At 34.7% G+C, this 72,089-nt stretch overlaps 1 protein-coding gene across 1 annotated transcript; it reads left to right on the top strand.

The window, feature by feature from the left end:
- The first annotated feature begins 12,109 nt into the window (after positions 1–12,109).
- Positions 12,110–43,001, top strand: LOC121392012 (ankyrin-1-like). The gene is given in 16 exon segments (XM_041523425.1): positions 12,110–12,254; positions 12,257–12,358; positions 12,361–12,545; positions 13,823–13,854; positions 17,444–17,786; positions 18,014–18,182; positions 18,185–18,372; positions 18,374–18,491; positions 18,494–18,637; positions 18,811–19,032; positions 19,161–19,532; positions 19,751–19,834; positions 19,837–19,901; positions 36,400–36,522; positions 40,338–40,428; positions 42,922–43,001. Coding segments are annotated over 16 exon segments (2,463 nt in total).
- The last annotated feature ends 29,088 nt before the right edge of the window (positions 43,002–72,089 follow it).

Raw genomic sequence — 72,089 nt, forward strand, 5'->3', positions numbered from 1 at the left:
ATGGTCTCTTAAACAAGGTAAGGAACAGAAACTTCTAATAGAGAAATATTTGAAAGATTTTATTTTGCTTGTGTACAGGAGACCGTGTGGTCCATCTTGTAGCGTAAGAAGTAGTTTTAGTCACGTACCTCCAGATGTTTGATGAAAAGTCATGCTCAGATATTGAATCAATAGAAAAAATTTTACTAATTCTATTCCTAATTTATCAAAATCCAAGCAACTAAGGCATTGCTGTTCTTTTTCTTTCAGTTCTTGGTAACAGATATCTTCAGTCAAGAATTTAGGAGGGAAAACGTCATGAGGAAAATCCATTCTCTAAAGAGGTCATAAACTGCCTACCTCTACACAAAGAGGGCTTCAAAAGACCTTTCTTCTCCCTGTGATTCAAAACCCACTTCCATCTCTCTTCCATTAAACATCACCAATGCCAAACTATGGTATCCACCTCTTGTCCAATGATCAACAATCCATCAATCACATAAAGTAAGTTATAACATAGCAATAAAAGATGACAGATTGCATCATCTGGTGGTACTAGTAGATTCAGACTTATTAGAAAACCATTTCACATCAAGTCTAAGCCATTATAATGGAAGGTATTATCAAAATATCACTTCATCAGCATCTCATTTTCAAATGAGGTCATACCAACAGCCAATCTTGATGACCAACTCTCAGATGAATTTGATGGTCCTCAACAGGACCTTTTACTGACATAGTTGAACCCTCTCCTCAATAACATGGAGCAATAATTCTTGGACATAACACTATACTCAAGTAAGTTCAGTTTTCTTGTCTGTTCATCCAGGACCTGCTCACACTTATATTCATGTTTTATTTTTATTAGTACTTTCATATAATAATTTATAAATTTATTTAATTACTTTTGTATTCATTGCCAATGTCATTTATGTTACCATTACAACATGCATCTCACCCAACTACAAACACTTACTAAAATAATTCAAAACCTAATCATGTGTAAACTCATATTATAATTATCTAATTCAGCAATCAAAACACAGTTGTGGTTTGCATGTTTATAAATAATATTTATTTCTGTTTCAATGCACCAAAATATAATCCTCTTGTAAAATTGGACACAATTTTTACAATGGCGTTGCAAGACTGAGCATTTTGGTTAGCTAACTGAAGCACTAGAAACAATACAATCAAATTATTGCAGATTTTTAAAGACAAAATACATTCATAATAAGATATACTCTTAAAAATACTTACATGTTTTTTTTCTTTGCACAACGTTTTGCTGATCTACTATAGTTTTTCGCTTCTTTGTGATGTTGTGGAGCTGATGTCAAGTTAGTTTGTTGATGCTGTAGTTACATCATTATGATGTAATATACTATGACATATGATGAGTTAGTCTCTTACTTCATCTCGAAATATAAATATTGTTCTCCTTTAGCAAAGAACTCACAAGAGGCTGACAATAGCCTGTCAACAACTTCAGTTTCAGCTTGTGTCAATCGATACTACATTTCCAAAGGAAAAATATGTGTACTTGTATGTTTAATCAAAGAACTGACTTCGTGTGGGACTCCCAAAAACGTAATAAAGAAGCAGACAGGCCATAAATTCGTTAATATACCTATTAGTTTACAATCAACTATAACTATCATTGCATGCATCACTCACCTGTTCCATAAAATAGTTGATCAGCAGTACTATTTGTAGTCTTTGAAAAATTCCCAGACACCACTGTAAGTGATGTCGCTAAGTACTTTCTTGTATACAATTTCATTTCTTTTCAAAAACAATATATTTTCTATAAACAAATGAAGTGCCAATGGGACTTAATTTCATTGATGTATTCTGCTGTCTTCTGGAACAAAAATATATTTATGTACCCCAATTTTCATTGATGAACTGATGTTTGGACTGCCTATTGTAGAACTAACATGGACTTTTTCTCTTCTTTTTCCTACTTGAAAGGCAACCAGGCCTGAAACTGTTCGGCTACATCAATGCAAAAGCCCACAAAAAATATCCATCAGCACCGCATTTCTATTGGATCGAAAGCGAACTTGTAATTTTCTGTGGTTCATAACCTTGTTCATTAATGTTAAAGTCAGAATAGGTATTATTATCAACACCAACACATCCACATGTTGAAACATCTTGACCACCCATGAGTCTCGAGTAAGTGTAAGAAAATCAGGACACTCACCTAATTGATAATATTTGCTAGTGCATGGAGACATACACTGTAAAAATTGAATAGTTGGTTTAACCAATACATGGTTATATGGTTGCATATGGAAAAGTAAACTTAAAACATATTGATTACTAATGTGTTATGAAATTATGGCTATGTAGCTATTAAGCAGTAGTACATAGTAATGAAAACAGTATTATGATTACTATTCAACAAAAGTAAGTTTGTAATTGCAACCTGTATAACCGAATATGGTTATATCCACCAATCAATTTTTACAGTGTACATATACATATAGTACACTTACCTGAGTCAGTAGGATTTTCAATTTTATGTGTAGAAAAATTGGTTGTAAAAACAAGAATTGATCTTCTTCACATTGTATGTCATTAAGCACAAAACAACATGTCATCATAACACCTATGTACATTGTGACTATATTATTATTATTATACAATTGCAACTTACTGTTGATTGTAATATCCTGGGTGAAATATTCGGTAAGCTACATATCCATTACCTTCAGAGTACAATAAAGGTTGATCATCGCAGATTGTACTTCTTTTAAGTTTGCATGTAACAGGATCCGTGTTTTTAATTGTTATATCGTTGTGACAGTGACTGCACTACATATTAAGAGCTAAAATAGGAGAAAATAATACATTAATTTATTTACTTTTTTCCTCTTATTCCATTGATAACATCATTCATTCTAGCACAAGTGAGTTGAGGTGGAATATCCTTCAAAGGTGGAGTATCCCTACAAGGACACTGACTTGAATTCACAACCACATCAATGGTTGAAAAGAGCAGAAGAACAAGGCGAATCTTACCATTATATTTGCTGAACAGACCAGAGAAAGGGTAATTAAGTAGACTCAAACTGAAGTAGGCGAACCTGTATGATACTAGATCAGTTTACTGGTAACAATGGCATGGTTCGCCTACGAGTAATTCCAGTTTTGGCCTTCTAAAAAAATTATTTTTATTATTATTATTGACGAAATGAAGTGTCCCAATAATCTACTGCTAGTTTAAAGGGCACAAACAGAACAGAACAATAATAAACGAAATAGTATTAAAAGATGTAGTATGATTAATAAGACAGAAATAAAAATAAGTGATTGATGTATCTGATAAGTTTTAGTGTGATAAGTAATAGCAAGTGGATAAATAAGCATATTTAACTTTGACTTTAAAAGTGATTAGAGATGAGTTAGATTTCACATGATAAGGAAGTGAATTCCACAAGAGAGAACGGAAAGAGACAAATAAGTTTTTTGTGAAGCAGATGAGGGGAAGAAAAAGTGATGGTAAAAGGTGAGAGAATCAAAGTGATAATTAAGAATGACTTGGAGGAGATTTGTGAATGAAAATATCAGAAGGAACATAAAGGATGTTGTTAGTAATTTTATAGAGAAGACATAACTTAGAAATAGAGCAACAGTTGAGAGGGACAGAAGGTTAAAAGTTGAGAGAAGAAATGAGTAATCACTGTCCCAGTTTATGCATGATAGCACATTTTTAGAGAAAGTGTTGAGTTTTTTCAAGAATTTCAGAATGGTGAAGATACTGTAGGTCCCAGACAGAGGAGCAATAGCAGAAAAACATGTACTTCAGAAGTAAATAAAGTGAGGATTTTACAGTGAGTTTTAAACAAATACCACACCATGGCGGTTACAATCACAATGGAATAATAGACAGAGCAGACATATCAGATTGGGACTGTCAGCAGATAGCCAAGATTCCACAATACAGCAGATGAGATTAAGGACAGAGCAGAGAGTCAGAGAGCAGTCATGCTGTGAGCATTAAAACAGAAAATTTTTTATGATTTTGATGATGTGAGTTGTAAGCAGGATGACAAAAGAGTGGACAAGCAATGCTTGACAAAGGTCTGAAAGAACAGGGAAGAAGGATTGGGAGAAAGAAGAGTGAGAGGTGGAGAGTGACAAGCTTGCAAGTAAAGAGAAGTTGGGACATTGGAGTGAAGAGTGGATGTGAGGAGGTAGTAGAGGGTAGGGTTGAGAAGAAGGAGGAAGTAGAGGGCAAGATGGGTTGGGTTGGAGGGTTGGTGGCAGGCAGAGTGAAGTGGGTAGACTGGATTGAAGATTCTTCATAATTGTTGATGGTAGTAGCTTTGCTGTGTTCCCAGGAAGAGTGATATCCTTGTTCTATTTGTTTGATCTAACTGGTTGAACTAGTTTGACTAACAGGACTGAGGGTGCCTTTTTACTGGTATAGGGGACTGAATGAGTCACTGGAAATTGGTGAGGCTTGCTGTTGGAGTTTAGATGATGTAGATGGGTCAACACCACTAGGAATTGAAAGTAATCTAGGAAAGAAATAATGCAATAATTTCTTAGTTCTCTCTCTCTCTCTCTCTCATTTCTAAAAGGGACAGAGATACCCTTTCTTCATTATCCATTCAGAAGTGGTCACAGAGGACAATGGATTTTTAAGGAATGTCTCCAAGTAAACCTCGACCATGATCTAAAAGATTGTTAAACACATTTTTCAATCAAAACTAAGATCTATTAAACTTACCTACATGTACACAAGTTTAAAGAATTTGTCACAAAACAACAAAATTGTTATTCTATAGAAAAACATAAAAATGTAGTAGCTACACAACAAAAATGTGAAAATCACTCATTAAGAACATTAGACAGACTCTTTATCAATCTATAAACTATAGTTTCATACTAGCTAATTTCTATTGAGAAAATATTTATATCACTAAGGACCGTTTCTAAGTATCTATAATGGAAATGTACATACTTCATCACAATATCTGGTACTACTGTACACACTTGTTTTGATGTAATTCTGTAAGTGATAATGTTTTCTGTCCAATAAAGGAAAATTATGCATGGATAACCAACATGTTGTGTTATTTAACCACTATATTGAGAACACCTCTTATACTACAATCAGTTTCATGTGAGGATTCCTAACCATTATATGCCAAATTGTCCTGAGCCAATGATTTTTGTATTTATAATTATGAAAAACTATAGTTTCCGTATCAAATTTATCATTATATCATTAAATTTATGTATCGGATGATACTTGTAAAACCTGTTCAAACAGCATGTCCTTGTCTCAATGTACATAAAAATCAAGATTTCATAATGGTTCAACTTCATGTAATAGACCAGAAGTGTCCTAATAGATCATAAATGGATGAATGCCCATTTAAATGGATAGACAAACAAACAATGAATAAAATCACTGCATACAATATTGGCAGGAGGAATGGATGATAGATGGATGGACAGATAAACTAAATGGATAATTGCTGGGAAAATGGATTGCATATAACACATGTATATAGATAGGTTAATAGAATGTTTACGTTTAGAAAACAAACATTTTCTTCCAGTTTTAATAATACCTACTACAGCATCTTGACTGCTAATAAATAACAAAAAATTAATTTTTAGCTAATTACAGGGGTTAAACCCTTACTAGTTCAAAGACGTATCTTTTCAGTATATACAATATTTGATCATGTGACTGTTTGTAATTTGTATAAGAGATGTAATATGTGTACATAAACCTTGGCCTAAGGTTAGTAAACAAATAACACAGCAACTTTTTTTAAAAAATATCACTTTTGATGAAGCCAGGTCCATTTCATTAACATTTGCAACCAATTCCTCTCCATACAATTGCCAATAACCCTATCAATGTTTCTACTCACCGTGTCTCATTTCACAGTACTAGCCATCATTAGAGACAACAATATTTCATCATCAGTTAGTAATGGTAATGAAGTTCTGTTCAGGAAGGACTACTTTATTATATTGATATAACATTGTTTTGTCTTTGTCTTAATTAATAACATTCTTTTACAACAGTGTGATGGCATCTATATATTATATACTTGTGTCAAAAAAACAATTATATACATAATTATTTCACACCGACGGTTTTGTTGAATTGAAAATGAATTTATCCTTTTGCTTGCAAATTTTAAAATCCAAAAATAATTAATATAAAAGTAGACTCTATTTGAGTCAGTCAAACATTTGGTTAAAATAGATTATTAAGAAAGGATCTATTTTCCCATAATCAATATTCAATTTTTGTTAGAAGATAGAAAAACATGATACATTCAAATTTGAAATTTGTTTTTATATTAGAAGATAATAAAAAATTCGCTTATAACATTCAAATTGAAAGTTGTTCTACATGCTGATTGATAAGAGAGTTTATATTATAAATTTCATCATAAAATGAACAGAATCAGTTTCAGTTTATTTTTTTAGATATTTTCAAATCCTCAATATTGAATTACATATTGCTTGAAACCAAAACTCTCTTGAAAAATATTGCTTAAAAAAAACCTGAACCACTGCCTTCAGTATCTACCTGTCTTGACACAGCCAGCTATGTAACAGTATTTTGTGATTTCATATCTATAACAATTCCAACAGTTATTTCTATCCTTGTATGTCTCAAAAGTCAGCTCTTTTATCTGTAAGTGCAAGGGGATGGTTTGCAGACCTAGCTCTCTTCTCTATCTCCTTGGATATGCTTGTTCACGCTTCAATTGATTTGTTTAATTAACACATAATAATAAAAACATTATCTAAAGTACTGAGCAAATTAAATTGAGTACGTATCATTTTACTTGTTTTCTAAGTTCCAATTTTAATTCCTTTATGTACTGACTATGGGATGGTGCAGTGCCCAAACGCACAACTCGCTTAATACGAGTGGGCGTCTGAGCAAGACCCCTCCTTTTTTTGCGCTCATCAGCAAAGAGGGTGGTCCTACTCCTTGCATCTTTTTCTTGTGAAGGGTAAGAAATAATAAAATACTCTTTTTTACTTATTAGTTTATTAACAGATTGTAAGTGCAAAAAGTCATTTTAAATCAATTGCCTCAGAATTGTTTACTGTTGGAGACCTGTACATACTCTACCCCACAGTGTCCTTGTAGCTTCTCAGTAATAGTATCTACTATAACAGTATATCTCTGTCCATATTTGTAATTTGTATGTTCATGTTCCTCTATTAAAGCTGTTTGGTGAATCATTGTATGCACATATCAATCTGCTACTCTTACCACAATATCCAATATACCCCTAGTGGCATTCTTCTATCAAAATGTGGCATAGACGTTCTTATTACAAGTCTTCTTTTTAACTAAATTACCTTAATATCAATATACCACCAGTGCACTCTTGCTATCAAATGTACCATTACGCTTCTATTACAATCTTCTTTTTGACTAAATTACACAATATCCATATACCACAGTGCACTCTTCTATCAAATGTGTCATTAGCGTCTTATTACAAGTCTTCTTTTAACAAATACCTTAATATCCAATCTACCATCAGAACCCTCTTCTATCAAATGTTACCATTAGTGTTCTTATTACAAGTCTTCTTTTGACTAATTACCTCAATATCTAATATACCACTAGTGTACTCTTCTATCAAATTACCATTAGCGTTCTTATTACAAGTCTTCTTTTGACTAATTACCTCAATATCTAATATACCACTAGTGTCTAATTCCTATCACAATGTACTATTAGCGTCTTATCACAAGTCTTCTTGTCTCATTACCATTAGAGATTACCATTAGAGATCTCTACTAAATACTGGTGACTTGATACTCCCATTCATATCTCATATAGAAACTGGACTTGCAGTATATTCGTGAACATCAATTGCCTCATTATTTGCTGTGACCTAAGAGTTCTCATTACTTCTTGACTCAATGAATCATCTCTGGGACACAGTGACAATAAAAGTTGTAATCTAATCTACAGATCAACATATTTATGCATACCCCCCACAACCACTTCTAGTATTGTGGATGATCTATAGAGCAGATCTATATCACAGAGGTATGTCATAAAATAAATATCTCTAGTATGATTAAATAACTGTATGGTGCTTATTATTTATTGCATTTGATTGTCATGACAACAATTGAATGATTACATAAAACAATGGCTATAGCATTGATTGTTTCTCTTCTATATATCAATTCTACAGTTCACAATGTCTGATAATCTCAGTCCACCTACTCTTGTGTATATGTGACGAAATGAAAGAATTAGTAGAATGGGATCAAGTAGCTATATATCTCAAGATACCTCATGTTGATATTAAGGCATATCGAGGGCAATTTTCAAAAATAAGCAACCGCAAAATGCAGTGTTTGCAAAAATGTTGGACCAAAACCAATACTGAACATTCGTGGCGTACTGTAGCTGATGCAGTAGAAAGGATCAATCCTGCTGTTGCTGAGTGTATCAGAACAAAATATGCTACTATTCTAGACCAAACACAACTCACTGTAAAAACATGAAGAACATAGCAATGTCAATGATGACCAACCATCAACTAGTGATCATGACTCCATCATTGAAGAACAAGAGCCAATTGAGATTAATGTAAAGCTTAAAAAAGGCATAGTAGAAAAGATCACTGAGTTTTTAGAACACACATTTGCTGCACTAGTTGCAGAAACACAGGGAGACTTTTCAACAAAAACAAAACAAACTTTTACCATTTTATCGATACTTAAGAATACGACAGAAGAACAGTGGAATGCCATACCTGATCTAGATGTTGCTGATATCACATACAACAAACTGTTTAATATACTAGATGACCACTGGAATTATCTTAATAGTCGACTTCTTCAAAGAATAGTCAAGCAGTTTCTGTCCTGACACTATCTTGCCTTGTGAAGTTCAGAAATATCAAGATGATTTAGAAACATTCAAAACAACAAAAATGAGGGCTCTTATTGATAAGATAAAATCAAAGCAAGACACACCCAGGTAAAGTAAAAATAACATTGAAAGTAAAGAAAATGTGGTTAGACATTACATTTAGCATTTTGAGTATTTTGGTGAACTCCTTTTCAAAGAATATGATGAGTCACTACATGCATTGTGTTAAGGAGGGTAGTTTATACATCACATGGAAAGTATCTAAAGAAATAGCTTACCTTATAACAAGATCTAGGTTTTGACTGTCAAGAGCTTTAAAAGCGATTGGAGTCATCTCACTAAACAGTAAGGAACTGATGTAGTCTTTATTATGAAGATTCACAAGATAACATGACATTTGACTCAGCTCTTTTAGAAGCTGTTCAATCTGGTGGTCCACTTTCTGCTATAGCTCTTCTTCTTGAAGTAGGTGGTAATTATACACAACTAACAAGATCAGGTGAATCAGTGATATCTATCTATATGTAAAATGAAATAATAATAATTGCTACTACTAGTATTAGTTGTGGCTAGTCAAAGTGGTTATGTATTATCTAAACAAGCTTACTTACCGATGGAGCAGACCCCTAACCTACCTGATAAAGATGGCTGGACACCTCTTATAGGTAGCTCGTAAAAATGGGTCATAATGATGTTGTTGAGTTATTACTACTAAAGAAGAATGTTTTGATTAATGCACAAAATAAACATGGAATGACAAGCCATTCATCTTGCTAGCTGGAATGGTCACTCTTCTGTCATCTTTACCTTACTTACCAAAGGGGCAAACCCTAACCTACCTGATGAAAATGGTCAAAACCTCTTATGTTAGCTTGTCGAAATGGTCATATTGATGTCATTAAGTTATTACTAGAGGGAAATGTTTTCATTAATGCACAAAATAAACATGGTATAACAGCCATTTATATTGCTAGCCATAATGGTCACTCTTCTGTCGTCTCTACTTTACTTACCAATGGGGCAGACCCTAAACCTACCTGATAATATGGCTGGACACCTCTTATGGTAGCCTATGAAAATGGTCACATTGATGTTTATGAGTTAATTTTAAATAATATTCCAATAAATATCCAAAACAAAGAAGGACGAACATCCATTTCTATTGCTAGCTATAATGGTCAATTCTTCTCTTGTCTCTACCTTACTTACCAATGGGGCAGATCCAAACCTACCTGATGAAGATGGCTGGACACCTCTTATGGTACCAGTCCAAATGGTCATCATGATGTTGTTGAATTATTACTTAAAGAAGAATGTTTTGATTGATGCACAAAATAAGCATGGAATTACAGCCATTGTATTGCTAGCCATAATGGCCACTCTTCTGTTATCTCTAACCATACTTACATACCAAGGGCAGACCCTAATTTACCTGATGAAGATGGCTGGACACCTCTTATGGTAGCTAGTAAAAAATGGTCATAATGAGGTGTTGAATTATTACTTGAGACAAATGTTTGGTTAATGCCACAAAATAAGCACGGAATAACAGCCATTTATAATGCTAGCCATAATGGTCACTTAGATGTTGTCTCTATCTTACTTATCAATGGAGCAGACCTAATTTACCAGATGAAGATGGCTCATGCCTCTTATGGTAGCTAGTCGAAATGGTCATGTGATGTGTTGAATTATTACTAGAGAAGAATGTTTTTTGTTAATGCACAAAACAAAGCGTGGAATAACAGCCATTTGTATTGCTAGCCATAATGGCCACTCAGCTGTTGTCTCTACCTTACTTACCAATGAGCAGACTCTAATTTACCTGATGAAGATGGCTGGACACCTCTTATGGGTAGCTAGTAAAAATGGTCATTGGGATGTTGTTGCAGTTATTACTAAGACAAATGTTTTGACTAATGCACAAAATAAGCATGGAATTACAGCCATTTGTATTGCTAGCCATAAGGCCACTCAGCTGTATCTCTACCTTACTTACAATGGAGCATACCCTAATTTACCTGATGAAGATGGCTGGACACCTCTTATGGTAGCTAGTAAAAATGGTCATGATGATGTTGTTCAGTTATTACTTGAGACAAATGTTATGTTAATGCACAAAATAGCACGGAATAACAGCCATTTGTATTGCTAGCCATAATGGCCACTCAGCTGTTGTCTCTACCTTACTTACCAATGGAGCAGACCCAAATTTTACCTGATGAAGATGGTGGACACCTCTTATGGTAGCTAGTAAAAATGGTCATAATGATGTTGTTGAATTATTACTTAAGACAAAATGTTTTGGTTAATGCACAAAATAAGCATGGAATTACAGCCATTTGTATTGCTAGCCATATGGCCACTCAGCTGTTGTCTCTACCTTACTTACCAATGGTGGCAGACCCTAATCTACCTGATGAAGATGGTTACACACCTCTTATGGTAGCTAGTAAAAAATGGTCATAATGATGTTTGTTGAATTATTACTAAGGAAGAATGTTTTGGTTAATGCACAAGGTAAAATGGAATACAGCCTATTTGTATTGCCAGCTGGAATGGTCATTTCTCTGTCGTCTCCATCTTACTTACCAATGGGGCAGACCCAAACCTACCTGATGAAGATGGCTCAACACCTCTTATGGTAGCTAGTCAAAATGGTCATCATGATGTTGTTGAATTATTACTAAAAGAACGTTTGATTATGCACAAAACAAAGACAAAAACAGCCATTTATAATGCTAGCCATAATGGTACTCTTCTGTCGTCTCCATCTTACTTACCAATGGGGCAAACCCTAACCTACATGATGAAGATTCAACACCTCTTATGGTAGCCAGTCAAAATGGTCATCATGATGTTGTTGAATTATTACTAAAGAAGAACGTTTTGATTAATCCAAACAAATACAAAAAAACAGCCTTAATTGCTAGCCATAATGGTCACTCTTTCTGTCGTCTCCATCTTACTTACCAATACCCTAACCTACCAGATGAAGATGGCTCAACACCTCTTATGGTAACCAGTCAAAATGGTCATCATGATGTTGTTGAATTATTACTGAAGAAAAATGTTTTGATTAATGCACAAAACAAAGAAAAAAAACAGCCATTTATAATGCTAGCCATAATGGTCACTCTTCTGTCGTCTCCATCTTACTTACCAATGGGGCAGACCCTAACCTACCAGATGAAGATGGCTCAACACCTCTTATGGTAGCCAGTCAAAATGGTCACCAATGATGTTGTTGAATTATTAGTAGAGAAGAATGTTATGATTAATGCACAAAATAAGCATGGCATAACAGCCATTTTTAACGCTAGCCATAATGGCCACTCAGCTGTTGTTTTTACCTTACTTACCAATGGGGGAGACCGAGCCTACCTGATAAAGATGGCTGGACACCTCTTATGGTAGCTAGTCAAAATGGTCATGGTAATATTGTTGAGTTATTACTAAAGAAGAATGTTATGATTAATGCACAAATAAGAATGGAATTACAGCCATTTGTATTGCTAGCCATAATGGTAACTCAGCTGTTGTTTCTACCTTAATTACCAATGGGGCAGACTTGAGCCTACCTGATAAAGATGGCTGGATACCTCTTATGGTGGCCAGTCAAAATGGTCATAATGATGTTGTTGAGTTATTATTAGAGAAGAATGTTTCGATTAATGCACGAAACAAACATGGAGAAACATACAATTTATATTGCTAGCTGCATCATGGTCACTTTTCTGTTGTATCTAGCTTTCTTACCTTATGGGGCAGACCCAAACCTATACACATACATTGGATGGACACCACTTATGATAGCTTGTTCAAAAGGACATGATAATGTTGTGAGAGAGTTATTAAAAAAAAAAATTAATATCAATCACCAAGCTTCTGCTGGTACCACAGCACTACACCTTTCTTGTCAGTATGGACATGAAAATATGTCAGGCAACTACTAAAAAGTGGTGCTAGTCCATTTTAAAAGAAGTATTAAACCAAGACACCTCTCGATAAAGCCAAACAAATCATCACCATAATATTGTATCTTTACTTCAAGAAAAACTATATTTCTTTCTATAATTTTGAGCAAATATCATTAGCAACTTCTATTGACTCAGGTTTTACAGTTGGTGGATATCAAATGATCTCTCATCAATAGCAGACACTGATATTTTACAAGTATCTGATCTCGAAGACAATGATGAGACAACTAATTTCTAGTAGCTGTATAGTTAAGTTGATTGAGACAATCTTAATGTGTTTATTTTTCCCAATGATGAAGTTACCTGACAGAAAACACGAAACATCTTGAATGTTTGTATAAATCAAAAACAAATTGTATTATTTTATGTTATGATTATGGAATAAAGTTAATGAGCAATGTTTGTGAACTGTTAAAACTGTAAACCACAAGATGAAATGTACCAAAGATAGTGTAGAAACCACAGCTTGAGCAATATACTGAATACTTTAACAACTAAAGTTTATTACTCTCCAATTTTTTTCAAATAAATTATTTTCAAGTGTTAGAATTAATAACATATTGTAATAATATAAATCAAATATTAATAAGTGATATAATGACTTATTTGCTTCAATGTAGAAATGATTTCCAGTTAGGTTGGCACCCTTGATGGGTAGATCCTCTTGTAGAATATGAAGGAATAGATGATGGACTACAGGATAGGATGGACAAGAGAGGTCTGAAGATATAAAGTAACTTATAAGCACTCACCTGTGAAGAGTATGATGCACTGTTGTACCACTCTGATACTAATATCATTATGTCTAGAGCACTATAATCAGCTGCGGAAACCACACCCCATCTGCCATGATTAAGCCATCTTTGTCCTTTATGTCTTCTAGTTCTCATAGTCAAATGTGGAGCTCTAGTTTCTCATCAATTGTTGTGGTGGTAGTTTGTTGAGCTTTGTTGTGTTCCAGGGAGAGAGGGAGACCCTTGCTCTACTTGTTTGGTCTAAACTGGTTTGACCAATAGGGACTGAGGGTGCTTTTATGGATGGGGACTTAATGAGTCACTCGATATTGGTGAGGTTTGCTGTCGAAGTTTAGGTGATGTAGATGGTCAAACACCACTGAAAATTAGAAGTAATCTAGATAAGAAATAAATGTAATAATTTATTAGCTCCTCTCTTTACTCCTTACTCATTTCTCAAAGGTGATAAGGACATCCTTTTCCATTCAGGAATGGCACAGAGGATAATGGATTAGGTAAGGAATATCTCCGAGGTAAATGTGACCATGATCTAAAAGTTTGTTAAACCACATTTTCAATCAAAGTTAATAAGATCTATTAAACTTACCTACATGTACACAAGTTGGAAAAAGAAACTTGTCAAAAACAACAAAATTGTTATTATAAATAAATAACAATATAAAAACAAGAATAGCTGCCAACTAAAACGTGAAACCACTCATAAAGAACTTTAAGAAGGCTCTTTATTCAACTAGTCTCTGGAAAATAATTTGTCATTTAGGTAACCATATCACCATCTAACTGTCCCTATACTCTAAAGATACCACATTCATCATTGATAATATATAAATTATAATAGTTAGTAATAATTGTAATGTCAGAAAGAGAAGTATCAGTTGTCATAGGCGAAGAGAGCATGCCGGATTTTTTTTGATATATTGGCCCCCAGATATATGGAAAATTGCACTTATCATTCTCTAGAGACATAACACACAATAGTTGCACATTGCACACATTAAGAATGCATCTATCAAAAAGCAAAACGATTTGCCCCCCCCCCCAGGTCTTTTTTGCTTCCTACGCCTATGGTTGTTATCATTTGATTTAATCATTAATTGTGTATTTAATGTTATTTAAGCAGCTGTCCTTAATTTTTATCAACACTTATTAAATTTTATACTTATAGTGTCAAGATTACAGTATTGAAAAGAAATAAATTGAAAAGTACTAGATAATTATAATCAGTATTATTTGATCAATCATCATTTATTTATATTCTGTTCTATTGATTTTGTGTTGTGTAAAAAATTAAATTTTATAAATATTAATTATTTTTGAAACTAGTTTTACATATTATTATCCAATATACAAACTAAAAAATAATGAGTATTAGTTATATACTTGCTTCTAAGTCCCAGTTTCATTCCTCTATGACGTTTGTTTGAAAGGGTGGAGTGAAGTCGACGAGCTAGAATTCCTCCTCTCTATGTGCATCAGCAAAGAGCCCTCGAAAGACAACTAAAGTGAACCTCTGTTTCTTATTTCCTTTCTGTTGGTAAGAAAATGATAAATATTAGTATTACTATTTAGTATTTAACAGATTACAAGCGGGAAAGTCTTTTAACTCAATTGTTTCTCTCAGAATCGAATGCTGTTACTGCTGGAAGACTGTAAATACTCTTGCTGCACTATCTGGTAGCTTCTCTTAATAGAGTATCTACTATTAAAGTACATCTCTGTCATATAATTTGTATGTCATGTTACTATATCAAAGCTGTTGATAAATCATTGTATTCACCATCAGTCTTCTTTGACTCGATTATCTGTAATATTAAGGACACCATTAACGTTCTCTTCAATTACCTTAATATCTAACGCACCATTAACCTTCTCTTCAAATATCTTTATACAGTATCTAATGTACCATTAACGTTCTCTTTGATTACCTTAATATCTAATGTACCACAAGCGTTCTTATACAAGTCTTCTTTGACTTGATTATTTTAATATCTAATACACCATTAACGTTCTTTCAATAACCTTAATATCTCGTGCACTCATCTGTTGACTTAATCACCCAAATATTTAATGCACCATTAGCATTCTCTTCTCTTGACTAAATTATATCAATTTCTCAGAATTTCAACATGGTGTACTCTTGTGCTAATCTACTCTTGTCTAAATTACCTCAATACTTACTTAGCTATCATCCCTGTATACCTATCCACTAGAAGTTTGTTTGTATGTTGTAAACTACTTAGCTACTGAACATTAGAGATCTGTTAAATGTGTGATACTGGATTTGCAATCAATTCTGGAGTCAATTGTCTCAATATTTGCTGTGATATAATCATCTCTTGTGACACAGCAATAGTAACATTGTAAAATACATCTACATCAATATATATATAACTTTTAGTATCATTGGTGTGAGTGGACAATCTAATGGAACAGATATATCACAGAGGTATGTCATAAAATAAATCTATAATAGGAACTTTAATGATTAAATAATTTTACTGATACTAGTGCATTTGATGTTGTCATGACAAACAATTGAAGGATTACAACAAATGGCTATTGCATTGATTGGTTTCTCTTTCATCTTCTACAGTTCACACAAGTCTGATAATCTCAGTCCACCTACTCTGATGTACGTGTCATGAACTGAAAGAAATAGTTGAATGGGATCAAGTTGCGGAAGTCTCAAAGTTTCTTATATTGATATTAAGAGTATTGAGGCACAATACGCTGAAATATGGCAACGCAAAATGCATTCTTTACAAAAATGGCTGGACCAAAACCAATACCAAACATTCATGGGGTACTGTAGCTGATGCAGTAGAAAGGATCAATCCTGCTGTTGCTGAGTGTATCAGAACAAAATATGCTAGTATTCTAGACCAAAACACCATTCACTTTACAACACCAAAAGAATGTACCAATGTCAATGGCCAATCTTAAACTAGTAAAGAGCAAGAATCAATTGAGATTAATATTGACCTTGAAGAAGATATAGTGGAAAAGATCACTGATTTAGAACACACATTTGCTGCACTGGTTGCAGAAACACACAGGAGTCATTTCAACAAAGACCAAATAAGCTTTTTACCATTTTATCGATACTTGAGAATACGACAGAAGAATAGTGGAATGCCTATACCTGATCTAGATGTTGCTGACATTACATACATCAAGTTGTTTAACATACTAGATGACCATTGGCATTATCTTAATTGTCGACTTCTTCAAAGAATAGTGGGGAGTTTCTGTCTGACACTAACTTGCCTCATAAAGTTCAGAAATATCAAGATGATTTAGAAACATTCAAAACAAAAAAAAATGAAGGATCTTGCTGATAAGATAAAATCAAAGCAAGACACACCAGGTAAAGTAAAAATAACATTGAAAGTAAAGAAAATGTGGCTAGACATTACGTTAAATCATTTGAGTTTTTGGGTGAGACTCCTTTTTAAAGAATATGATGAGTCACTACATGACATTGTTGTCAAAGAGGGTAGCTTATACATTATATGGAGAGTATCTAAAGAAATAGCTTACCTTATAACAAGATCCAGGTTTAACAGTCAAGAGTTGAAGGCAATTGGAGTCATCTCATTAACAGTAGGTACTAATGTAGTCTTTAACTATGAAGAATCACAAGATGACATGACATTTGACTCAGATCTTTTGAAAGCTGTTCAATCTGGTGGTCCACTTTCTGCTATCGCTCTTCTTCTTGAAGTAGGTGGTAATTATACACAACTAACAAGATCAGGTGAATCAGTGATATCTACTATATGTAAAATGCAAAATCATAATGCTACTACAGTATTATTTGTGGCTAGTCAAAGTGGTTATTTTTTTACTACATCAAACTTACTTGACAATGGAGCAGACCCTAACCTACCCATGAAAGATGGCTCAACACCTCTTATGGTAGCCTGTGAAAATGGTCATGGTGATGTTGTTGAGTTATTACTAGAGAAGAATGTTTTGATTAATGCACAAAACAAACATGGAATAACAGCCATTTATATTGCTAGCTGTAAAGGTCATTCCTCTGTCGTCTTCACCTTATTTACCAATGAAGCAGACCCTAATCTACCGGATGAAGATGGCTCAACACCTCTTATAGTAGCCAGTCAAAATGGTCATGGTGATGTTGTTGAGTTATTACTAAAGAAGAATGTTTGATTAATGCACAAAAACAAACATGGAATAACAGCTATTTATATTGCTAGCTGTAAAGGTCATTCCTCTGTCGTCTCTACCTTACTTACCAATGGAGCAGATCCTAACCTACCGGATGAAGATGGCTCAACACCTCTTATGGTAGCCAGTCAAAATGGTCATGGTGATGTTGTTGAGTTATTAATAGAGATGAATGTTTTGATTAATGCACAAAACAAACATGAATAACAGCCATTCATATTGCTAGCCATGAAGGTCATTCCTCTGTCGTCTCTACCTTACTTACCAATGGAGCAGACCCTAACTTACCCAAGATAGATGGCTGGACACCTCTTATGGTAGCCAGTAGAAATAGTCACAAAGATGTTATTGAGTTATTACTAGAGAAGAATGCTTGATTAATGCACAAAACAAACATGGAATAACAGCCATTTATATTGCTACCCAGAATGGTCAGTTCTCTGTTGTCTTTATCTTACTTACCAATGGAGCAGACCCTAACCTACCTGATGAAGATGGCTCAACACCTCTTATGGTAGCCAGTCAAAATGGTCATGGTCATATTGTTGAGTTATTACTAGAGAGAAGATGTTTTGATTAATGCACAAAACAAACATGGAATAACAGCCATTCATATTGCTAGCCATGAAGGTCATTCCTCTGTCGTCTCTACCTTACTTACCAATGGAGCAGACCCTAACTTACCAAGATAGATGGCTGGACACCTCTTATGGTAGCCAGTAGAAATAGTCACAAAGATGTTATTGAGTTATTACTAGAGAAGAATGCTTTGATTAATGCACAAAACAAACATGGAATAACAGCCATTTATATTGCTACCCAGAATGGTCAGTCCTCTGTTGTCTTTATCTTACTTACCAATGGAGCAGACCCCTAACCTACCTGATGAAGATGGTTCAACACTCTTATGGTAGCAGTCAAAATGGTCATGGTCATATTGTTAAGTTTATTACTAGAGAAGAATGTTTGATTAATGCACAAAACGAACATGGAATAACAGCCATTTATATTGCTAGCTGTAAAGGTCATTCCTCTGTCATCTCTACCTTACTTACCAATGGAGCAGACCCTAACCTACCGGATGAAGATGGCTCAACACCTCTTATGGTAGCCAGTCAAAATGGTCATGGTAATGTTGTTGAGTTATTACTAGAGACGAATGTTTTGATTAATGCACAAAACAAACATGGAATAACAGCCATTCATATTGCTAGCCATAAAGGTCATTCCTCTGTCGTCTCTACCTTACTTACCAATGGAGCAGACCCTAACTTACCAAGATAGATGGCTGGACACCTCTTATGGTAGCCAGTAGAAATAGTCACAAAGATGTTATTGAGTTATTACTAGAGAAGAATGCTTTGATTAATGCACAAAACAAACATGGAATAACAGCCATTTATATTGCTACCCAGAATGGTCAGTTCTCTGTTGTCTTTATCTTACTTACCAATGGAGCAGACCCTAACCTACCTGATGAAGATGGCTCAACACCTCTTATGGTAGCCAGTCAAAATGGTCATGGTCATATTGTTGAGTTATTACTAGAGAAGAATGTTTTGATTAATGCACAAAACAAACATGGAATAACAGCCATTTATATTGCTAGCCACGAAGGTCATTCCTCTGTCGTCTCTACCTTACTTACCAATGGAGCAGACCCTAAACTACCTGATGAAGATGGCTCAACACCTCTTATGGTAGCCAGTAAAAATGGTCATGGTGATATTGTTGAGTTATTACTAGAGAAGAATGTTTTGATTAATGCACAAAACAAACATGGAATAACAGCCATTTATATGCTAGCCATAAAGATCATTCCTCTGTGTCTCTACCTTACTTACCAATGAAGCAGATCCTAACTACCCAAGATAGATGGGTGGACACCTCTTATGGTAGCCAGTAGAAATAGTCACAAAGATGTTATTGAGTTATACTAGAGAAGAATGCTTTGATTAATGCACAAAACAAACATGGAATAACAGCCATTTATATTGCTACCCAGAATGGTCAGTCATCTGTTGTCTTTATCTACTTACCAATGGAGCAGACCCTAACCTACCTGATGAAGATGGTTCAACACCTCTTATGGTAGCCAGTCAAAATGGTTTATGGTGATATTGTTGAGTTATTAAAGACTCAAGTTACAGCATTACACCTTTCTTGTCAATATGGACTATAAAAAATATGTCAGGGAACTCCTGAAAAGTGGTGCTAATCGATTTCTAAAGACAAATCAAATCAAACACCTCTTGATAATGCCCAGCCAAAATTAATGTTGTAACAGTTGCTTATCTACTCAATCAGGAACTGCTGCTGGACTGTGCAACTATCATCAGTTGGATTGACAAGGTTATCGATCAAGCAATGTCTCACAATCAACAACAACTAAATGGTCTCAAGACAGAAACCTTTCGATAATGATGACACAAGCATCATTGTAAGCTGTATAGTGAGACAAGAAAATTTTAAGTCTGAGAATGTTTTTTAAATGGAAAACTAATTATCAACCCATTTTGAAATAAGATGTAGAATATTCACATAGCTTATTTTGATGTTAATTAATGCAAATTAAGATAAAGTGCATTTATTATACTGTATTTCAATAAATTAATATAATTTGATTGAGAAAGAGTTTTGTTTATTTTTCACGTTCCAGTGAAAATTACCTGACACACAAAACATGACATATCGTTGTATATTTGCATAAATTGAAACAAATGATCTATTATTTTATGTTATTGATTACTAGATTAAAGTTAATGAACAATGTTGTGAAATTGGAACGCAAGATGAGATGTATCAAAGCTAGTTTAGAAACCCACAGCTTGACCAATATACAGAATAGTTTAACAACAGGTTTATTAAACTCTCAATTTTTTTTTCAATATACATTATTTTCAAGTATTAAATTTAAATAACATATTGTAATAATACAATCAAATATAATAAGTGATATAATGACTTATTGGTTCAATGTAGAAATGATTTCCAGTTAGGTTTGGCACCCTTGATGGGTAGACCCTCCTATAGAATATGAAGGAATAGATGGTGGACTACAGGATAGATGAACAAGTGAGGTCTAAGATATAAAGTAACTTATAAGCACTCACTGTGAAGAGTCATGATGCACTGTTGTACACTCTGATTACTAATATCATTATGTCTAGAGTAACAGGGGGTTTTCCAGTGACTATCATGAGGTACCATATCAGTTGCAGGCTGGAAACCACACCCCCATCTCCCATGATTAAGCCATCTTTGTCCTTTATGTCTTCTAGTTCTCATAGTCAAATATGGAGCCCTAGTTTCTCATCAATTGTTCGGTGGTGGTAGCTTATTGAACTTTGCTGTGTTCCAGGGAGAGAGTGAGACCCTCGCTCTACTTGTTTGGTCTAAAATGGTTGAACTAGTTTGACCAATAGGACTGAGGGTGCTTTTACTGGTATGGGGACTTAATGAGTCACTGGATATTGGTGAGGCTTGCTGTCGAAGTTTAGGTGATATAGATGGGTCAATACCACTAGGAATTGAAGGTAATCTAGATAGGAAGTAAATGAAATAATTTATTAGCTCCTTTCTCTCTCTCATACTCATTTCTCAAAGGTGATAAGGGATACCCTTTCTCCTTTTCCATTCAGTAGGGCCACAGAGGATAATGGATTAGGTAAGGAATGTCTCCGAGGTAAACGTCGACCATGATCTAAAAGTTTGTTAAACACATTTTCAATCAAAACTAAGATCTATTACACTTACCTACATGTACACAAGTTGAAAAAGAACTTGTCAAAAACAACAAAAATTGTTATTCTATAGAAAAAAACATAAAAATGTGAACAGCTACACAACTAACAAGTGAAAAACCAGTCATAAAGAACTTTAAAGACAGGCTCTTTATTCAACTAGTCCACACACTGACTATATTACTATTAAGAAGATCACTATATCACTAAGAACAGTTCCTAATTATCCATAATAGAAAGGTTTTATTGCACATACTTCATCACAATGTCTAGTACTACTTACATACTTGTTTGACATAATTCTGTAAGTGATAATGTTTCTGAAGGAAATGTAAAAACTTTGGAGAAGGACGATCAATTGCCACCTCAAATGGCTGCACACTTTCTTGCTACATGGGAACATAGAGTATACTAAGTAATGACATTAAAACTATGTACAGTCAATGGAACAGGAAACTGGTACTTCCGATATAAATAATACTTTGTATGCATACAATAAAAAATTTCCAAGGATAATTATTCATGGATAACTGACATGTTTGTGTTATTTAACCACTATATTGAGAACATCTCTATACTAAAACAGTTTCCATGTGAGGATTCATAACATTATATGCCAAATTGTTGAGCAATGATTATTATTGAATATAAAATTATGGATCTCTATATCCGATAAATATCTATCATTATAGTGTGGTATCAGGTGATACCTGTAAAAACCTGTTTAAACAGGTTTTGCCATGCCCTTGTCTCTGTTGTGATTCATGTACATAAAAATCAAGAATACATAATGGTTCAACTTCATGTAATAGACCAGAAGTGTCCTAGTGATAAAAAATGGATGAATGACCATTTAAATGGATAGACAAAATAAACAAATGAATAAAATCATTACATACAATATGTAGGATGGATGGATAGATAGATGGATGGACAGATAAACTAATGGATCAATGGGTGGTAAAATGGATCATACAGCACACATGTATATAGATAGGTTAATGGAATGTTTACCGTTAGAAACAAACGTTTTCTTCCAGTTTTAATAATACCTACTACAGCACCTTGACTGCTAATGATATAACAATAAAAAAATTAATTATTAACTAATTAAAAGGGTTAACCCTTACTAGTTCAAAGATGTATCTTTCAGTATATACAATATTTGATCAGGTGACGCTGCTGTAATTTATTATAAGATGTATATGTGTACGTAAACCTTGTGCCTAAGTTAGTAAACAAATAACACATTAGCAACTTAAAAATCAACCTTTGATGAAGCCACACCATTTTCATTAACAATTCGCGCTAATTCCTCTCCATACTTCTGCTCTATCGAGGGTATCAGTTCTTTTCGTTTTCCTCCTCTAGTATAGTAATTCTATCACGAAGAACAGCGTTGACATTGAAAGGAAAACTCCATATCACAAACTGCCATTTTACATAAACAATATACGGAGATAAACGGAAGTAAAGGATTATTAACAATAATCATAATTATAATAATAATATTATCATTACAATGTTTTATTATATTAGTTAAAAATGAAGAATAATAAAATCAATAATTGACAGATGTAATTTATTAAGCTGTAGACTGTTGTACTGTCACCTCTTCTTGTTCCTTCTCTTCCTCCTCTTGATTTTCTTCATTTATATCATCCATTTCTTCATCTCCTAATCTTTGCCATCTTGCTGCTAATTGGTCTGTATGGGATCACCTCTACAATAGTATAAAGTAATATTAGCCCTGATTTCACTAATTACAGTTAACTATTGACATCATTGTGGTAAGTACTGATGTTTATTAGTCTAGAGCTTACTAATGGTAGCTATCCTAGGTTACTGTGGTAAGTACTGATGTTCACTAGTTTAGAGCTTACTAATGGTAGCTATCCTAGGTCACTGTGGTAAGTACTGATGTTCACTAATCTAGAGCTTACTAATGGTAGCTATCCTAGGTACTGTGGTAAGTACTGATGTTCACTAATCTAGAGCTTACTAATGGTAGCGATATCATAGGTTCACTTGGTAAGTTACTGAGTTCACTAGTCTAGAGCTTAGCTATCCTAGGTTACTGTGATAAGTACTGATGTTCATCAGTGTAGAGTTCACTAATGGTAACTATCCTAGGTCACTGTGGTACTTACTTTTGTCCAATTGCTAATACAAAGTGAAAGCCCCCACTAAAAAGAGTATCATCATTGGTAATATTGTTGATATAGAGAGACACCACAAAACTAATGGAGCTATACTGATACTACAAGATAGAGATCATCATTACTGGTCATCCATGATCCATCCATCCATCTATCTATCTATCCAATAGTCCATTTATCCATCCATTTATCAACCTATTCATCTCTTACTTACCCATATAGATAACAGCTCGATGCCAATGTTTTAAATATTACTTACAACTAATAGAAATGCTAGATTATCTACACAATGTCCTAACATACTAGCCTCAGTAAAGAACATAACCACTGCTGTGATACTGTAATGAAAAATAGACAGGGAGATGAAATGGTAGAAACAGATGACTAAATGTATAATTTTAGTTATAATTATATTTGAGTAACAGTCACATGACAATCATATGACAAGAATGATGAATAAACAAATAAAATTAGATCATCATGATTCAGCAGTAAGTTAAAATTAAGGAAGTTTCTAGAGTAATGGTAATTGAATACCATACTTTAATGTGAAATTAATACATTTAGGTTCCTGTGTTTAATGTTTAGGATCTAGAGTAGTCACATTAAAGTACAGCACTCTATTACTGCCACTCTAGACACTACCTAAAATAATAATCTACTGCAGAAGAAATGGATATTATTAATAATTCCTTACATAAATATGAAGCCAACACCAACACATCGAGGATAGCCACTCAGTGATGTCGTCAAAAATGGGCAATGGTAACAGACTGATTAAACCACATATTAAGACAACTACAGAGGAGAGACAACGAAAATATAAATCTTAAATTACAAGAGTTAAAAATCTTACACACAGCAGCTATAGCTCCACATAGTCTAGCCCAAAAAGATACAGACTTTGCCAAAGTCTTTCCTTTCTTCTTTGGTTTAAAAAACATGTCCAATTTTTCTTTTGTTTACGTAGCTATTGGCCTTCAATTCCGCTTATGTATCGTAAATTACTCCGGATACTCACGCACATGTAAACGTTTGAGAAACACATAACCCACTAGAAACTATGGCCAAGAAAGAGAGCATAGAATCCATGGAGACAGACCCTCCTGAAGAGAAAAAAGAGGATACACTTTGGTAGTTTAGAAGAATCTGAGAAGCAGCGACTGCAACTACAGCAGAAAGCTGGATCTATCATATCACCCTCAATAATGGCGGGAATAAAGGCAGGAAATATAAATGTGTCAGAAGGTGTGTGTTGCAAAAATTGGCAATTTATTTCACATTGTATTTAATATAATATAGGCATTACAATGATGGAACTAAATGTAATGATACACACATTACATGTACATGTATATATAATATTGGGAGGGGCTAGAGTATTAGTTATTGAACACCCCATACTTTAATGTGAAATTAATACATTTAGGTTCTGATGTTCAAGGTTTAGGGTCCTAGAGTATATAATATTAAATTCTAATTAAAATTAGACCTCAGTTATAGACATTCAGATACTACCTGTGATATTAGATTCTGTAGTTTTAAAATAAATCTAAGAAGTCATTCTTTATGAATTAATTATATCATTATATATTGAAATGTTTATTTGTTATTATAGAAACTGCAATGGATGTGTCTCAGTTACCAGATCGAAAGAAAGAAATGTTGGAAGAATTTGAAAAAAGAAAACAAGTATGGATGAATGGGTTATGGAGGAACATATAAATGGATGAATGGGTTATGGAGGAACATATAAATGGATGAATGGATAATAGAGGAACATATAAATGGATGAATGGATAATAGAGGAACATATAAATGGATGAAGGATAATAGAGGAACATATAAATGGATGAATGGATAATAAAGGAACATATAAATGGATGAATGGATAGTGGAGGAACATATAAATGGATGAATGGATAGTGGAGGAACAGATAAAATGGATGGATAGATAGATGGCATACAGATGGATGGATGGACCAATAGACTTACTAAGACATTATCATTTCTTCTATTATGCTAGGCTAAAAGTGTTGTAGTTCCTACTGCAGATACTGAAGTGAAAGCTAAACTAAGAGAAATGGGAGAACCAATTTGTGAGTTTGTTCCTATTAATTAACTATTGATTACTTTATAACTAATTTAGGTTTATTTGGTGAAGGACCTGCTGATCGGAGGGAACGACTACGTTTCATTGTGGCTAAACTTGGTTGGTTTGAACAGTTTTGAACAGTAATATTTTCACTCTCTCTCTCTCTCTCTCTCTCTCTCTCTCTCTCTCACTTTTTTCACACACACCAGCTGAACGAGGAGTTAAAGTCAGTTTTGAACGCAAACAAGAACTCAGTTATCAGGCTCCAATTGATGAAAACACTGTATGGTATCATGAAGGACCTAACGAACTTCTTGTAGCTCGATACTTCATAACAGAATACTCAATGCCAAGGTACTTGTGCTGTATAAGTATTATCAAATCTTTTTTTAACCAAATAAGAGCTCGGGATAGACTTGAAGAAGCTCGCAAAGAAGCACAAAGACCAGGACCTGAGAAAGCAGCTAGAAAACAGGAATTACACAAGAAACTTAGAGTAAGGGATCACATTGCATTAGTGTAATGTATACAGTTACTGTAATAGGTAATGGCCAACACTTGTAGTCAAGTTGGAGACACTAGACCCGTTTCTTATTGTGAATTTTCACCAGATTCTAAACTATTAGCTACAGGATCTTGGTAAATAAATATATGCATACATGTGTCTTCATTAAAACTATTTCAGGAGTGGTTTGTGTAAATTGGTGGTCTATACTGACTGTGAACCTGTACGCATACTAGAGGTATTTTTTGGTAGCCACAAGTATGCTAAATCTCTCTCTCTCTCTCTCTCTCTCAGGCCACAATGACAGAGTAGGTGCCATTGTCTTTCATCCACAAGCCACTGTCTCACATCTTCTTCATCTTTGTCTCTTGCTTCCTGTGCTGCTGATGGGTCAGTCTGTTTGTGGGGGACTTAGAAAAGTACATTTGACATGTCATCTCATATAAAGCTGATTTATGTATTTTTTATATTGTAGTGATACTCCTATGTCTGTGTTAGGTAATCATAAAGAGAGAGTCTCTCGATTATCCTTCCATCCTCTGGAAGATTCTTAGGTACTGCTTGGTAAGTGCTGGTTGTAGCTATGTAGTAAATGAATGGATGGATGGATGGGTAGGCAGATGGATGAATGAATAGGTATGGATTATCAATTAATATTTCAACAGTTATGATCACTCTTGGAGGACTCTTTGACTAGAGCGTCGAATGGAAGTTTTACATCAAGTCATTACCAACAAAATAAATCAACAATAACTTGTTTTACCGCTTATACTAACCTGTCTTACTAGGGAAGGCCACTCATGTTCTGTTTATGACATTCAGTTTCATCCGGATGGTCATTAGTGGGTACTGTGGTATGGACTCATGTGCTCGTATCTGGGACTTAAGATCGGGGAAATGTTTAATGGTATTACAAGGACACTTGAAAAAATGTACTTGCTGTAGACTTCTCACCAAATGGGTAAATCTAGCATTAATGATACTTGTAATTTTGTATACATAATTATGATATACTGTGCGCTGACACTTGAGTGTACATATCTGTTAATTGTAATGATATTAAGATCTCTTGTAAGTAAAGAATATATATAGACATTATAAATAAGGACTGTATATTTGAATGGAGACATAAATCATCTTTGAATTTTTGTAGTACTTGACAGACAAGCTATTTAATGTAAGATATGTCATGAGATTTAGACTTTAAAGATAAACGTCAAAACACAAGTTTTGTTGATTGTTAAATTTATTATCTACCATATTTTGTCTTTTCGTTAGATTATCATTTTATAACTGGCAGTGATGATAACGGTTCCGATATGCGGAGATGAGGAGAAGAAAATTATTTATAATCTACATGCCACACAATAATCTTGTTTCAAAATGAAAATTTGAAAGTTAGTTGTCTCAAAAAGTGGTGTACTTATTTTGAGGTTCATTATTAGAAGAAAGGGGGTGATTTGCTTTGTTTAATCATCATTATGTAAACACAGGCTAAGGTTGAATTAATATAGAAAAATTAGTCGTCAGTATGACTCTCTCTCACACACACACTTTGCACACGTGCACATAGATATGTGGTCACCCAGGATGGACTCCATTAACATACCATAGAGGACATGAAAGTAAAGTAAAGGTGTGTGGACATCTCACAAGGTACAGCTATACACTGTATTGCATATGGTCATGTGATAATCATTGTGATTAACTACCTTTTAATAGGTAAATCATTCTCTTATACTATCACTCAAGAATAACATTGTGACCTCATTTCAAGAACAGAACATTCAAATTATGGGAGAAGGACATAAAAATACATCAAGTATCTTAGTTGTAATAAAATAATAGTGTAAGTGAACCTAAATACATTATACTTTGTTGATGGTACGCTTTAATTCTCTATGGATTGCATACTAAGGTCAATTCTTTAGTTGCAACACATTGGTTAAAGCTGCTTCAGTTAACATTCATTTAGTTGTAAGTTATAATAAATGTATCGCAGGAAATCTGTCAATTAATGGATAAAATGGTACAGTGCTCTCTAACATATCATTGCACTAGAATGCATGGAATTAAGGTGTATGTGTATTTTGACAGTCTTTGGCTGTTGACTGTAACAAGGACCAAGCACCTTTATAACTGTTTATGAGAACATATAACACAGGAAAGTCATGCGCTGTAATAAGTGTAACTATTTGGAGAAATTGGCTTGCTGTGGTAAGTCAGAAGATCTTCTAAGTCAATGAGGTGTGCAATGTTAAGTTTTTCAGTTTGTGCTGTCTATTGTACGTTTATGTTGGTGAGAGTGATGGTTATATATCAACTAGGGATCAAATGATATATTGACTTGTGGGCGTCGTGTACACCTTGCTCCAGTTTACAGCTGATATGAATCTGCAGGGTATTCAGATGTGAATGGGTTGTTATGACTCTTTGAAGAGGGTGGCAGAATTCTTTTGGTAAATGGAGACCAGATTATACCTACAATTTGTTTCCACAGCGGGTCAGATACCGGTATTATTGGTATAGGTGAGGAGGTCACTGTACAGGTACAATTGGCTAATTGGGTATATAGAGTTCACACTCATCTAAATACTATAGCTAAATTAATTTGTTCATCTGTTGTGGAAAGGATATCATCTATGTGACACGAAACTCGAGCGTCTATATCAGCAATGTGTTTGCCTGTTATGCTACAGGTAGCTAGGAATATGGTTGGTGATTGTTGGTGAAATACCATCACTGATACATATTTTATGGAATACATCATTCAGAAGTACCTGGGCTTATTGATAAGCCAGGGTAAAGGCGACAGAATGCTATTTATTAGCTGACTGAAAACCTTAAATTCAATATCACAGTGTAAATTGTTCATTGAAAAACTATTGTCAATGTAATGAGGACAACCTGGACAATTACTGATGATTATGTTGATGCAAGCATAAATAGTATGGCAGTGTTGGTACAACTTTCGACATTTGGCTTATGAGAAACAATATCCATTTTCAAAACTGTGTTTTTCGCAATAGTATACCATTATGGCAGTGGTGTCATTATCGAACAGTGATGGTGCAGGAATAATACAGCCATCGTTCACAGGTGCACATTTGATAATAATCTGTTCGTTAGGAGGGGGTGTGGCTAATGTCTTTTATGAATAATTCTGATATGACAATATAGTTCTAATTGCTGTTTTAAACAAACACAGCAATTTTGAAGAGGTTGGAGTTTTGTGGTTTCTATTGTGGACAGAAGCCTACCAACAAGCGTTTCTATTTCGACATTGTACATTCTTATCAAAGCTCAGCTTTGTATGGGTGCTGGGGCTTTCTACTCATGACCCCAAGGGTCTAATTTATAACCATACTTTCATGCAACATCCATTGCGTGAATGTCGCTGAAACGTGTAACTGTATACTTTACAAAATGTCAGCACTCTAGTTCTGAGGGCGTGGTCAATATGGTTATCACCATTTATGACATTAAAAGAGGAGCAGTAAGTTATTTAAATGTACTTATTATTTGTTAATAGAGGTCATGGCTTGCTTAGGAATTTAAATAGCTCCTCTTCTGACTCAGTAAAAGACAGTATATCTAACCTATATGTCATGGTCTAGTTATTAATAGTTATACATAACTGATAGCTAAAACTGTACAACACAAAATTTTTTTTTTGGAATTATTATTGACACTTTCGGTAGTATAGTGAACATGTCACTGAATTAGTATAATGATATAGTGATAATCACATGATTAGTATAGTGATCTAGTAAATCATCACATGATTAGTAAATCTTTTTGTAGTATTGTTGAGGTATGAAGGGGCAGTTTGCAAGAGTGTTACGAGGATCTCTAATGGTTTGCATATGAAACATTGTATGCACGCATAACAAAGCCGAAAGTGGAGGAGCATTGAAAATCTTAGACAGAAGTGTTGTACGTAGTAACATATTATTAATCTTTTGTTGAATTCCTTACAATGGACTAACTCCTCATTCACTCATTCATTCATTCCCATTTTCTATTTACAGTGTGATTTCTATGAGGCAGTGGAAGGATTTTTTCTTTCAATGAAGCTCGGTTTACAGGGGGAGATCTATCGATGCTGATGCTTCCAGTACTACAATAACAGCTGAGTCTTTTATAATTCACACTTTATCAGGAGTGTGTTGGGTTTTTGCTTTATTCAGTTCCCCAATAGACACTATCATGCTGAGGTGAGAGAGGGAGCAGGAGGAGAGAATTATATTGGGTCAACAGTCAAGTCATTGAAATAGCTATAGAATAAAATATGGTTATTATTTTGTCTCTTTTGTAGGCTTTGGTATATTTCAGTAACAATTCTGCAATCCATTCTGGAAATGAATGTTCTTTATCTTCAACTTACGTAACTTGTATGCAAGGGGTACTTTTTACCCAAACCTATTTCACACTTTGTTCAACCAATATTGGTAAATACAGTTGTCATAGAAACAGACACACCTCTTCTAACCACCTCAACTGGACCACGGTACTTATATTTTTATGGCTCTTCAGCAAGTGTTATAAACTGTGGAAAACATTACATATCTCTTACCAAAAGCTCTCACCACTGCGTAAATGACAAGTTGAGATTTTGAAAATTAAAATGCTAAATTTATAGACAGAATGTGTGACAAACTTCTAATGTTGTAATTGACATGTTTCTTTGTAACTAAAATTACTTAAAAAATTACCCGTATAGTTTAAATATAACTTGATTTGTCACAAAGTTAAGTAGTCCATTTTTATGGCTGTATAAGAAGGTAATTAAGTAGTTACTGGTTTACAGTATCCCACATGTAAATATTGAATGAAACTGTTGAAATTTAATGTATAATTTCTGTAGTTGTATTTCTCTCTCTGAACTGAGTTGTGGAGGTAAAGAAATCATAAGAGAATTAAATCCTTTGCGTGGCCCAGGAGGTGGTTTAGGTCCAACTATTGAAAATTAAATAGTTCCATGTTTCTGGTTATTGGAGTCTCCTGGACATGGACAGTGGGAGATAGGCGGAGTCACTGTTTGTGAACCTGTTCCAGGTAGGAAAAGAGAGAAGAGAGAGATGTGACACAATTACGTTTAGTATAGGGGGACACTGACTCTTAGCCAGCTCCGGGGAAGAGTTGATTTGACTATCAGTTAGGCTGATCAACTATTAAATTTTATAAGTGGGACAGTCTATCTGAAGTGGATCATGAACCTGAAGTCCCAACCTGGAGCGTTGCTCAACTTTAATGGAATTCCAAATATGCTTATTACGGACAGGTATCCTCTCTGTATGTTTGTCTGGCCTGTTTGCCTGTCTGTCTTGTACTTTTTACATTAATCGCCTTCTTTTGCTGTGTCTAATTTCATCCATGACATTAATTGAGCTATTTATTGTATCCACCTATCTCTCAATTCAGCCATCCATCAAATTCAGCCATCTATTATTTCCTGTAGGATAGATTTCCCTCCTAATCGAGCTTCTCGGGGACTGACATTAGAGGTTTACCTGGGCAATAGTTGTAACACTCAATGTTGTCTCAGAATCACAAATAGTAGGCCAGGATATTATCATGCAGTTTACATTCAAACTCTCACAAGTCCATTAGGTACTTATTATCCTTCTGGAGCATATACTATTGAACAATATGTTGATAACCTTTATATGTAATCGTAGGCTATTGTAGGGTAGCTAATAAAAGGTAGGGATTAATCACTTCACTAGACAAACACCAGTACAGTTATACTGTAAATGGTTTACTCTGTATATTGTTCCTTTATAGACCTGATTTCTCTGACAGGTAAAAATAACTGGATTCTTGTACCACTTTACAAGACAAACTCAACGCATTCCTATCGACCAACCATTAGCCTGTCCAATGCTATGCACATACTAACACAAGTTTGGTGAGGCTGATGGATTTTTACAAGGGACGATGCATAGCTGGCTACACAGTAGATCTGGAATGGTGCTTTGTGGGCTGGGCTAATCCTAGCTGCAAACTCTGTAATTGAGGAGTTGCTCTACGTTATTCATGGTTTTGACTCAATATATCGTCAAGGTTAATACATGATGGCTGTCTCAGCATGGATTCGAGGCTTGCACGACAGGACCAAACTACAAGTGTTGGTGCTACTGTGACCAATGACATCACATGTGGACGTGGTGCCTTAGGAGGTATTAATTGTGCCTGAGCGGGGGAGCCCCTTGTGACATGTTATTGCTAATTATAGTGTCAGTGAACCTCATTGATTTTATCATAACGGGAATTTAGTGTCCGATTTGTGCCTGCGTGGGTTTGTCCGGGGAACTTGCAGTCTTCATGGTATTGTATCTGACCGTTAATGTATCCTTGTGTTGATAATCGACAGGGTCTCTCTGTGGTCAATGGCAAACGCAGGTTTATCTCAAACTCTCACTTCTACTGTAAGCGAGTCGAGTGATGAATGAATGGATGGATAGATGAATGGATGGAAGAGGATGGATACGGGGTGACGGATGAAATGGAGGATGAACAAATGTGAGTAATGACTGAATAGATGGATAAGATAAATCATAAATAACATACATTGCTTACAATGAATTAGTTTCTATTCTCCTTACATCGAAATGTCAGAGTTGCTCTACGCCAAGATGGTATATTCCATTACTCACTAACTTTGATTCTTTGGTCTACTAATGTCTCTCGTGCAGTGGGCACTGAAACCTAGGGGTATCACCTACGTTGGATTCATCTCTTTTTTACTCAGGTGTAAAGGATGGATGAAGGATGGAAGAAATGGATAGATAAAATAACAGTTGTTTTGCTTTGTTTGTTTGGGGTACAAAGTTTAGGGTAAAGGTTGAATAATTGCGCTTTTAATTGTTTAATTAGGTCTAATATGATTACAATTAGTTATCGCCAGTGTTTCGGGGGGGGGGGAATTTCCTTGTTAGGGTCGCGGTACATAGTACATTCACTTCAAACCTGGGTAACATATGTACATTAGTACGTGTTACATTAGTACAGTGTTACATTAAATTGTACAGTGTTACATTAGTACAATGTTACATTAGTTACAGGTGTACATTAGTACATGTTAACTTTAGTACAATGTTACATTAGTACAGTGTTACACCTTTTTAGTACACGTGTTACACGAGTACACTGTTACCTTAGTACCCATGTTACATTAATTAGTACATGTGTTTACAGTAGTACAAATTTACATTAATTAGTACCAGTGTTTAACAGTATGTACAATGTTACTTAATTAGTATGGTGTTACATTAGTTACAGTGTTGTTACATTAGTACAATGTTGCAGTAATTAGTATTGGTGTTACATTAGTACAGTGGTTACATTAGTACAATATTACATTAATAGTTACATTGTTACCGTGTTTACATTAGTACAGTGGTTACCATTAGTACAATGTTACATTAGTACAGTGTTACCATTACACAAGGGTACATTAGTACAGTTTAAATTTTAGTACCAGTGGTTACATTAATTAGTACAGTGTTACATTAGTACAGTGTTACTTAGTACAATGTTACCTTATTAGTACAGTGGTTACATTAGTAAAATCTTTACATTAATTTGTAAAGTGTTACATTAGTACAGTGGTTACATTAGTTACAGTGTTCACATTAGTACATTGTTACATTAGTACCATGTTACATTAGTACAGTGTTACATTAGTGTACAATGCTTACATCACCAGTTATCATATTGATTTTTCATTTCCATTACTATTTAAGTGATGACTAAAAAAAATTTACATACAATAAGACATTGGCCTCCTACACCACTAATCTAATTCCCCCTCTTTACACAAACACTCAGGTATAAACCCCCCCCTAATGTATTTTTTATTCTTTCTCTGTCTATAGTCTGTATATATCATTGTGGCTGGACGTCAGGCTATACCAGTTTCATTGTCTTGTCTTTTTTCAATTTGGACTTTACCTTTGTATCAATGCCTAACCAATAACCTTAGTGCCCTAAAAACATAGGCTCCTACTTCAATATATCACACCACTCTATAATTCTGTTATTGTTCGTCATCATACTAGTATGACTCGGCTTACAAGGCTTCTCCAAGTCATCTAGGCAACCACTCTTTTTTGCGCAGGCCCTGTGGCTCCTTGTTCTCATCTCTTAGCTAAACATTGCCACTCCACCTTTGAAATAGTACCCTGCCATAAACAAAATACGTAGCCGAGAGAACCGAGGCTCCCCTGAATTCGGACTAGTTTCTTAATGCATCCCTCCTTTTTGTTGGTCCGGTAATCAGTTGCCTTGGGCTATTTTTGGTTTGGCTGTCTCTCCTGGCTGTTTTTTGATACGACCTTCTTCCTCTTTATAACATTGGTTTTCTATTTCTGTTTCCTAAGTTAAAACCAATTACGACGACTTTTACACAAATTTTACAGAGATTATCCTCGTTACTGGGTTATATTGGAATTTGCTAAAAAAAAAAAAAAAAAAAAAAAAAAAACAAAAAAAGGGGAGTGATGATTGTACAAATATGTTAAGTGTATTCTTTGTCAACTTTATTTACAGACATTTTCTTTGCTGTTTTTAGCTTCAGTGCTTGTTCTGGTAATTTTGTCCATCACCAGACCCTATAAATATTGGTTGATAATGCATTTGGAGAGATTTGTTTCCCCATCTTTTAGTTGTATTTTGTATTGGGAACGGAACCTTACGCTTCTAACGAATATTTTGATCCTCGATCGGTAATTTGTAAAGTTGGTCTATAGTTTACAAGGTGTTGTATTTTTGAGTCTTTTATACTGATGATTCTAGAAGGTTTGGTTAGGGTAATATTGCCTCGCTGGGACATCGCTACCCCCAAAAGATGATTTAATTCCTGATTTGTCACATTCAAATTAATTTGGATTGGAAAGTAAAAATACTATAAAAATAACGCAAACAAGAATAGGTATTCTGGGGAGCTCGAGGAAATTGTCATCTGCGAATCTTTTGGAGCAATCTCGGTCATTCGGATTCAGATTAACGGGAACCTTTAAGTGATAGCGTTCATTATTCCCCCTAAAACCCAATCTTATGCTGATAGCAAGAAAATTATCTACTGATAAAGTAAATGGTTCTTTCTGACATATCTCGCCATTAATGCTGGCTCTACGACATAATCGTTGACTCCTTCCATTGTATAGTGGTTATATCTTGGAACTTGTATATATTATTTTATGTAGTTTATTGTGAAATTTTAATGATTTGGGATTAATCTCACAGAGAAACCTTACACGGGAAACCTTATAGGAAACCTTATATTTGAAGACCCATCCGCTTACCTAACATCAGGAAATGTGATTACATAACACTTATCCATTTTTGGTCCTGCAAAGGAACACCTGGTCCCATGAACGGAATACCGAAATGTAAAGTAGGATGTTCCTCTTTGACAAAACTATGTTTGATTATATTCAATGCATGTATAGATTGAGTAATATTGCTATTGTGTTTAAGGTCACAAAATAAAACCTGTGTGATTTTTTGTTTATTTTACGCGGTAGTCCACACAATAGTTACTTTCAAAGGGATTAGGTCATTATAACAATCCCCCCCCCCCCAAGCACATCAACAGGTCTTGTTTGTTTACTTTTTAGAAACGTGAAAATAATACCACAGTACAACAAATAACCTTATATAGGTAAATAATAATAATAGTTTTTTTTATAATGGGTCATAAAATTTATTATTAAACTAATTAATTAATATTAATAATACTAAGGCGTGTTTTTTGTACGCTACTGATGCAGTATAAAAAGTTAGGATAACATTTTGTAAGATAGTATAATCACGATGTGTAGTTATCGGGATTATGGCTCCATTACTCATACGTGGAGCAAATCAGGTTTCATCTCGACAACTTCGCTATGACCAACTGGAATCGCTCTTGTATCAAAAAATGCATCTTAGAAATACTTTGGAAGCTCTCCTCAGCAGCGAGTATAACCTGGAACCAGACAAAGATCGAGGGATAATACCGACTCGTTTTCTGACCTCGATTTCTCACCTGATGGACTCTTGTTAGCTGCTTCCATTGGTAACTGTGTTTAACCCATATAAGATCCTCAAGAGGCAGGCCGTGGAAGAATCTCTGGATGCCTATGAAACAAATTCTACAATAACTAGACTTGTCTTTACTGGTGATAAGAAGTTTGCAGCTGCAGATGTGAACGGCAGTATTGGAGTATTTGAATGCCAAAATTCACAGTGCCCTTGCACGGAATTTCGAAGCTCACAATCAACATATTTCAAAGTCTCTTTATTGATGCTATTGTTGAATGGTTGATCGTACCGACTCAAATGGATTGATGCAGTACCAGTATTTCCTTCATTTGCAAGTCAGTTGGTGTTTGTTTGCAAAAAGACTTGCATTATGCCCTTTACTGACCTGTCCCTGTCCTTAAATCAATGTTACAATTAGCTATGATCAAAGATAGAGAAGAAAACACAAATGGTTATGATTGTGCTCAAAAATAATGGTCTTTATATATTATAGACCAGTTTTGAGATAGAACATGAGAAAAATTTAGAAAATGATTTAAAAAGTAACGATTTATGACAGTTTTAAAACTTCACTTATCTATGTCTCCTGCTCTAGCCTGCACTCAACAGAAGAAATAAAAAATTTTCGAATGCTAGATCAGAAGAATACTTACCTAGAGCAAATCTTTCTATCCTCCAAATTTGCTCAAGCAATTGTTCTTTCCACAATCTTCCATACTCCTTGCTAAATTCACAACTAAGAAAAAAGAGCCGCTTAGGAATGGAGACTCAAAGACTGGCTGTCTTGTGTCAAAGTATATGCACTAGACAATTCTCCTTCAGTTTTTATAAAATCAATGGATCCAATGTTTTTTGAACGAAACATTGCTCTATGTCACACTGAAGAAACCCTCTTTGCTACACTCCGTGATAAAAAGCAATTGTTACTCAATGTCATAGAATAATTGCCTCTCCAACTAAAGAATGCATACGATTGCTTTCTTTTTTTCACCGTCACCTTCTGACTCTTGAAACTGCATTACATAGGAAACATCATTCAAGCTATGATGTTATGAGTATGTTTTTGGCCGACTTGTCCATAGAGATCCCACTGTCACAACTATGCCATCACCAATGCCATTTTTCCTCTTACTTGTTCTTTTTCTCCAGCTAACAATCTATTGTTGGCGTTGGAGATAACGATGGGCAGGTGTTATTCTATCAACCAAATTATAATGTTCTAAATTTATCTTTAACCTCATTGAAAGTTACTAGGGGTTGTTGTCATGGATTATTTAATTATTGTAATATTATTTTAAGAGATTTTATATATACATGAGTTATAATAATGCCAGTCTGGACTATAGTTCTACTGAAAACAGACCGTGAACATCAGTGTAACATGTACTAAGAGCTTTTTTGAATTCTTCAAGCTCTGCTTCTAGTTTTTTCTATTAAAACAAATAATCATTAACAAATGATTATGTCAGCATGTTTTGAGTTAATGACAACTCAATGAATCATTAACTATGTACACATGATATTTACGTCTCCTAGTAGGCTACAAATTTGACCCAGGTAATGTTGGAATATATTATACCTACGCTATTATGTGTTATACTTATTCAATTTGAATCTAAGGGTCTCCAAGATTATTATAACCTATGCTGTTGATGACAGAGCACATTCCAGTAATTTGTCATCATTCCTTTGGATGTTTGATCATAGACATTTTACAAGCTTGCTTCCATTTTTTCTACTGATCTGGCTGTTTGTAGTCCAATTCTTTCTTATATTTCTACAATGGCACAGCAGGTGTCAGTAATTAAACCAGTCCACTAAAAACAATAATGCACGTCACCTTCAAGTAGTTTCTGGATCTCGTTTTCTTTTTGGCGTTAATATCTGATACAGCGTTAAAGAGAAAAAAAAAAAAAAAAAACCCCAAACACCCCCCCCCCCGAAACCCCCCCCCCCCCCCCCCACAACCCCCACCCACACCACACCCAAAAAAAAAAAAAAAAAACAACACCCAACACCTCGTTGAGAAATTCTCGAGAGCTTACGGGCTTTATTTGCTCTGTCTGGTGGGTACTAATGTACTATGAAAATAATATATGTATACTTACACTTGTCTATTAATACTAAACTATTGCTTGAACTCAAGAGTATTGAAACTTGGGATTTGTGTTTATGTTCCTTTTTTACTTTACCTTTCATTTTCATCTGATTCATGAGTTATCAATTACTATTGTACTTTCTGAAGAAATTGTACTTTCTTGTAGGTGTGGTCCTTCACAGTTACGGATAGTTCTCCTGGGCAGCTGTTTGTAATGTCGTACTTTTTTTTTTTTTTCAATTGTCCACCTTTGGATAGCCTAGGCTACTCAATCCTGGATTATACTATTGTCCTTAGCTCTACACAAACAAAATTATAGGTATGTTTTATAATTAATTGTAAAAACAATAACTTTTCCTTAGTCGCAATCTTATTAAACTTAATAACTACTTTAACGTATACCACGCCCCATACATTTCCTATTCCCGGACTTTCCCCCCGTCTTTTTTGTTTTTTCCTATTGACCGCAAGGAAGATGGCTCCTTGCCCCCGCACGAGACTTACACACCTGAGCTCAGCAGAACTACTTACTGTTAATCAGTGGCGGCAAACTTTCCTTTTTATTGCGTGAGACCTACAAGTCAAAAACTAACCGAGTAATAGGTCGTAGTAAATTAAAAGATACGCGTGCTTTAACTGCACCTTGATCAGGTGTCTACCAACGCCCTTATCAAAAAGGACGCTTTAAAATATGGATTTATCTACAAGATCAGTTTTTTTAAAAAGTGTTGATCAGTCTGTTGTTTGAAACAGTAGAGGTATTGGCTGGAAGTGAGGGTGTTTTTAGTCCCTGTTGGGACGCGAGACAGGTCTTAAATCATAGCTCCCAGTCAATTATCTGTCCGCTCTTAGGGGTGATTTTTAGGGCGGTTTATCATTATATCAGGAGTGGGTTACACCCCTTTTTTGAACTAGCAATCAGGATTCATAGGTAGCCACCTTGAGACACCCAAGTTTGCACACGTAATTTTAATACAATGAATAGTTTTTAGTTTTCTCTATACATTTATAATTTATTGTTTGTTCATAGCACTTTCTATATGTGTGGCCCATGATTTAGAATAACTTGTTCCCTTTGCCTAGAATACAATAAGGAGTTACTATCAACATGTCAATATGTGTGTTATTTCAGGCAATAGATAGTATTAACTTAAAGCGGTCAATAGTCATACTGAGATCATTTGTCTCCATAATTTATGGCCCCTGAAATACAATAACTATCCCATATTTTTTAAACCACATCATTATTAATAATTTATGTACTTAAGTAAACATTTCTTTTTAATAGATGATTGAAATTGGCCCCACCAGCTTTGAGTTTGGTCCCAGATGACAGCTCCCAATTTGTTGATGTTTCCACGGTAACTCCCCTCTCTCTTGCAACAACACAGTCGACAATAGCAGCTGTCTCCCTATCAGTGCCTCGTCTATGTTAACTGAGTTGGGTGTAGGCGGTAAACGACCATTGTCTAGTGATGAAATGTATGTGTAGCAAAGCTGGTACCAGCACATATTCATGTTATTATATTTTATAATAGGTTAATTGAAGGGGCTATGCAAAGATATTCCCCGTAAAAAAGTCACGGTAAAGATAAATAGCTCCTTGTTGAACACATTACCTGTTCATTTTGACATCACTGCTATCTTGCTATCTTGTTTTACTTCATATAGAATTATTTAGATTCTCATAAGACAATCGAGAAGAAAAGACGAGATAGGATCAATACAGGTTTTGACCACTCTTAAAGATCTGGTTTCCCGACTGTAGGCAATATGGTAAGCCAAAATGACTATGTAGCTAATTCTCTGTATAATAATAGTAATTATTAATGTAGTAATAGAAAACAACATACTAATGTCTTTTCCCTATATTAAATTATATTATCTTTGTTTTCTAGGGTAGTAAAAAATTAGACAAGGCAGAGATTCTTGAGATGACTATTGATTACATTCACAGGCTGCAACAAAACCAAACCAATGGAAGAAGTGGTAATATATGAAATGGATACATGGCAGTGTGAAATGGATGCTTGGAAAACAAAATAATGCATGATAAATTGAAATGGATGCATGACTGAAATGGAGAGTGGTTTATATATGCTGTAGTTATTGGTTTTGTTGTTTAGTTCATGATATGGCTGTAGTTATTGGTTTGTTGTTTTAGTTCATGATATGCTGTAGTTATTGGTTTATTGGTTTGTTGTTTAGTTCATGATATGCTATGTTATTGGTTTGTTGTAGTAATCATTTCCAAACTCTAAAATGAACTGAAACCTATTAACTAGTACATTACTAAATGACATATCAATGTTGTAAGTTACTAATTTATAATCTCTAGATGGCTCTGGTCAACAGGACTGGCAAATGAGATCATGGCGTGGGTATTTCATAACAAGTTACTATATTCTGGAGCTAATGCTTTGGAGCAGAGCTTTCTGTAATGCTCTTCTCCTTCATTACAAAGCTATGGTCCTCTCCGGTCACTACCACTGCTACTGGTACAGGAAATCTTGTACAATCAGGTATCATCTTTGTTATGGACCATTGCTGGATGGATGGATGAACAAGTTGAATGATGAATAGATACTGGACAGATAGATGGACAATGGTGTAACATAACTAAAGACAGACTATCACTAACTCACACAAGGACAGTTAGTCTTATCAGATGAAACACTATTGCTTCTTTTGTTCCCCATGGAGGTGGATCAACAATTTGAAGATGAAACTTACGTCATCAGAACTCAAACTTAGCCCTTTTACAACAAATAGCGGCCTCGTCTGCTGATGCTAGCAGTAATGGGCAGTCCCCTAGTAAAGAGACATCCAGTACTGCAGGGACATCATCTCAGCTTCAACAACAACAACAAGCTCAGTTAGCTCAGCTTCAAGCTTTTACCTCTTGTTGCAACACAACAACAGCAACAACAACAACAACAGCAGCAAATATTTCAACAACAAGGTCAGCACCAAGAGAGTGGAAATAATGCCTCTAATAGTCAACTGGAGACTCAGACTCAACAGGTAAATGTATCCATTTCATGTCATACATGTTTTTTAACATGTAATACTGTAGATTGGGAAAGTTTAAAAAAATTCGAACATTGAACAACGTACGAAAATAAATTACATGAACATTATTACACATCAAAATATTTATAGTATATAATTCATGTGTTACATCATGGTGATACAGTGTTTTAAGGTGAATATGGCTCTTTGAGATATCTAAAAACAACAGATTGGACTTCCAGACCTAAAAGGTTCTCTATGATCTTCCATGAAGCCACAAGCAATTGCTCGGGCAAATGAAGAAGTTAGGGAGGCAAAATATTCGGGGTTAATAAATTTTCGTACACACCTCGTGTTCGAAATTTTTCTAACACATAAATTTTTTACATGAAACTTTTGTAGCGCGAAAGTTTCCCGATCTACGGTATATCTATTTGTACATCTATTATATTCAAATCCCATGCATCCATTCTGTTTGCCAAGCATCTAGTTCGTTATGCCATGTGGGTCGGTTCTAGCGTGCATACATACAAGTTGTTAGAGTAAAAGAGGTTAAAAATTATCATAGCATATTTACTTTCTTTAGATCCAACAGTTTACAACAGCTTCATCAACTACAAACGTTATTGCTCCAACATTTAGCTAATGAAGCAGGGTCATCACAGAAACAGACCACACCCGTTGAGAACTTACCTCAAGGAGATGCAACTTCTAGTAGTAATGTCACTTCTGCACAGACCATAATGGTAAGAAAATGGGTACAATGCCATCGTGTTATTTAAGATAACTTACATTGAGTTTAAGCTCAACTGATACATTGTGGAAGGTGTTTTTTTTAGACTGCTCTACTTTGTAATCTTTGGTAGGTATACTGAGTTCTTAGAAGCCTTGATTAATGCATTATATCATTGATACTATAGGGGTGTGGTTTATCATCACAAAGCAGTTCACATCAGTTCATTTATATTTTAGGTGTCAGATGCTATTGCAGGTGGAACATCACTAACAGCTGATGCACCTCAATCGGTTGAATGAGTCTCTCGTCTGCTATAACTACTGCTTTAGAACCTTCTCCTGTATACACTTCTGAAGAGAACCTTTTGGCGCAGGGAACAGAAACAGTTAGCTCCCAAATGTGGTCACAAGCAGAACATTCTCACCATGGTACATAATTGTTATATATTTGATAATCAAATCATGAATTATTAAGATGAATATAGTCAAGAATAGGTAAGAGAGTTGTCGAATATAAATAGTATCGTAGAAACATTGTGGAGGCGATGTGACATATATGTAATGTAGTTTTGTTATAGTTTACAGTAAACTATTTACTCGTTAATTTTTATGGAATTTACATCACTTTGATGTAGCATTTCTATGGTACTATGCAACCCTTGATATAATAATAAGGGGTATTGTTTTGATCCACATGATAGTCATATGATAAACCAAATTGACTTTTTCTTATAGATTCTCCCCTACTTTTGGACAGTGGTGCAGAGGGTGGAGTTCAAGAAGAGGTGGAGCTATTAGAACAAGAACACCAGTGATACATTGTTTTAAACCCATTTTCCCTTAGAGTTGTATTTAGATTGATATATTAGTAACTTTAACAAAAGATGTTTACAATTAGCTCAAAGCTATAATGATGTAGTTCCTTTTTGGTTTTATAGATATTGCTTTTATATAAGATTGTTTTTCTTAAAATTATATAAAGTATTATTGTAAAACAACATGAGAAACTATAAGGCAACAATACAAGCTGTGTATACAATATTCACCCACTTAATAAGACTGTTTAGCTAATGCTACTTTCTTTTTGTTGTCATTAGCCTTAGGATATAGCATTGAGAAGCTGGTTGTGAGAGAGGAAATGGATCCAGATGTATTTGGTGCAGCAATAAGAAAATCAAAGTCTATAACACTAACTTGTAATTGTACAGATCTATAGATCACATCTTGTATATGAATATCTCTTGACTTCATTGAGAGCAGAATGTCAGTTCTATTTTTTGTTGATTATTTCCTTCTGGTTGATCAGACTGTAAGCTACCCAACAAAGCATATAACAAGCTTTAATTAGTGTACATTGTATTGTCTTCTGTTGATTGGTATTAATTTTTGATCTCAAAACCTGTCACTGAAGTTTGTATAATTGTGCTTTAAAACAATAATCGTTTGTTCCAGTTAAATTTGTTTGTGACATTATATTACAAAGATGAAGATGTTATACTTGTTGTTAACAATTGTGAAGCTAAAATAGTTAAAGTACTGTAATATTGTATGCATTATAATTATAAGACTTAATCAATTTTTAATCAGATCAATTCAATTCAATGTTGGTCACGCGTGGTGAGATTTCCGCCAAATTGTCATGCGTTTGTACTTTGTGTTTTGTCAAAAGGAAGCATGACAGAGATGTCTTTGAAAATATAAAACGGATTCCATTTTACAAACTTATATTAGTGTACACACCCCCGTGGGTCTTCGTTGCTACGACTCGTTGGATCCTCCCTCTTCACAACTCGTCTCTTCGTTGGATCGCCCTCTTCACGACTCGTCCTCTTCGTTGGATCACCTCTCTTCACGACTCGTCACTTCGTTGGATCACCTCTCTTCACGACTCGTCTCTTCGTTCGTCGTTGGATCGCTCTTCTTCTCTTTTCATTCAGTTATGCTCATTCTTTTAATTTTTTTTTCTGTTATTTTTTATTTAATTATTATTTCTTATAATTTTTGTATCAATCAGTTCGCCAATGTTTTTTTTTCTTTTACTTTCGTTTCTACAGGACTCAAATTGGAAGCTCTTGCTCTTGTTCTCTCTGTGATTTTTGACTGTTCTCTGGCGTTCTTTGATGTTTTCGACTGTTCTCTGATGTTCTGACTGTTCTCATCCCTCTGATGTTCTCTGGATGAAAAAGATGAGTCGCTCTCCTGCTTGGTCTCTCCTGTCTTCTTCCTTCAAGCCTTCTTTCCTCTTCTTTTAATTTTTATTTTAAATTTTTTTTTGGGCTATTCAGCCCATACACTATACACACATTCACACAATCCCTATTAATTATCTCCTCCCTGCCGCCTGGCGGCCTAAAAAAAATTTTTTTTTTAATATCCAAGGCCGCCAGGTGGCGGGGAGGAGCTCTGATCTTCTAGGGTGCGTGTGTGTGTGTGCTATGTGTGTGTGTGTTGATGGTCCCTTTTCACTTCCTCTGTCTCTCTTCACTCTCTATCCACTCATTGTCACCATCAGTTCATAACTACTCTCTTTTTTCTTTCCCTGCAGGAGCAGCACTGGTGAAAAAGGTGAGCTATCTCTCCATCCCATCCATCCACTTCTCATCCATTCTTTAGTAATCCAGTTGTTTTTTCTCTTTCTTTCTCTATGTTCTCAACTGGTGGACTACTGACTGGACTCTTGGGAACTCTTCTCTTTCTTATAATTGCTGGATTGGAGACCTTCACTGGACTTCTTGGGGACTCTTCAACTACAGAAACTGTCTTTTTTTTTATTTTTAGTTGTCCTTTTTTTCTTTATTTTTTCCTTTTATAATTTGCTTAATATAAATTGGCTTTTAAAAAACAATTTTCACCAAGCTTTGTCAAAAATCATCTTAACTTTAGTTTCAAAAATATTAATAATTATTCAATTTCTTTTGAAACTCTAATACTTCATATCTTTATTAATATTAATAAAGAACTACAATCAGTTTACTTACCATTACTGTTAACATCATACTGAATACTTATAAATCTTTTTACAACTATAGTATTATGTATCATTTTAATTATTATACCTACATCAATCATTTCATTATTGTTAATTATTCTTTTAGTTTTTGCAAGAAAAATACAATTCTTTAGTTTGTATAGTATCATCTTAATATTTCTTTTTACATTAATTTTAATTAATACTCATTTTTTTCATAAAAAAAATTAAAAAATCTATTAAAGTGTTTTTGCTCGTTTCGGCGTGTGCTGATGATTGATATTTCCCGCCATAATAGTGGTCACGCGTTTTTTTTTTACTATTTTGTGTACGCGTGCTGATGATATTTTCCCGCCTAATCAATGTGTGTGTGTTTTGAAACTTATTTATTACTAATGAAAAATGTAGTGTGTGTTAACTGTGCTTAGTATTAATGGACTCTAACTTTTCTCTAAAACAATAATTTTTATTGTTTTTCTTACGTTTTTTGGTTTGTTTGTTTTGAGATGTTTCTTTACTCCATTAATGTATGCAGATGATATCATGTCAACTTGGCTACTTATCCTTCCAATGCAAGTTACTGATGTTAACTAACTATCAGCCAATTTGAATATACATTTCTATACAATTCTTTCAGTCAAGAGTACGTAGTTGTCTTTCTTAAGAGATATTGTGAGAAATTTATTTTCAATAATCAGTGAACAATAAATACAATAACAATAATAGTGACATCACAGAGTTATTAATATTATTATATAAATAAATAAGTGCGTAAATATAACATCATTTTTATGTGACACTCTGTGACTGAAAATTAGAATAAAACACACATCACAAACAGACTCAACTAAGACATTTAAAGGAGGAAAATTGGATGAGTTTTAAAGATAAAAATCAGAAAAACAAAAATGAGGTTCAAAAAATGGCAGCAACCATTTTGTACACAGATTATTACTTCAGAACTATTTATGATTAAAACGTAATCTGATGATCATTTAGTACATGGTCATTTCAAATTGACTCATCACATCATTTTGATAGGTCATATCAATCTGTTGTTTCATCTGTAACAGACATAACAGTAAGTTAACACACAACATATACATAATAAAGTAACCACAATATTACAGTAACTGTGACAGAGTCTAAAAAGGAAGTCATTAAAATATGTTTTAAACAAGCACTATTTGCTCCAGATGGACGCAGGGCAATCCCTAATTTTTGCATGATTAAGTCCATTTTTAAGACTTTGTTTACAATTATACTGTAATTTGATTTATCAATGATTTGGCTGAGCATCTTGCTATGAAATTATTTTACATGGCATGCATGGCGTTAACTCTATATATAAGCCCTGCCCTCTAACCGATAACACATTTCATGCACTAAGTCACTCACTAACCCTTTCTCTCTCTAGTCTTTGTTGCTCTTTTTAATCGTTCTCTCTCAGCCTGATCAATATTTTGAGACATGACACTGGTGCACTTGGAGAAGATTCCTAAAAATGAACACCATTATTATTATTATATACATAGTAAAATGTTTGTTTGTGAATTGAATGAATTGTAATTTTAGAGGATCAATTTTACTGACTTGGTTTCTTCTTTCTTCTGATGTTGTTGTTGTTGTTGTTTCTGTTGCCGTTGAAGATCTTCTTGTAGTTTTGGTTACTCTCTCCTAAACCAAAGAAACATTATTTTGACAGAAAATACTCTTCTATTTTATCAAACTCGATTGACTTTCAACATTACAAGATCATACAACTATTCTCTATGGCCACATTACAAATGACATATTATGTATGATATAATGTCTACTCTGCCTCTCTGCATTTTCTAATGCTTGTTTCTTAAATTGAGCAAAGCTAGTGTCAGCTGATGGAATAACAGGTTTTTTGATGCTCTGCTCTAAAGGGTTCTCCTCTAAGAAGCCAGGACTGTGGGGTGTGGTCACACTAGGTGTGACCACATTACTGGGTGCTGTGTTCACAGGGGGTAAAGTTTGAGACTTAGATGGAGTTCGTCCTAATAACACAACAGTTGCTTATTAAGTGCTACTGATGTAACTATGGCAACATACCAATGATAGAGGGCTGCAGATGTAGTCTGATATGCTGGAGCAATGGGCTATAAACAAGAATAGGTTTTATCATAAACAAGTCATAAACACAGATAAGACAGGGGACTTCTTACTTTTGTTGTTGAGGCTACAGATGGTTTTGATCTGCTTGTCTTATGAGGTCGATCTAAGAAAATAATGAAAAGTAACTCCTTTGAATTGTATATTCAATTCTCCGTTTACTTTACTGAGCCCCAAATAAACATGGTAAATAACAATAGACATGTTTTACTACAATAAACAACAACAAATCCAAAGAGACAATTATTAATGAAGACATCACATCATCACATTAGTTCCAAATTACGTTCTATGACATAATTAAGAATAGATTCATTTTACATTGTCTTCAAACTTCAAAACTCTCATTTAATGAATAATGATCATGAATGCTGTACAAAGAACAGTACTATTACTAGTATTACTAGTAATAGCAGCTGCCCTATATAAAAAGCTGGCTCCAATCACAACCAAAAAACACCAAAAATACAACCAATAGGGGGTCTACATGACCACACCCATCAACAAGCAGTTTTATGTACAAAAGTTCTTAAGAGTTCAAAGTTCAAAGGTGGGTAGTACTATGACCTTTCTCATCATCACTGGAAGAGCTTGTACTAGACCCAGTTCCGCTGGAGCTACTTTCATCTCCACTTTCCTCTGAACTGCTACTACTGTCACTGAGACGAGAAGACTTGGGTTCTTTGATACCATTATTATGAGAATCTCCTGATAAGCATAAGAGGAAGAGAGAGAGAGAGAAAGATTAACAGTCATCATTTACATATTGAGACACTCTGCATTCTAGTTTACTGATAATATTGTTCATTCAAATTTTATCTTAGGCCAACTATTAACTGTGTCTATGAAATTTTATAACACTAGGATTTTTAGTGTTAAATTGTCAATTATTTTAGCAACGTTTTCAAGTTGTATTCATAATTTTAGTGTGAACAAATTTTAACACATATCACAAAAGTCACTAAATTTAAGTAAACACACTTAATAATAAGTACATTTAAAGTATATTACAAACAGACACCTACTAACTAACTACACACAGTGTACATGGCCACAAAATTTGCTTTTATTAAATTATTGATTGACCTCATCCCCAGAGGCTGATAAAAACTAAATTAATTGACCCCAACTTTTGAGGTGTAACATTTATTTCCTTACCTTTACTCTTTGATTTTGTTTGGGTGGTTTAGCCCCACCTCCTAATTTACCACTCACATCCTGAACAAGAGAGGGAGGGAGAAATCAATAATAGCTTATATGTATGGCATAACAGTTAACACTGTGCTATGCTGTTCATGTCAAAATGTGTGAATTCGGTATGCATCATAAAACCAGTCAATATGATGATGTGTTTATATGTAAATGCAACATGCAATAATCCTCTGTAAAAATTAATTTACATGCAGCTGTCATTGACACTGACCTTAGTCTTTTCTGTAATTCGGCTCTCTTTTTAGCAGTGTCCATTGATTTGTCTATAAATAGAATAATACTACTTATTAGCTATTCTATAAATAGAATAATGTAGTAGTAGTCATTAACTATTCTATAAATAGAATACACTATTATCTCTGCTATTAAAAGTACAATAAACTTCCTTCAAGTTTTAAAAAAAATTAAATATGGTGTGTAAATAACATATCTTGTAAACACTCACTAGTGGTGGTCTTTTTTTGTTTCTTGAGAATAGAGTTAACATATTTCTCAAGCTCTCGTAGTGTAGTTGGTTTCAGCGTCTCAAAGTCTATTTCTATCTCGTCAGGACTGCTGTCTTTGAGGCCGGCTCTCTCATTTTAATTATATGAACAACACGACCTAGTTTCTCTCTCCAGGTAGTTTTGTTAATGTCAAGACTAAGCTGTCTCTTTTCGTCATAAGTCATAGGCTTAGTATCCTCTTCATCACTGCTTGGCTGCCAATTTAAGTGGATTTCTTTTTAGTAGACCTAATAAGAAAAAAAAATTTTAAATGTTCTTTCAAAAGTTGTAAATCATGTAACATTAAGAATGGCAAGGTTTGTAGAAGCTAACTGAGAAACACCTAATGTTCTATTATGTATAATAACTGTCCAAAATTTGACTGTCACTTACTTAATATCAGAAATCAAGAATTATTAGAGTTCAACTAGTAAGGGGTCTTCTGGTGTATTAACAACCTACTTACTTAGAACTCTTCTTGGCTTGTGATGCCACAGTTGTCAGTAAAGTTGATTTGGGTTTGTTTTTTTTTTCAAGTGAGTTGATGACTTGTTGTCTTTCTTCTTCTTCTTCTCTTTTGTCACAAAAGGAGCAAGAACAGAGTTAGGTTCTAATGTTATACCAGCAGTACCACCCCGCTTACTCAGAGCAGCTAGTTGCTTAGAAAACATGATCACCTAGGTGCAGAGAAAACAGAAATTATAAATTTGTATAATTTTAACTTGAGTTACATATAAAACAATCTTTTTAAAAATCACTATTATCATTATAACCTGTTCTTGAAGCTTGCTAAGTTGATTAGCTCTTTCCGATTCACTGTCTGATTCATCATCTACTTTCATTAGCATCGCTCTCACTGGAGGAGGAGTCTGATGAACCTAAGAAGGTGTGGCATCATCAATACAACATACATGCACAAGTAAAAATTACCTGTTTTTCATTTTAGGAGTAGATTTTTTTGGGAGGAGGTGGGGGAGGTTCTTCAGGCATATGAGCAAATTTTCATTTCAAATACATCCTGAAATGATAAATCACATAAACACTATGCAGAAATCACATGTAAAATTACAGGCATTTGGTCCATATATATTACATGTATATACTGTAATACAAAATGTATATCTTCTATAGGACTGCCTGGCAAGCTTTGCATACCAAAGGGGAGTCAATGAAAGTTACTCATAATTTATTTTCATGGCACATATGTACATATACATGTATTTTAATTCATTATCGTACATATGCACAACGTACATGTAATTTACGTCCATTTTTGACCACGTTCATGTTCAGGTGGATTTGTATTTGTAACAGTTAGTGAACATCAATCTCATGTCAGCTGCAAATTCTTCAGTGCTCTCATATCTCTCGATCTTCCAGCTTTTTCTATAAAGTAGGCATTAATTAGAACAATATGGCTGTTAATCTTGTCCAGATGCCCAATTGCTTACTGTAAAAAGGTGTGTTTTGATAACTTTGATCCACTTTCATGGCATTGGTGACATGATGATATGCCCTCACAAGAAAGACGACCTTTCTCAGATTAAGCAAGTGGGGGTCTGGAGATGAAACTGATAATAGAAAAAAATGGCTAAACTAATAATTATTTTCAGTCAATGAAGTCATATGACATACCTTGATTGTACTCATATCCATGGTGATTTTATGATGTCATAATAATCGTGTAATCCCAGACTGGCAGCATCTACAGGATGATAAAAAGGCCAAGCGTAGGCTTGATGTTTCTTGCTAAACATTCTTTAATGAGACTTTGACAGTATCAAGCTGTACTGATAAAGGACGTCTTCTTCCTGAGCCATATGAACTTTCTCCTGGAAGTTCTAGCTTTGGGCGTTTTTAATAGTGCGGAGTTGATTCGCGTCTTTGGGGGACAAGTGGAAGATTCACAGGTGTGTGGGGACTGACACTACTTCGGGGAGACCAGTAGGACTAGGCTGACCTGAAGAAAAGGTGTGGTTGTATACAGCCTGCCGTTTCACAACTTTTCTCTGTATGAAAAAAGGTGAAAAAAGAAATTAACTCATGCTTAAAAGGCGTCTAAGATATGCTTTGAAAAATGATAGACACTCTCGGGTATCAAACGATATTTTGGTTGATTATATGCTTTTTTAAAGCTGTAACTATGCTAACCCCAATATAACATACATATACATTTCTATAGTAAATTTAATTATAGCAATACATATTCTAATTGGTAATTACAATGCCAAGTAGCCTCCAATTTATACTACACACACAAATTAGTTTATAAAATTCTATTTAGAGCTCAGTCAGCAAGGGATTGTCATCAAGTAGATTTATTGGCTGTATCAGCGACTCTAGGTCTGCACAAGTCATCACAGCCTCTGTGAAAGATCCAGCTTATTATTAAAAGTACATATATTTTTAACCCCTTGCAAACTAATAAAAACACCAATCTGTATTACCTTAACCATGTTGAGTTGTTGTGTAGCACCTGAAGGTGGTACTCGTGGAGGAGACAATGAACCCGGTTTCCCTCTCCAGGAGTTCCAATTGTGACAGTAGATTGAGCCAGCTTTTGATTTATTTATACAACATGACACCTTCAAAAATGAGTTTTAGTATAAATTAACCTGAGTCTTAGGCTTTCTAGGTCCAGCTCTGGGACCACCAGCTTTCTTTCCTTTTCTGTCCTGGGAGTCACTTCGGATTTCCTAGAGAAACCAGTATAAGACCAAGATTACTATCAATAATAAATCATACCTCAACTGGCATCCCTTTGAAGTTTTTGTTCAAAGAGTCGATCAATCGCTTGACACATGTAGACCACATCCTACAAAATACATGTAGATATTTCCACAGCACACTAAAATTTTTAGCTATGAATTTCATTTTTTTGCTAACAATCTCTATGCTAACTATTTTTCCATTCCTATACCAGGACCTCTAAATTGCATTAGTGTGTACTAACATCACTTGGTTTATTAATAAGTGTAGCAGTTATTGAACATTGCTCTGAAAATCTTCGATAATTTCTTTTGCCGAATAGTAGCCAATTTGTTCTAGTTTTCTTTTTGATAGTACCTAGATCCATGGGATATTTTATTATATTGAAATAATCCTAAGGACTAAGAATACAAAATTGTAGTAAAGAAAAATAATTAACCAAATGTAATGATGCTACAATGGTTTGTAGAATCACGCAGAAGGGTACAACTATACAACAGTGTCTGGAGAAGCTGAAAGTTCATGATCAATATAACAACATAGAGCATTCTCTTGTGTAAACATACAAGACCCAGACAGCAATTCTTACAAAGCCATTCTTATCACATGCAAAACAAAAATAATCAAAAAAAAAAAAATTCAAAAAAAAAAATTGGCAAAAACTGCTTTTTAGAAGGGATTTCCCCAGACAGTATAGCCAACCACAAGCCATGATATGTACGATAGAAACATGCCAAGTAAAGATCCACCAATACTAACAGGAATTTTAAGTGCAACAGGATCAACAGGGGTTTATGAAATGGCCATGCGTAGATTTGGATGTCGGGGACAAAACATTCGGTGAATGTTTTAAAGATATTGCGAGTTGATTGTTAGTCTCCAGTTTTTCACTTTTGTTTTTTCAGTGTCGTCAACTTCTATTCTTTTGTTTCTGTTGTTTTATTGGAACGCTAAAAGAGGAGAAAAAAGGGAGGGGGAGGTGAGGATAGAGATGAGTAATGTTACCGTTCATAAATGACTTACTAATTGGAGGTTGTTCGCAGTCTTCATATTTTGGTGATGTTCGTCTCCACTCTTTTCCCCAAATGGTCTCCTGACAGCGTCGTCGTCGTTGTTGATGTAGCAGTAGTTGTTTCAGCTGTGGTATAGGCAGTGGGTGTGGCTGTTTATTGAGCCCGTCCCAGTCACAATAGGTGTAGTTGATAGTATAAATAGTTGTCCGTTGTAAAGCCACCAGTCAGTGAAAGTGAGGCTGAAGGACTGCCTTCAGTTTTAATGAGGGGTGTGGTTTGTGATTGTAGTTGTTGATGGTAAGCTTGTGAGAGCACTAGATTGTATTTCTAACGAGGGACATTCTGAACTGATCCACTTTGAACTTGTAATGCAGAGGATGAGTCATGATGGGAGCCACAGCAGTTGGCTGGAACATGTGGTATTTACAGTTCCTTTATAAAAGGGAACCAATTACTCACTAACATGTACACACACACACGTCTGCATTGTTTCTGTCATTTCTATTTACTTTCTATTAAGCTTTTGATGTTATAAAAGACAACCTACTAATCTATAGAATACTCAATGTAACTTAATGGAACAAAATATTGGTGACCTTAAAGCTTACTAACAAAGTACCAAACACCTCTTAACTACAACAAATGGCTTACTGTTAGCATCATCACCCTTTGATAGTCTTGTCAGGTACACTATGCATTATCAAAGGCTTTAGCAGTAAAGATGCATCTATAGTGACATGTTGAAACGGAAAGGGGGACTCAAAGGGATCGACAAGACTTTTTTTGAAAGGGGGAATGAACAGTTGAACATGCCACGTGCTGATCAAGGCCACCCCCACATCAAAACAGTGCTAAAAATGTAATCCAGTCCTAGAAATACTGTTGTATGATGGTATCGTACCCTCTGCCCGAACAGCAGAGGTCGATTCAGTATTTTCTAGACGTGATTGAATCCCTCCTGGGAGACACCCTGAATTCGGATCCATTCTGCTCCTCTTTCTTCTGCTTGTGTTCGGGCGAAAATTCGCCAACAACCGAATTGCCGATTTGTGCCTCTTATATAGTCACTTTTCAGGAAGTCACATGATACAAGTTATATAATTTCTGAGTATCATTGTAAACCTGTAATCACAAAAACCTGTCAACAGGTTTTATTGCGCCAAAAGGGAAATGTGAGACATGGGGTGAGACCATTACGTAGTATATTCCAGTTATAGAGTAAGTGAAGTTCTGTAATCATTAAATCCAAATGTCAGAAATCAGAGTAGTACCACTTGTAAGTAAGATAAATTAGCTTTATTTAAGGTCAGGGTTAGTTTTTTATTTTAAATTCCCATGAGCTGGACAAGTATACCTTTCAAATCACGAAACTTCACAATACAAAATTTCTCTTCCTTATGAAACTCTAGATGTGGTCGAAGTTGGATTTTAGTTTCAATGGGTGGGGAAAAACTTGATGCTGGACGTGTGGCTGCCTAGGGGTTTCAATGATTAGTATATATTATAATTATGATGTAACAATGTATTAATATTTGCTGATTCTTGATCTCAACAGAGAAGATCCCCCGATTTTTCCTATATCAGTGACTCAGGCCGACCACTAGGATGAATTTATTGACTGGTGTCATAAATATATGTTAGTTGTACTGTGTAATGAAAATTTTTTGAATATCTAGAGGCTCTATTACTTATGAAAATGACTTTAGTTTTCTTTCAAATTAAATTTTTAAATGATATATACCTTGAATGATATTGATCTTTAACCGACAAATTTTCATCATACAAGGGTCTAGATATCCATGCCAGCAGAGAACTGTCAACTTTAATGTGAAAAAGGTTCCAAGGTTTTAGAGTTTAGGGTCTAGAGATTATAATTTAATTCACATTAAAAGTATGGCATTCTCTGCTAGCTATTCTAGATGCAACAGCATTTCTCTTTTAGCTCCAATATCTTCATTATTATTTTCTATAGTCATTTTTCATCTTGATCCCTGTGGTGCATTGCCCTTACTTATACTGAGATGTGTGGCTACACAACACGTCCCCAATCTAAATACTCATCCACCAAAGCCATCTGCCCCATTTTATGGAAGATTTCGACGTATTACAGCGACAAGAAGGAGAACAGAACTTCTTTAGTTCACAAATTTAAAGATTGATTAAAAAAGTGATCACAGTAATTACATCAAAGTGGTCAAAGTAACAGGAGATAATATTTGTTGTGTTGGGATATTCCCCACTTCTTCTAGCCCATTTTTTCTAAAATACACATTCAATGCCGACTGGTCTAAAGTTGTAAATTTAATAATACACTAATTTTAGTTGTTTTTTGATTAATTTTGGTATGTCCAGACATTCCTTGAACTACTCTTCAGAGTAATTGTAGTTTTCTGAAAATCGTGTTTCTTTCTTTTAATGCTTTTATATTTGTCTGTAGCCCTTCTTTCCCTCTTCTAGGAGGAATGGTTCCTGATGCCCAATGCTACTGTTGATTTCTGTCACACCCGTGTCTCTCTTAAAGATTTCAACAAATTTCATAAACATTGGGATGAGCCTTTGCCGACAACTTTTTTTAACTTGCTTGCCACCCTCAATGTGGTTATTTGTTTCTAGAAGAGATTTCGTCTCAAGACATTCCACAAATATGGTGAATGTAGCCTTGGTAAATTAAGCACCTCTTTTTGCGTTTGTCAAAAATTCCTAACACTTGGACTGTATTCTAATTCTACAACCCTTGAATTTACAACTACTATGCGGCTTCTGTAGACAATTGCAAGACTAAAATATGACAGTAATTGCTTGTATTTAATTTAGCCTACTTGGTAAAAAAACGTGTTACCTGCTCAAACTATCCACTACATTAGAACATTTAGCACTGAAAATCTGTATTTTAGACAAAATGGGATTAGACAAAGTGTTACTAAACAACGTTTGGTTTAGTATAGACAAACAATTATTAGTCAGTTTGTAAGTTCTGCTAAAAAAAGCCCTTTGCGCTATTGGTGCTCACCCTCACTGACATCCCACGTTTCATACGTTTATTGTGAGAACCAACTGTTTCCCCTTAAACATTTTTATAAACCTAAGCATAGTACACTATCATAACTTGAAACCCAACTGTCACCCAGGCTTCTGTACTTCAATACCTATTTAATGTTTATTGGTATATACTGGAGCTTTTTATGTAGTGTGGATTAATTATATAAAGGAAGTACTTATTTGTGTTACAAGTCAATTGTATTTATTCATAGAGCGATTTCCATCTTTTGAGACGATATTTTTAAACTTGGACAGTTTCAATTAAGTATCATATCATTTAAGGGCTTATCTGCTAACCTTTGTCTATAATGTCTATACTCTCTTAGGTGGATGACCAATAGAAATCAAGGCTTATTATGCTGGCATGTCTTAGGAGCAGCCCATGTTTTCATGCAAGAGTGTGGCCATCAGGTCATTGTTTGTGACACTGTAAGTCATAGAAAACTCACGTCTTCTTTTTTCCATAGAAACTCACTCAGTAGTTTCCATGAGAAACTCACTCATTAGTTTCCATAGAAACTTTACTCATTAGTTTTCTGTAACTATCTCTCATACAATTTTTATAGGTGACCCTTATAATATGACACCAGATAGACATTTGGGGTAGGATATGTTTTGTAACTGAGTACTGGTTAAAACCTTTTTTCGTTACAGGTCAGCCTGGATTGACAAGTGTAAACCGATCTTTTGATCACTGAGTCAACGTATGCAACAACAATTAGAGATTCAAACGGTGTGTAAGTATTTGTTAATGGAAAATGACATGTTTTTGTCAATTGATTTAAGAACTGGTTGTCGCGAAGAGACTTTCTTAAAGAGACCTCATGAATGCTTAGAAAAGAGATGGAAAGGTACAGAGAACAGACCCTAAAATAACGTTATGATGATGATAAACCTTAGGTACTTATTCCAGTGTTTGCATTAGGTAGAGCACAAGAGTTATGTATTCTATTGAGTCATACTGGTGGAAAAAGTTAGTATAAGGTTGTAGAATTACAACTGTTATTAATTATACATAGGAAAGAATGAACTTGAAGTATCCAATTTATTTCTCCACTGGATTGACTGAAAAGGTAATTTATTATAGCATTGTAGGATGAGCTCCTGCCTCTTCCTCTCATCCTCTCTTCTCTCTCTCTCTCCTCGACCTCTCTCTCTGTCTCTGCTCTGTCTCTGTCTCTCCTCTCTCTGTCTCTCTCTCTCTGTCTCCTCTCTCTCCTCTCTGTCTCTATCTCTGTCTTCTGCTCTGGTCTCTGATCTCTCTCCCTGTCTCTCTCGGTCTCTCTCATCTTCCTTCCTTGTCTCTCTCTCTCCATCTCTCTCTCCTCTCTCTCGCTCTCTCTGTCTTCGTCTCCTGTTCTCTGTCTCTCTTTCTCTCTCCTCGTCTATCTCTCACTCTCTCTACGCATCTCCACACTTCCCTCTCTCTCTCTCTCTCCCTCTCCTCTCCCTCTCTCTCCTCCTCTCTCTCTGTCTCTCCTCCTCTCTCTCTCCCTCTCTCCCCTCGCCCCTCTCTCTGGTCTAGCCCCTCCTCTCTTCTCCCCCTCCTCTCTCTCTCTCCCTCGCTCTCATCTCCTCCCTCCCTCCTCTCTCTCCTCGTCTCTTCCTTCTCTCTCTCTCGCTCCCCCTACCCCTCTCTATCTCTCTCTCTCTAATCTTCTCTCCATCTTCCTTCTCTCTCCTCAAAATATTCTCAATCAGTGGGACTATCGTTGGACTAAAAAATCAGCGAACACATTTGTCAAACGAAACATGTTTGACTTTAACATATCAAAGTACTTCATCCAGTACACATAATATAATCATATAAACTCTATTGTAGCCTTTGATCGATCCTACATTGATCAACCAGGACCAATGGTAAGAACAAAACCCTGTAATTACAGGTTCTATTATTATAGTAATTATTATTATTACAATCTTTGTTATTAGATTGTATTTGCCACACTAACTGGTATGCTTCATGCTGGCCTCTCTCTGTGCTCTCCATCAAATATTTAAGAAATGGGCTGAAGAATGAAAGAGAACATGTAAGATTGGATAATGTCTACTCAAATGTTGTTGATACTCTTTCTCTCTCATCTCCTAGCTTATTATGAGCCTGGTTATGGTGTAGCTGAACTATTGGTCACAAAGTTCTATCGGGTATGCAAGAAAGAAATAGAAATAGATAAAAGCTAGTGAGTTAAAAAGAACATTGATAAGTTAACACAACTTGTTTTTGAAATGATAAAACCCCTATAATTTAAACCCTTTATATATTATACCCAGGTCAACATTAGACTCTCAGTACAGGTATATGTCATTTCAGGTAACTTCGAGTTATTAATAAATATATCATGATTTGTCACATTTATTTAGTGCTCATGCTGATGCTAAAGGACTAATGGCAACTTATACAACTAGTAAGGTTATTGTACAACAAGGCTATGTTCTATGATTTATTGTTTTGAAATTTTGTAGGCGAGCCAAGGAATGTTCTATTAGTGCATGGAGAGGCAGACCCCCAAAGATGAATTTCTAAAGCAGAAAATAAATGAGGATTTGGTACTGTTTAAAGATGTTGTGAGGAGTCATTTTGTGGTATTAACTTTAACTTTATAAATTAATGACTTGTCATGATTATTATGGCTCCTATAATAATACATTGTATCTTAGTTAAATGTAATGTTTTTTTAAAAATTATGAATAATAGACTTACGTTACATGAATGAGAATTGTTAGCAGAGTATTACAGTAAATTATATACTTTAAATAAAAAACCATTTGTTGTTAATGTTGACACACTTTAATATACAACAAAAATTATTTTAAGTCAAAATCTAATAAAAAACCATGACTAAAACATAATTTTTAACTACGTTCATTTTTGTGTTTATACCTAAACTTTCTTTTCTGTGGACAATAGGTATTAACTGTTACCATGCCAGCCAATGGAGAGACAGTTGCCATAGCAACCACTCCTAACATTTCCGTGGATATGTCCAGTGTCTTGTTCAAACGAGCACTGGGAAGAAAGTATAGGTAAGTCATTATACGGGCAATATGAACTAAAGTCCGGAATCCTCCCTGGTAGTCCCTGCTATAAATCAGGAAGATGTTATTTAGATATTAAAAGAAACTATTTAATACTGAAACCATTTTAACTCCACTGTAAAAACACATTAAAATCCACCAAATATGAAACTTACAATTTCCACATGTAATTGGCAACTTTGGCAAAAAACAATTTCCTTCTAAAAATTTGAAGATTATGGGTTACAGTGACCATTTTCTTCTAATTTAGAAAGAAAACTGTTTGTTGCTGTAACTACTACTACTCCAATTTATTGCAAAAAAAGTCAAGACCCACCAACATTATCACTAAAAGAGTGCTATTTCACTTGTTATACAATAATATAGGTACGCCCTCCACTCAAAACGCACCTTTCCCTGTCTCCCAAAACACTGGGCCAACATTGAAGGACTTCTGTGATGAGAAATGACGGGTAATAATGACATTGTTATATATAATAGTAATAATAAAGTTGACCACGTTTTTAGGGTCTCCAGCTTCTTGCTCTCCTCTGAAGTTTCAGGAGGAGTTAGGCTTACCTCCACATCAAATTAAGTTCAGTATGCGTTAACTTTAGACAGTCACTTTGTAGCTTTGCAGACGAAAACCTCATGGATATTTAACCACTACAGTTTACAAAGTAGAGAGCACCATTTAGTTAATATACAAGTTAACCACTCTCTCTTTTCTCCCTCATTCCCTCCTCGACTTCTACCAGATCAAAAGGTCAACTAAATCTACTGACAGCAGTCAATACATGTTACAAACTAGCTGGCACAACTGTTACATGGCAATCATAGAGTTTCATCCACATTTAACTTTGTCATTGTCGTGGGCATTACACGGTAACAAAATAAATAAAGTACGTGTACTTTTCTTTTTGAACATCCATCAGGACGACCATATTGGAGTGTACTGGCAACTAATTTATCAGAAAATCTACCGAGAATAAAACATTTTTCTAATTATTAAATGGACCCCAATTCATCTATGTCACATGACATGCATACTTCATGTACATATAGTTTTGTATAGTTACTTATGATGTCATTTGTTTAGTTCGCTCCGTCCCAGATTAGGAGTCTGGGAACGAGACTATAATCATGTGTTCCACTCAAGAAATGTAATATAACGTGGTATATTAAATATACATGTCCAAAACACAAACATAAAATAATAATTAATAATACACACATAACAATATTATAATACAAACCTCAAAAGAATGGGAATGAGGGTAATTAGGAAGAGTCTGATTATGAAATAAATTATAATGCACCAGATCAGTCTTCAAGTGCCATAGTATTAATACGTACAGACACAATTATATACATTATTTAGTATAATATATTATAATAATGGTATATAATGATGATGGGGGTTAACTTTTCTTGCCTCATGTAAAGCATGTGTCAATCCAATTTGAGAGGAGAGAGGAATGAGTAGACTAAATTTATAAATTTACAGAAACAAGTTGAAATAAAGAGCCGAAAGGAAAAGAAGTGAACAGAGATGGGAGAGGGGTGTGGTTTGTTAAAATCTAATCAAAGGGGTTTCTCCTCCTGTAGAAATTTAATAAACATAGTAAAATTTATTATTAACTCTAATTTTTGCAAAAATTATATTCTAGTCCCAATTGTTTTTTGCAATAGAGCAAATAGTATGCTATAAATGTAAATTATTAACCCCTTCATCACTCCATAACACCAACTCTAGTGACTGATATAAATTATAATCATGTTATAAATTACATTACACTGAAACTGAAGATGTGTATATATTAAGGAGAGTTCAAAGGTAAGAGTGTAATATAGGTCAACCACTATTGTTATGTAAGTGACTTGTATGGTACACATACCTGTCTTCTTAAAATGGCTTCTTCGTTAATGATGGCATCTCTAATCACATGCACCCTTGCTCAGCAAGTGCTATACTCTCTGCAGTAAATTTGTATAATTACCTATGATAGGGGATACAATAGTCATATATAGTATTAGAGCTAAACTAGGTAGGCATTATATATATATATATATATAGAATACCTTATGATTGTTCGGTAGATAATTGGGAGACAAGACCACAAAAAAAAACCAAACTTGATATTCAAGTTGAATCAATAAAGAAGAGAATGGTATACTGTGTGTGTGTTTTTATGGACAAAATTTAATAATGGAGTGTTCATCAAAACAAAGATCCAATGTTGTGAAGGAAATGAGGCTATAACTGGTTGATATAAATTAAACATATATAAGGAAGTTCCTTAAATTAACTTAACTATGATCTCAACTACCTTTGTCATCGACTATTACAAACTGTTGTGTCCTTGAGTTTCATGATGGATCCTTATATCTCCACGACTACCAAACAATTTAATACCTTTTAATTTAGACATTTTTACTAGTAGAGAGAGAGGGTGGGAGAGAAATGAAGATGATTTACTAAATGCAAGACTTACTGGTTCTTAGAGTTCTTGTATTTGGCGGAAGGAGAATAATTAGTCTAAGTAGGTTAATTGTACCCAAAAAATCGTGACTAAATTGAGCTGAAAACAGATAATGTCACAGGTCAAAGTACATAGTAATACATATCCACAAATTTACACGATAACAATGTAATAACAACATAAGTACACTGATGTTTACATGTTTACAAGTCTCTATTCATCTGTTTGTCTATCTATACATACTATATTGATTGCTGTTTACCTGACAACAGCTTTGCCTTCTTTTTTCAGTACCCTGCGTTTTAGGATCCCAATGTTTTTATATTAATTAGCAGTATTGATATGAATAATTTACCGTCATGAAGGACCTCTGCATCATCTAATGCATTAACTGGTAGGAATTCTTGCTCACTAAAGGGCAGTTTATTGAAATTACCATTACAATACTGAGAACTTACTAGGAATCTTTTAAGAAAATCTCAGATTCTTCTTTTAAACTACTGAACCTCTACACTGGAGCTACTGCCAGTTGAGAGCGGTGGGTGAAGACTATGTGTGTGAGTGAGGGAGGAAGGGAGGGAGAGAGAGAGAGAGAGAGAGAGAGAGAGAGAGAGAGAGAAGAGAGAGAGAGAGAGAGAGAGAGAGAAGAGAGAGGAGAGAGAGAGAGAGAGAGAGAGAGAGAGAGAGGGGGAGAGTGGAGAAGTTAAGGGTTCAGTTATTTTGTTAATTTCTGTCTTATCAATCAGCAGAACCAGGTGTTGTATACCACCAGTAGTGTACAGTAAACGTGTCATCTAACAAGCTATCATCTAACAAACAAGTTGAATGCTGTGGGAAGATCAGGACTACCTCCTCGGACTGTTGTGAAATCCTTGTTTACCATTACAATACCCAAAACAGCCAATAACACTGTAAAAACAATAGAGGACAAGTTAACAAGTTATGAAGAGTTGTATGTAAAAGCAACAACCAGTATAGCACAATCTTGCACAACATCTAAAACAATCTTCCTCTTTACCAAAAAGATAAACAACCAATTGTGTGGATCATATTAGAGGATATCTCTCTTTACTTAGGCCCAATTAAGTAGTAGATTGATTTTACATTATCATTATAATATTATTACATATAAAATGATAGCCCCCACAATCAACACTAACTTGTTTCCTAAGCTCTTGTGAGATTTCAAATGGCCTGCTCTTCTTCTACCCATCAAACTTGGAAGCACTCTTCACTTTTTACTACCTAAAAAGTCCAATGTCCATGGTTATTAACCTTTCCTCCTTCAGACTGATTGACTCCGACGCCAATCCTCCATTACCAGAGTGGCGGCTGAAAATTTGGCGGTAAGTTGATCCTTTTATTTTAACTGATGAAGCTGTTGATTTATCAGCAGAAGGTACAGTAATTTGCATTGTAGGGTGGTTTAAATGGTTCTTTTTTGGGTGTGTACCAATGTCAGACTCAGAATATCTGCTTGACAGAGGTCGTCTTGGAGGAGGTGTTGCCAATAGTAGAGATTATATTGACTGGTCCAGGGTATTCTGGTTTTAATGGAGTGTGAGAATCTTCTTGACCTTTTAGAGTTTCTAAGTGGATGATGCGAAGGATGAGACCGCGAGGAGCTGGATTACGGAAAGTCTACTACTGAGTGTTGTTTTTTCGGATTACTTGCAAGTGGTTCTCTTTGAAGTGACATCCCTATAATAAGATTATATAATTATAAAAATAAATATCTAACCACCCATCCATTTATCGTCTATCCATTCATCTATCAATACTATTCATCTATCCATTTATCAGTCTATCCATTCATCTATCAATACTATTCATCCTCCATTTATCAGTCTATCCGTCCATCTAATCATACTATTCATCCATTTGTCAGTCTATCCTCCCATCTATCAATACTATTCATCCCTTTATCGTCTTCCAACCATCTCAATTACTTGTAGTTGTCATCTTCAAAAAATTTCTGTAATTCAATGTATAAAACAGATTTCAGATATTTTTGAATACTTTTATTAGGCATTAAATGTTATCTATTTAAAGACATTGAACATTATAATAGAATAACACTAAAATACTGACCATATTTTGAGTTCTGACAAAACACTCAATGAAAAACAGATTTTTTCAGTTTCCGGTCCTGAAATAAAAATGATATATATCATGTTCATTCATTGAACACTCCATCTAGGAGTACTATCCATCCATCCATTAGGAGTCCATCAATGCATCCATCCAGGAGTCTATCGCATCCTCCCATCAGGAGTCCATCCAATGCAGGCCATCCAGGAGTCTATCCATCCTCCATCCAGAGTCTATCCATCCATCATCCATCCAGGAGTCCTCCAATGCTCCTTTCCATCATTCATCCATTTACCTTAACATATCTATACAATCTTCTTCACTAATAGTAGAATGTTTACTGAGAGATCAAATAAACCAGGTCACGTTGATGTAGACCCAAATGTGGTATACATGCACTTGTGTTGGTAAGCATGTATGTGCTCTCGTAACGTGCCAATGTTGAGAAGAAATTGTTGTAAACAAACAAACAAAAATGTGATGAATGAATTCATTAATAATTATTACTTACTAGTTTTCTTCTTCTGATATGAATTCAGTTAATCTATCAAAATGATTTTTTTATCTTTTTTTGGCACATTCTGAGATATTGCACACATGAGAGGAGAGGAGGAGAGAGAGAGGGGGAGATGGGGGGGGGGGGGGGGGGGGGGGGGGGGGGGGGGGGGGGGGGAGAGAGAGAGGGAGGGTGTGGGGGGGGGGGTGGGTGTGTGGGGTGTGTGTGGTGTGAGGCGGGGGGGAGACCGAGAGATGAGAGAGAGATGAGAGAGAGAGAGAGAGAGGCGAGAGGAGGTTGTATGTCAGACATCATATACAAACTACTCATCTACATACCTTCCATTCGTTGTTGTAGCCGGACTTAATAGGAGAGGACTCTGTAGAGCAGATACCAACAGCCACAAGACTATGTAAATTATATTAATCTTGTAATCGACGAGATAACTGTATATAAATGGACAAACTATCTCAGCTCGTAACTTGACATTAGACTCATTCAAAATATTCACGAACTACCAAGAAACTAGTCTATAGAAGAAACAATACAACATAAAAACTCATAAACTATATTGTGTTTGCATTGAGAATGACTGCAGTTTAGTGGAATTTCATTATGACATATGTCATCAACCTAACTGGGATATGGTTGTTGTAGTTACAAAGTTTTTTTGAGCCATATTGAAATTTTACGTGGTTTTTGTTCATCCTCTTCTTGCTTAATCTACTTTTACTATTAAAATATTTTTGGCAGTTTCTGCTGAAGCTGGAGAATTTTGCGCAAGTTGTTGTTTAAATTATAATATGATGATTGGACACAGTGGAATGTAAAGAACACTACTCACTTTATATAAGATTTCTTTTATGGTTTACAAACTTTAAATAGCAAGCTAGTGCTCTAGTTTTTTTATAAAATTTGCAGACTTACAGGGCTATCAAATGGTACAAAACATTTCTCTCTAGTTCATTCCTAGCCAGAACTACAATACTGAGTTTAGTGATCACACTCTTAACATGAACAGAGTACAGTACATAAATATGTGTTGTTTTAGTTAACAATAACTAAACTAAAATTCATTTTAGTAAGCCTAAATCTTTTTAGTATTAACTAAAATAAAAATAACTAAATCTATTTTGCACAAACTTACTTTAACTATAACTAAAAACTAATATTTCATGCATTTTAGTGAACAATAAATTTTACACAATGGATATGAGCAATTTAATACTTCATTGAGCTTGAATAGTTGATAGTAACACTTATTCAGCTTCCATTAGTTTCAAGATGGCTAGTTCTAGTGCTTCTAAAGCAACAATAGGTTGTCCCAAAGGATTTATTTGGGACTACTTTCATTTTTATAAAGCTGAATGCTCTAGCAGGTGTATTTTTTAATGTTGATGGTGAAAACAAAAAAACCTGATATTTTAAAGGAACTGCGAAAAAAAGAAGAAAAGAGAAAAAAGAGAAAGCTCAGAACCAGCAGCATCATCTTTACAAAATGTTCTGAGACTGAAAGACAACTGTCTTTGAAAGAATGTGTTGGGAAAAAGATCTATGATGTGAAGAGTGAAAATATAAGAAGATTACCAAAAAGCTGGCATTTTCATTGGGAAGCACAAGTATGCATATAGCATTGTTGAAAGCTAGGAGTTCAAGGATTTTAGTGATGAGCTAGACATGTCATACAAAGTCCCCAAGCCGATCAGCTTTGAGCAAACAATTAAACTATAACTAAAACTAAAACTAAAACAAATTATGCTAACTATAACTATAACTAAAATTCATTTACATTTGTAGATTTACTAAAACTTTAACTAAAATCGCTGATCAATTTAGTAAAATTACTATAAACTAAAAACTAAAACTGTACCTACTTACTAAAACACACTAGGTACATAAAGTATTAAGACTATATACATATTATGGTAATATTTTATCTATTACTCTTACAGTGATTGAAGCGTTGTGAGAAAGCAACTATATTAGGAGCTAACGTCTGCTTGTCCTTTTTGTCCAACTACAATTAGCGAATTCTTCTCTTCTAATGCCCTTTAATAATGCCAAAATCTATGAGTGTTAATGTTCCTGGAAATGAGATATATGTAATTGGCACATGGACAGTTGTCACATGCCCATGTTTGGTAAGTAGACGACCTAAACATGTACATGTATATAACTTTCCAAACCACATTACATGTATACAACTTTCCAGTGTACACTTCCAAAACCACATGTTGGTATACAAGTCCAAAACCTGTACACTTCCAAAACCACATACATGTATACAACTTCCCAAAAACCTGTACACTTCCAAAGCCACATACATGTATACAACTTCCAAAACCTGTACACTTCCAAAACCACGATACATGTATACAACTTCCAAACCTTTACACTTCCAAACCACATACTTCTTCCTAATACAACTTCTTAAACATTTGAAAACATAATGTTAAATTATGTATCATCACTTACAGCTATTTTGTCAGGAGAGAGACTCTCTTATATTAAATCATAAATAGGATCAAAACTATGACTCCGATAAATACCCAGTTCAATAGTATCAGAATAAACTCGAGGAGAAGGGAAGCCATCCATCAACGGTTTATCGCTCTACAAAATACAGAGAGTATCGGAACAAACATATTAGATACACTACAGTATTTAGATATACTACAGTATATTAGATGTACTACAGTATATTAGAGGAGTACTACAGTATATTAGATGTACTACAGTAGTACAATTTGTCGGAAAACGATTGAGCGTATCAGTATGTATGATGACCCACATGTACATGTTGTACACAACAAAGAACATTCCATTAAAAACAGAAGGACAAAGAACAACCAGTCCATTACGGAATAAGTACTGACACAATTGATATCAACCTCTCTATATATATGTACCCTATACACCCTCTTACATGTACATTCACCCTCATATATATATATATACCTCTATTTGCTACATGTACCCTCCTATAGGGTATACTCTCCTATACACCCTCTTGTACATACCCGGTCCTACTTGTACTGTGTTATACCTAATATAAACATTCTTCTACACACCAAGGTATACTTCTAATGTACTATCTTATAACATATTGTGTATGTATGCGAACTTTTCGACATGTAAACACAAAGAGGATGTCCTAAATTTCTAATACCCTCAGTATATAATAGACCCTATACAAATATAAACAATATCTTGGAGAGAAATAAACAGATTGTACATTGACAGATCTTAGTATAACGATATTCATAGTCAACAACGAACTATATATCCCTAAGTACTTGACCTACTTCTTCTTGACTCTGTTCTTCCATGTCAGTGTGTAGAAGAGGAAGGATAACCATTCTAACAACAAGACTATGTTCACCATTATCAGTATAAGTAATAACAGAATGCACTACATCTATTTCCACATTATCGGGACTAGATAAGTGTATTGACATGAACACCCACGTCACGATCTTCATCACTACTATCCTCAAAATTGAAACATGTTGGGGGTGATAAATGTGACATCACTAGAGAAAAACAAAAAATGAAACTATAACATATAATTTGCACAGTACAGTAAGTCATTACTATTACATCATTATGATGTAATATATACTAAACAATACAGATTGCATCATCCATCATAACCACTAAACTGAAGATGACACAAATCACATGATGTTATTATGACATCATAACATAGAATATGATCTATATGGTAAGTATGAACTATGTACTTATGACTATAAAAAGTTTTATGAGTACAAGGTTACTGCATAATGTGTGCCTTCCCTAATGTTAGTTATAAATCATCAGTTTTATACTTCACTATAATGATGTCTACTGTAGTTCTTTCGTCATACCAGCATACATGTGTACATACATGTACATTATTACCCTGTATTTAAAGTTGCGAACTTCTTTAAATAAATACAACTCGTTATTCACAATGATTTTTAATAACACCATGTGCTATTGAATATGATATATATCTATTTGTAAATATCCATGAGGATATTGACAAACCTAAGTGTGCAATAAGTGTGATTGTCTTTCTCAAAGTGTCCCCCAAACAGAACATATTATTTGTCTAAGATCATATTAACATGCAACACATAAGCATAACTAAAACTGGTAGACCTCCACAAACTCTATCAAACAAACTGAACATTTCCTAATGTTTGTTCTAACAAATCATTACACATATCTTCACTTTATAATCAGAACATCATAACAAATCAATAAAACATAGACAATTTATATAAGAACAATGAGGTCATTATGTACACAGGTTTCTATGACCTTTACAAAATGGATGATGTTCATGACTTGACAACAGTTATAAAGGGAAGGACAACACCAGAAAACTACATGTATTACACATGCACTGCAAATTGAAATAGAAGAATGTCATCTGAACACATAAAAATGCTAAGATCTCTCCTTATAACTAACTGTTTGATTTCTTTTAAGAGCTTAATTACCATACCAGATAGTGAAGTATTCACGCATTCTCAATGAAAGGATGTTCGCTATGATTTGTTGATATTTGTTGAATAAACAGGAGAACAGCCCAGGGACAAAAATAATGTGTATCATACCACTCAGTAATATGTTAAGAAATATGAATTGTATAACTGCCCACGCCACTAATGCTTGTAAAATTGATGAAACAAAAAATAGCTTGTAGAGATACAAATGTATCACTGGTAAGTTCTAGACTAACAAACCACCCCGTACTTTATGATTTACAATAGCTATCATTAGTAAGCTATAGGACTAGTGAACATCAGTACTTACAACAGTGACCTAGGATAGCTATCATTAGTAAGCTATAGACTAGTGAACATCAGTACTTACCACAATGACCTAGGATAGACTAGTGAACATCAGTACTTTTACTACAGTGATCAAGGATAGCTACCATTATTAAGTTATAGACTAGTGAACATCAGACTACACACGTGACCTACGATATCTACCATTAGTAACTCTAGACTACGTGAACATCAGTACTTACTACAGTGGATCAAAGGATAGCTACATTAGTAAATCTAGACTAGTGAACACCAGTTATTTACTACAGTGACCTAGGATAGCTACCATACACATAGTATCATTATTCACAATTAAATTATTGAAACAAGTAATTAAATAATATAAATGAAATTGTTAACTTGGTTACCACAGCAAGCTTTGTCTTTCTCTAAGAACAACTACTTAACAACTAACATGATGATATCTATTTAGTAGTATTAATACAGTTAAACGTGACGTCCATATAATACAGGTAGATTTCCTCAGTACTCCCATTGACAGCAAAACGATTTTCCATTGTAGCTAACAATTCATTATCATACCTAGCCTCTCTGAATAGGAACTGTAATATTTAGTTTTCCATAGAAAAAAAATCAAGCAAAAGTTGTCATGGTTAGTAAAACAAGGATCTTAATTTTCCTATTATTAGCTATATGGTGTTACTTGAAAAAATTTAAATCAGGAAGAATTTTTTTGTTACAAGAGACACAACCACCAGCGCTTCACTTTGATCACACCATGCGTCACTTTGATCACTGTCATGTGACACTTTGATCACAATTGGAGAGTGGGCAGAATGCTTTAAAGAAATCATACAAATGCTACTACAATCAAATTGCAACAATAATATAACTTCATGGAAACACTCTCTTGACTTCAAACTTCTTTTTTACCTCTATTTTATTGGTTTGTTGTGTATACAAACTATATTGGGTTCATTCAATTTGTTTAAAACTTTTAACAGTATCTGTACTTTATCGAGGCCTATTTATCATTCATCCACTTCTTTGACACATCATCTGTATATCATATCAATACTAGGGAAGATAACTACTAAGACAATGCAGTTATCTTCCAGCTGCTCTCTCTCTCTCTCACTTGAGAAAGAGAGATACAAGAAGGCTTTCTATAACAATATCAACCTTTTCAGGACTTTAATTCTTGCACTCACCTTGTTTTTATATTAGAATACCTTTCTCTCTGCATAAGCTGCAATCTGGAGATTCTAATCAGTACAGGCTCTAGAAGAAACTTGGTAAGTTTATTAAATCAATATCCGGAACATTACGGCATTTTACGGACTAAATCACGTGTTCAACCTAACCAGTGGCCACTCCTATCAGATTCACCGATATAGGATTTTGCATGGTAAGTAGATTAAGTAGCAGACAGTTGTCAGGTGACGCTTGCAATTGGGCCCCAATCACACTGAGAGCATACTAACTTGTAAATAACCACATTCCTTCTTGTGAATATTCCCCTTTTATGTAGGCAACAAACGGGTGTGGATTCTTCCCTATCTCAAGACGATCTAACTGTCTTAGCTCAATGCAACCAGTAAGTTTTAATAAGGAAACAAAGTATGAAAATAAATCATATTGTATTAATTTTTAAGCCACGCCTATTAATATATACATGTGTTTAATGAATGTATTTATAGATTTCTTTTTCGCATACAGTAGCGTCTGAAGAGAGTCAAGTCCATTCTACCTAGAAAGCCATCTTCATCGTATCCTTTGTGGAGAGTATTGACAATGACACTGCTATAATACAAGCATCTGTGTTCATGAAGATGGTGTCCATATCGATCAATACCATCATAAAATAGAATCTCAGGTGAGTGTGTACATGTAGATAACATGTGATACACCATCGATCATTAAGCCACGCTACATAACATCCTATACCAGTTACTGGTTACTGGTACTTGAGGTAGCCAATAGTAGTTAAATCAACCATACCTAATGACCCATAATTATGTCTCCAATGTGTTACATAATATTACTATAGTAATTAATGAAAAAGTACATTTAAATGTAATTAAGTGGCACAAAGTACACCGGGTAATTATTAGCAATTAGATCTGCGCACCCCCCCTCCATTGAATAGCCATTTTACAAGAGGGGCTTTGACATACCTAGTATCAACCTGCATAAGGGGGATATTATCAATTACTTATCTGCTGATTGGCCCCACACACCCTCCATTGACATAGCATGTCGTGAACTCTGCTCTGATATGACCAGTTGTCTACACACACACATACACTAGGGGGATACCTTCAAATTCAATTTAATATTATCTTCCACACACACACACACACACACACACAACATTTGTATATCTAGAACTTTACGAGTATCTCGGATATTCCATTCCTGGCCCGTCCAATTCTTTCTCAGTACCACTGTGTTTGTTATCCTCATTTTAGCCTTTTTGAGTACCCTTCATCAATCAATATCTCTTCAGATTTTCGTTACAATGACTCCACCCCTCACCTTAATCAACCTCCATGTGGAGCCACTGAAGTATCGAAATTGTTTGTTTGTTTATATTTTTAATAAAATGGATTGTTCAGTGTTGGTTAGTTGGTTGGAGAAGATTCATACGTCAACCGTGGTTAGTTCTATATGCGTTTTATGGTCGTTTTCTCTCTTTTTTTGATCTCTTCATTTCACTTGGTTTTTGTTTTGGTGTTGGACAAAGTTGTCTCGGAGCAACTTTACGTATCCGTCGATTTTTTCGGCCATTTTTCTTTCTAGTACCTTCAAGTATAATGAAAAATTCATTAAAGCAGTTTCGAGGACAGTTTATACACAATCTCTAATGTCTTAGTTCTGTTAGTTTCTACATATCTATGTATTTGCTATGATAGGGATGTTAATATTTCCCAGAAAAATACCACATGGTCTATTCAACAATATCTCTAATACTAGCAGTAATGACTCTTCAGACTATAGTTACTATGACTCAGAATATTGTTGGACATGATGATGAGTCAGATACAATGAACAATTTCAGTTTTTTTTATGGTGACTTTAGTCATAGAGAAGGCCGGGCATATTTCAATTCAGTTGAAGACTCTCTCGTTAGTTTTATTGGTTTTCCTCACCACGGCAAATAATCCTGATGTTATGAACTAAAATCTACCAATACAATCGACTATCATTCCTCTATTCTTTCTTTTCCTTTCCATTGGTCTCTACCTTATTTTGAACCTCCTCACAGCTGCAGTCTACTCAGAATTCAGAGGTTTTATAGAACAATCCATGCAGTCTAGTTTTTGTTCGCAGACTGTGTGGCATTTCGTGCTGCATTTGCCGTTCTTGCACGAAGTACTGGTGGGCAGGCATGCCTCCAAATATTTAGTGAGACAACTGTTACAAAAAGCAAAAATACCTCCTAATCAGCTTCCTGCCATGTACACAC

This window comes from Gigantopelta aegis, unplaced genomic scaffold, assembly GCF_016097555.1.
Source record: "Gigantopelta aegis isolate Gae_Host unplaced genomic scaffold, Gae_host_genome ctg3260_pilon_pilon, whole genome shotgun sequence".
Lineage (NCBI taxonomy): Eukaryota > Metazoa > Mollusca > Gastropoda > Neomphalida > Peltospiridae > Gigantopelta > Gigantopelta aegis.